Source organism: Pituophis catenifer, unplaced genomic scaffold, assembly GCF_029215685.1.
Source record: "Pituophis catenifer annectens isolate HBS135680 unplaced genomic scaffold, rPitCat1.0.hap2 SCAF_1, whole genome shotgun sequence".
NCBI classification, from domain to species: Eukaryota; Metazoa; Chordata; class Lepidosauria; order Squamata; family Colubridae; genus Pituophis; species Pituophis catenifer.
The window spans coordinates 336,945,681-337,007,614 of record NW_027256881.1 but is presented as its reverse complement, the minus strand read 5'-3'; the positions used below and the strand labels follow the sequence as shown (position 1 = coordinate 337,007,614).

Sequence of the window (61,934 nt, the reverse complement as noted above, 5' to 3'; positions counted from 1 at the left end):
TTTCAGAAGGCTGCTCTGCATATAACTGTAAAAGACCTATTGCAATATCCGCCAACTCACCTGAATTTGCACTGCCCAAAAACAAATGCCAAAAGGAAACCCCTATGTGGCTGATGATATTTAAACTTTGGTTTCATATCCAAGCACCATCCCAGCTTTAATTTTCAGCAAATTCCTTTTGAAAAATTGGGCTTCGGGATTGGTACTTGGCATTTAAATGCATTTATTTGGTTTTCAATTTATTTGTAAGATTTATAAACTGCCTCAGTCTAGGCCAGAGGTCTTCAAACTTGGCAGCTTTAAGACTTGTGGACTTCAACTCCCAGAATTCTCCAGCCAGCTTTGCTTTGCTGGCTGGAGAATTCTGGGAGTTGAAGTCCACAAGTCTTAAAGCTGCCAAGTTTGAAGACCTCTGGCCTAGACTGAGCATTCAATGTCCTCTTAAGAGGCCCTAGGGAAACTCTCAGGCACACTGGATGTATTTCTTTGGTTTCCAACCCCTTCATGCTTTATGAAAGAAAAAAAATACTTTAAAAGATTATTGTTCTTGCCTGCCCTACAAGCATAACCTTGGTGTTATGTATATGAAGTAGGGCTGTGCAGAGCTGAATTCAAATTGCAAATGCGTTAGTAGCACGCACATCACACCTGCTGGGAAAATTAAACATTTGCACTTCGCCCTGGACTGATGTGATTGCTTACTCCTGCTGCTGTGTAATTGTGAGAAAGGAGACGTTTAGTGTAAGGTGACCCTGATAAAGGCCTACACAACGACTCGTGTGTGCTCTGAATTCAGATTTTGCCCTTTAACTTGAGATCTACACAGTTGCAATACGAATCTGCCTTCTAATGGCTGTGCATTGCCAAGCTGGTTTAGTGTCTATCACAGGTTTGTTTCTCTTGCCCAGAAAGAAATACGACCCCCATCTAAAGAAAAAGAGCTGATTTAAATTAGGACAGTTTTAGGAAAGGCAGAGTTGAGATGGATCTCTAGCTCAATACAGGTAGTCCTTGACTTAACGTCCATAAACTGAGCCCAAAATTTCTGTTGCTAAGCAAGACAGCTGTTAAGCGAGTGTTGCCCCATTGTACGAATCTTTTTTGCTAAAGTTGTGAATCACTGCAGTTGTTAGTAACGTGGTTGTTAAAATCTGGCTTCCCCGTTGACTTGTTTAACACAAAGTCGCAAAAGGTGATCACATGACCCCAGGACCAGTGGTGAAATCCAAATTTTTATACTACCGGTTCTGTTGGCATGGCTTGGTGGGCGTGTTTTAGCTTGGTGGGCGTGGCAGAGGAAGGATACTGCAAAATCCCCATTCCCATCTCACTCCAGGGGAAGGATACTGTAAAATCCCCATTCCCACCCCACTCCAGGAGAAGGATACTGCAAAATCCCCATTCCCTCCCCACTCTGGGGCCAGCCAGAGGTGGTATTTGCCGGTTCTCCAAACTACTCAAAATTTCTGCTACTGGTCCTGCAGAATTTGTCAGAACCTGCTGGATTTCACCCCTGCCCAGGACACTGCAACCGTCATAAATATGAATCAGTTGGCAAGCATCTGAATTTTGATCACGTGACCATGGGGATGCTGCAATGGTCGAACGTGTGAAAAATGCTCATAAATCACTTTTTTTCAGTGCTGTTGTAACTTTGATTGGTCATTAAATGAAGGACTCCCTGTATTTTCTGCTGCCAGGGCTATTTAAAGACAAAAGTCATCTATCTTTTTCTATTTGTAGCCAAAGGATGCAGGAGTCAATTCAATGCAACATTTTTGGAGGGGCTGCCATTTTAGCTCTTTGCTCCAACTCCATGAGTTGGAGATGACAGCTCCCATAATCTCAAATTTTGAACGGGGGTTCTGAGATTTGTTCTTCCATAATATTAGGAGAAGACCCCAGGAGACCCTATACCACTCCCGACAAATGGCAGTCCAGTCACTTCTTAAAAACCTCCTCCAGTGACGAAGCACCCATAGCTTCTGGTGGCAAGCAGTTCCACTGATTAATTGTTCCCCCTGTCAGGAAATTTCTCCTTAGTTCTAGGTTGGGTTTCTTTTTGTTAAGCTTCCATCCGGTTCCAGGAAAGCTGGCCCGTCTTTATCATCATCCAGAATTGGCTCAGGGGAGGGGAGGCCAGCATGGAGCCCATCTGCCTTGTCCCGAGACCGATTGGCAGAAGCTTTTTTAAGCCTCAAATCCCGGCTCTCGCTAAGTCCTGGGCAAATTAGAGGTGGGCAGGTCCCTCTGAAGTCCTGAAGCGATTCCTTGTGCCCACCCTCTCAAAATGACACAGACAAATTTTGGTGGAAAATTATTGAAAAATAAAATTAGGGTGATGGAAGGAATAATAAATATACTCCAAGTGCATATAAATTTTCTTTTAGGCTTACCCAATATCAGCCCCCTCCCCATTGCTTTCCTCTCCTCTCTTCTCCTCTCCTCCCCTCCTCCCTCTCCTCCCTCTCCCTCCTTTCCTCTCCTCCCCTCCGCCCCCTCTTCTCTCCCTCCTCTTCTCCTCCCTTCCCCTCCCACTCCTTTCCTCTCCTTTTTTCCTTCCCCTCCTCACCTCCTGCTGGGACTCTGCTCCCTCCTCCTCTCCTCTCCCCTCCCCTCTCCCTCTTTCCTCCTTCCCCCTCCTCCCCTCTGCCCCTCTTCTCTTCTCCTCTTCCTCCTCCTTTCCTCCCTTCCCCTCCCCCTACTTTTTTCCCCTCTCCTCCTTCCCCTCCTCTCCTCCTGCTGGGACTCTGCTCCCTCCTCCTCTCCCCCTCCTTTCCTCTCCTTCCCTCCGCCCCTTCTTCTCCTCTCCCTCCTCCTCCCTCCCCCTCCTTTCCTCTCCTCCTCCCTTCCCCTCCTCCTCTCCTTCTCCTGTCCCTTCCCCTCCTCCCCCCTCCTCTCCTCCCCCCTTCCCTTCCCTTCCCTTCCCTTCCCTTCCCTTCCCTTCCCTTCCCTTCCCTTCCCTTCCTCCCTCCTCTCCTCTTCTCTCCTCCAGGAATCCTACTTCTGTCTATTTTGGTGATGCCATTACCCTATCTATTGCAATCTTTGGTTGCCCTGTCCCATGGGTTGCCTCCCAGTATTTCTAGTATTTCCAGTATTTCCCAACTGTTGGGACTCTGCTCCCTCCGTGTAAACAGACCTCTGTCCAAGAATCGAGTGTCTCTTCTGCTTGTTCCATGTGCTCCTTCACACATGGTACAGCATTTAGTGGTACAGCTTTGGGCTGTACCACTAAATGATGGCACCTCCAGCTAACCCCCGAAAAGCTCCCTATCAGCTGGAATGTTGCATCCTTTGGTTCAACATTGTCTACCCTGTCTTCCAAAAACTTCTCCAAGGTCAACACAGCAAACTTCCATTGAGGAAGTGAATGCCTGCCCCCACCCCCAACTCCACTCAGCTATGGCTGCACCTGATATGTGGCTAATTGAACTCAAGTCCCACAATTTGGGCTATGCAACCTGGAGACTAGCCGGCTGTGGTGGGTAATTGAGTTTCTGGGTCCCAGTAGAGAAGCTGCAATTAAAGTTGCTTTACAATGATTTAAACCTGAGACAATCTGCTCTCCAGAATATGTGCTCCACCCCGCATTTAGCCTTCTCCCGGCCTTCTCTTAATTCAGCAGTTCCTGTTCTTCGAAGCTTCCTAGAAATTGTGTCTGTCTGCTGAGGTTCAAAAGACTAGGAAAAACTCAAGAGAAGTGTGCTCCGTCCAAGTCTCCAAGTGATCTGTGCCAAAATCAGCACCAGGACCTCACAGAACAGAAAGTCAGGATCGGCCTCCTGAATATGGACCCATGAAGGTAACTTAGAACATCTGTGAATTAATTAATTCGGATTCCGAACGTATCTAGTCCTGCCTGCTCGTCGACCGCCCTGCCACCATCTTTCTCATCCTGGCGGCTTTTGCAATGGACAATGGATGAAGTGGGACTTTCCACATGCAAATAAGAGTGACCAGCAACCCACACGGCCCCAAGGATGAAAACTGATCTGGGGAAGGCAGGGAAAGCTAGAACAAAACATCTCCCAACCGGTATCTACTCTTCATTGTTTTGCTCTTTGCACTGGCATTCTTCACCAGGAACGGGAGTCCAAACAGAGTTCCAGTTGGACGCCCCTCCCCGTTCCATCACCTGTCCTCATTGCTCTCCCTAATCAGTGCCTTCAGTGCAGGAGGCAGCCGAGGAGCTTTAGGGGGCGGTCCAAGAGCCACCATGAGCTCACTCTTCCGCACCAGGGCGACCCTCAGCTGCTCTCGCATGTCTTCAATTTTGCTCTCTAGCTCCTTCAGTTCCTGCTGCTTGGCTTCCTTACTGTCCTGCTGGGGGTCCTGGCCATTCATGCAGTGCCAAACGGGCCCTGCTCTCTCGTCTTCGGAGGTCTCCTCCGGGGCGTTATCGATGTTGAAGTGCACCCGTTTGTCTTCCTTCTTTATCGCGGTGCAACGGAGGTTGTTCCAGCCTTCCTGGTTGGGGGCCGGCTGGGGTTCATCTGGAGGCTTTTGAAGGTTGCATCTTTGGAGAAGGAGGAGGAGAGAGAAAGAGTAAAGACTGAGAAAGTCTGGCTGTCCTTTTTTTTTAAAAAAAACCCAAAACCATATTTTTCAGAGTATAAGACGCACCTTAGTTTTTGGAGAGGAAAATAGGAAAAAAAAACCGCGCCTGGTTGGGGATAAAAACCAGCTTCTAAAGCACAGCTGATCATCGGAGAGAGGCAGGCGAAGTGTGGAAGATCGCTTCACTCACCAACGTCTCATTAGGGTTGAAAAAAAGCTTTGATAAAGCTACATTCGGAGTATAAGACGCACCCAAATTTTCAGCCTCTTTTAGGGGGGAAAAGGTGCGTCTTATACTTTGAAAAATATGGTAATAGTTGCAACAAATTTAGCAATCCCTTTAAAAGTGCTTTCACCTTATTTACAGCCACACACACATTTTTAAAAATGTACAAAGAATTTCAGTCATAAGCTCAGTAAAAGGTGCACAAAGTCAGCAATAGAAACACAGGCCATTTAGGATGAAACTATATAATTCAATGGGTCTCAATCTTGGCAACTTTAAGATGGCTGGACTTCAACACCCAGGATTCCCCGACCATGCGTCACAGGTAGTCTTCGAGTTACGACTGTAATGGAGCCAATGCAGGGTCATGATGGTGATAACCCACATGACTGATCAGATTTTACAATCATTTTTGCAGCAGTCATTATGCAAACGCTGTGGTTGTTAAGCAAATCAGTGGTTCGCTAAGAACTGGTTTTGCCGAAAACCAGAAATAAATACCTGTTTTCAGCAAAAATGTCATAAAGTGCACTCGTGTGACTGCAAAATGCTACAAAAGACCATCTATATGTGGCCCAGCTGCCGAGTGCCCAGAGTGAAGTTATGTGACCGCAGGGAGAAGGGCAGTTTCTAATCCAAGTCATAATATATAATTATGATTTTTGACGAATGTATCTTTTCTTTTATGTACACTGAGAGCGTATGCACCAAGACAAATTCCTTGTGTGTCCAATCACACTTGGCCAATAAAAAATTCTATTCTATTCTATTCTATTCAGTACCTCCAGGGGGCACCATTGTCACTTCAAAGGGTCACTGAGTGACCAATCGTAATTCGAGGACTACCTATATTCAAACAAGCACATGGGTACTCCCAGTTTACTGCTCTTGGCAACAAACCCACATTTACTGCCTTTGTCAGCATCCTGCGGTCACGTGACTTCAATTTAGGACTTTTTTTTTGTTTTGCCGAAAACCAGTTTTCTTTACTTTAGTTTTCTGCAAATAAAACTGCAGGGCAAACAATATTGTTGTTGTTGTTGTTAGTTGTGAAGTCGTGTCCGACCCATCGTGACCCCATGGACAACGTTCCTCCAGGCCTTCCTGTCCTCTACCATCCTCTGGAGTCCATTTAAGCTCACGCCGACTGCTTCAGTGACTCCGTCCAGCCACCTCATTCTCTGCCGTCCCCTTCTTCTTTTGCCCTCCATCTTTCCCAGCATTAGGCTCTTCTCCAGTGTGTCCTTCCTTCTCATTAGGTGGCCAAAGTATTTGAAGGGCAAACAATAGGGTCATTTAATGTATATAAATGGTCATTTTTATATATATATATATATATATATATATATATATATATATATATATATATATATATATATATATATATATATATATATATATATATACACACACACACACACTCAATGTGATGTCCCACTTTAGAACCACCACAGGAGGACTACCTGTAATGAGGAATGGGTTGGCAAAAGAAATGAAGATGTGAACAAAATTTACCTTTTCTCCAAATTCAGCTTCTTGAGCCTCTGTTCCTCCAGTCCCATGTTTAGAGCCCGGTGTATTTTCTGGGTTATGCATATAAAAAAAAAAAAAACACCCACAAAGAAATAAAAGCTTCAGAGATTTGTAAGATGAAGGAAAGTAATTGGGAAAAAAATAATTTCCCTAAGAATAATTGGGAGGAGTGTCCCAATTGCTCAGATGTTATTATTATTCATTGCTTTGTCCCACTGCAATGATTTCTCTCAAGTTTTGCACCAATGTTATCATGCAGCTTTTAATTTGTTCTGCCTCTGTGTCACGTTTTAGCAACAATTCAAAAATATCTGCTAGAGCACCGGAAACCCGAAGACCAACAGGTTTCCAGCGCTCTGACACGTGCATGTGCATGCCGGAAACCCAGAAAGCAGAAGAGCAGCTGGTGACGGTGCGCGTGCCCACAGAGAGGACTTTGCGTGCCACCTCTGGCCCAGGTGCCATAGGTTCACCATCATGGACCTATCACTTCACCCAAATGGAGTTGAGGTTCGTTCTTTCCTAGGGATCTAAACTGGGCCAGGCCTGATATTAAGCTAGATCTGAGTACTTGTTGGCTTATGTTTGCCACCTTAAGCTATTTGTAAAAGTAATAAAGATGGGATAGCAATCAATCAATCAAAAATAAGTGTGAGGATTGCTGTAATTTCAAACGGTCACTCAGCGAATGGCTGACAGTCCAGGGTTTCCTGTAGTCGCTGCTATCTTTCAAAACAAAACGAGATTATCCCTCCACCCCGAGATTATCCAAGATGATGCCTCACCTGGCTGGTATGGAGCCAATAATTGAATTTCTTCTTGCGCCGAATGCGAGGCAAGATGAGTCGGTAAAAGATGTGCTCTCCGAGGGAGGTGAGCAGAGAGCCACAGAGCCCAATGCAAAGGAGGACAAAGAGGCCGGAGAAATGGTAGATCCCCATCTGCAAAGTCTGGAAGTGATGGGGAAAGAAGGAACACAGGCAGGATTAAACCCACTAGGAATCAGAGGTAGGTTCTATCGGTTCGTCCCGGTTCGGGCGAATCAGTACTGGCGGCGGCGGGAGGCTCCACCCAGCCACCCGGACGCCATCATGGATGCTCACTTCACTCGTGCACACACGCACACACTCACAGTTCCAAACCGGTAGCAAAGGTAAGTGGAACCCACTCCTGACTAGGAATGTTCAAATTTGGAAACACAACTCCCCAAGCTCACTATATACGTGTCTGGGCAAGGACAGAGGGGGCATGGCAAACCTCTCAGAATACTTGTGTACCAGGGGTGGGTTCTACTTACCTTTATTACAGGTTCGCATCACGCTTGCGCACTCACTCTTCTGCACATGTGCAGAAGCTTCTGCGCATGCACAGATCACCTATGATGACATCCGGGTCAGTGGGCGGAGCCTCCCGCCGGTTTTACTACCAGTTCTTGCGAACCGGTCTGAACCGGGGGCAATCCACCACTGTTGTGTATGTAATTCCTGCATTTTGGAAAGATGCCCCCTCCAAAGTCGTTTGGTGCAACGGCCTTTTGCTGATGCATTATCAGGGCATCCAGGGGCATTGGGAAGTCAAGAGGGGGGTGGAGCAGGCAAGAGGGGAAGCTCTTTTCCCGCAGAGCCTCCATACCTCAGTAACGGCAAAGACCCTTTTCCCGCAGGGCACCATCTTGTACCATTTGTCGTGCAGGAGGTCCATGAGGCCGGCTGACTTGTAGCGACTGATGAACTCGGAGATGTTGGAGGTCAGAGGCGAGTTCTGAGGAAGGCCGATGCCATAACCTGGAAGAGTCCAAGAGAAATTGGGAGGGGTGTAAAAGAGGAGAAATCTTTTACGTTCTACAATATCTCAAGACTTGAAATGGACACCTAACATCAAAAATTGTCGTCAAAAAAGCACAACAAAGAATGGTCTTCCTGCACCAACTCAGAAAACTCAGACTGCCCAAAGAGCTGCCGATACAGAGGAATTATTGAGTCTGTCATTTGTACCTCTATAACTGTCTGGTTTGGCACTGCAACCAAACAAGACAGACACAGACTTCAACTGATAGTTAGGACTGCAGAAAAAATAATAGCTACTCGTCTGCCTTCCATTAAGGAGCTGTATCAGAAAGAGAACTGTGAAAATATCTACAGATCCCTCACATCCTGGACATAAATTGTTTCAACTTCTACCCTCAAGACGACGCTATAGGTATAGGGCATTGCATGCCATAACAGCTAGACACAAGGACAGTTTTCCCCCCTGCCATCAGTTTGCTAAACAACTAATTCCCACAACATTGTCAAATTACCTAGTATTACTATTATTCTTCTCATCTTTCCTATTTCCTTATCTTCTTATGACTATAACTTTGTTGCTTGTATCTAACAATTTATATTAATGATTTTATTTATTATCCTAGTATGATTTATATTGATTGCTTATATAGTATCTTATGACTGTTGTATCTTATGATTTATGATGAATGTATTTTGTTGATGATTATGATCATGATTTATTACTTGTTGCTTGTATGTACACCTAGAGCTTATGCACTGGAGACAGATTCCTTGTTTGTCCAATCACATTTGGCCAATAAAGAATTCTATTCCATACTATACTATTCTATTCTATATTGTTCTATATTGTTCTATATTCTATTTTCTATTTTCTATTCTATTCTATTCTATTCTATTCTATTCTATTCTATTCTATTCTATTCTATTCTATTCTATTCTATTCTATTCTATTCTATTCTACTCTACTCTACTCTACTCTACTCTACTCTACTCTACTCTACTCTACTCTACTCTACTCTATTCTAGAGATTCTGTCATCCAAATCATGGTTGTCCCAAAGATGCTGTTCAAAAGGCAATTGGCCTTTCTTGTTATAAAATGGTTAGGTGTTACAATTTGCAATGTTGTAAGAGACTGAGTTGATCCCGCTGACAATTAGTCTGAGTTCCCTCTTTGTGGACTCTGGGGAGCTCATATAGGCACGGAGTGGCTTTCCCAGAGCAAAGGCAGTAGTATTGTGGCTTGTCCTTCAGTAGTTGTGGCAGGAATTCAGTGATCAGAAAGTTACCTTTTGAAAAGCACCCTTGGGATTGCAATACAGAACATGTGCAGAGAAAGCCTTCCCTTTAACCACAGACACTGGAAGAGCAATTTGCTTCCTTTTGCTATCATGTGCTATCCAGGGTTGGGCTGCTGGGGGTTCGCAGGGGTTCGGGAGAACCTCTAGCTAAGATTCTGTGCAGTTCAGAGAACCCCCCAAATCCCATTCCTGGCTGGCCCCACCCACCTTGCCCCCCCTCCCAGGACTCCCCACCCGGCCCGTTTTGGATGCAGGTAAGTGCAGGACACATGTGGAGGCTCGGGGAGGGCGAAAAACGGGCCTACCGGAAGTTTGGGAAGGCTGGAAACAGGCCCGTTTCTGGCCTCCAGGGCCTAGGGAGGCCATTTTTGCTCTCCTGGAGGCTGAAAGAAAGCCTCCGGAGCCCAGGGAGGGCAACCCCCCCCCCCCCCGCTGTGGTACAGGAGGCTGACTAGGCCATGCCCACCATGGCCACGCCCACCAAGCAACTGGACAGAGAACCCCTTGCTAAAATTTTTGAAGCCCACCCCTGATGCTATCAACTGTGGTGGAACCAGCATAGTTTTCTCTCTCTCTCTCTCTCTCTCACACACACACACACGCACTCACTCACACACACTGCAACTGCTCCTATTTTTACACTCAGATTCCTGGATACACAGTGAAGTATTTCACGAAACCATGAATAGAGTCTCCTGGGAAAGCGTTATAAAAATTAAGTAAAAGCCACATTCTTCATGAGAGAAGGAGAAATATTTCTGCCTTTTCCTAGCTTTAATTTTTCACGCTTAAAGACTGAGGAGACCTGTTTTCAAACAGAATGAGCCAATCTGGACTACAGCTTCATTTGGCTACCGAACGAACCCCTTCCTTGCTCTGCCTCCAGATGCTTTCCTCAATCCAGATGTTTTTGCCATACCTTCAATAGCGAAAGGCTTTCCAACGGTTAAGAGTTTGCAGTCGGAATCAATGGAGACCTCGTATTCCAGCAAGGATTTGTCCATGATGAAGGCATTCAGCTTCGGCGGGTCGGTCCTGTGTGAGGAGAAAACAAGTTGCTGTCAAATTGGGCAGCATTAATTAAATCTGCAGGTGGTCCTCATTTAGCGACTGCCTTGGGCAGCGAGTTATGACAGTGATGAAAAAGCAATTTTGCAACCAATGCTCGCCTTTACAACTTTCACAGCATATCTCTCTCCCTCCCTCTCTCTCCCCTCCCTTTCTCTCCTTCCCTCCTTCTCTTTCTCCCTCCCTCCCCTCCCTCTTTCCCTCCCTCCTTCTCTCTCCCTCCCCCTCTCCCTTCCTCTCCCCTCCCTTTTTCTACCTCCCTCCTTCTCTCTCTTTATTTATTTATTTATTTATTTGTTTAAATTTCTATACCGCCCTTCTCCAAATAGGACTCAGGGCGGTGCACAGCCTAAGTAAAAACAAAGCATACAAAATTTAAAAAACAGTAATAAAATAATTAGATATTCTGGCCGTAAATTAAAACAACCCAATTTAAAACCAATTTAAAATTTAGCTCAAGCCAGCCCAGCTAGTTGAAATAAATAAGTTTTCAGGGCCCGCCGAAAAATCCGGAGGTCTGTTATTATACGTAACTCCGGGGGAAGGTTATTCCAGAGGGTGGGCGCCGTCACAGAGAAGGCTCTCCCCCTGGGGGTCGCCAGCCGACATTGTCTGGCGGACGGCACCCTGAGGAGGCCCACTCTGTGCGAGCGTACTGGCCGGTGGGAGGCTATTGGTGGCAGTAGGCGGTCTCGTAAGTACCCCGGCCCTGAGCCATGGAGCGCTTTAAAGGTGGTCACCAACACCTTGAAGCGCACCCGGAAGACCACCGGGAGCCAGTGCAGCTCGCGCAGGAGAGGTGTCACATGGGAGCGCCTCGTCGCCCCCATAATCCCCCGCGCGGGCCGCATTCTGGACCAGCTGGAGCCTCCGGGTGCACCCCAGGGGGAGCCCCATGTAGAGAGCGTTGCAGTAGTCCAGGCGGGAAGTGACTAGTGCCTGAGTGACTGTGCGTAGAGAGTCCCGATCTAGAAAGGGGCGCAACTGGCGTATCAGGCGAACCTGATAAAAAGCCCCCCTGGCCACGGCCGTCAAATGGTCTTCTAAAGACAGCCGTGCGTCCAGGAGGACGCCCAAGTTGCGAGCCCTCTCCGTGGGGGCGAGTGATTCGCCCCCAATAGCCAGCGATGGCGTCAGCTGGCTATATCGGGACGCTGGAAGCCACAGCCACTCGGTCTTGGAGGGGTTGAGTCGGAGCCTGTTTCTCCCCATCCAGGCCCGCACGGCCTCCAGGCACTGGGACATCACTTCAAGGGCATCCTCTCCCTCCTTCTCTCTCTTGCTCTCTCTCCTTCCTTTCTCTCCCTCCCTCCTTCTCTCTCCCTCTCCCTCCCTCTCTCCCTCCCTTTCTCTCCCTCCCTCTCTCTCTCCCTCTCTCTTTCTCTCTCTTCCTCTCCCTCCCTTTCTCTTTCTCCCTCCCTTTCTCTTTCTCTCTCTCTCTCTCCCTCCCTCCCTCTCTCTCTCCTTGACTTATGAAGGCAGTTGGAACCAAAATTTCAATTGCTAATAGATGTGGTCGTAAAGCATGACATTATATGACTGCATCGCTTAGCGTTCTCATTGCCATCATTAAGTGAGGATCATTGGGTCATTAAGAGAGCACCTCTTTGCAATTCCTTCCAGTTTCCCCATATTGAATTTGCTTGTTGGAAGCCAGCTGGGAAGGTCAGAAATGGTGATCACATGATCTCAGGACTGTCGTATCATACATGCCGGTTGCCAAGCAGCTGAATTTTGACCATGTGATCACAGGGATGCTGCGATGGTCATAAGTGCAAGAACTAGTCATAAGTCATTTTTTTCAATGCTGTTGTAACTTCAAACGGTCATTAGACAAATGGTTATAAGTCAAGGACTACCTATATAGCGTCCTTAAGACTTACAGATACCCAAGAACAAATATCTCAGTGACATTACCTCAGCAAACAAAATGGGGTTTTAATATATTATAATGCTTAATTGGTAAGATCCTTGTAATCTGTCTCACGTGTAACTTGCACAAAATCTATCTTCCTGGCCAGGGGTGAAATCCAGCAGGTTCTGGAGAACCAGTAGCGGAAATTTTGAGTAGTTTGGAGAACCGGCAAATACCACCTCCTGCTGGCCCCAGAGTGGGATGGGAATGGAGATTTTGCAATATTCTTCCCCCAGGAGTGGGGAGGGAATGGAGATTTTGCAGTATCCTTCCCCTGGAGTAGGGTGGGAATGGAGATTTTGCAGTATCCTTCCCCTGCCATGCCCAAGCCAAGCCACACCCACCAAGCCACGCCCACAGAACTGGTAGTAAAAAATAATTGGATTTCACCACTGTTCTTGGCCCATTCAAGTTGATAAGAAGTGGACAGTTAGGGGTGGGGGTGAGAAAGATGGTAACCCATCATTCTCTCATTTCCCCCTGCAATAACAACCTGGTGAGCTGAGCTGAGGTGGGCTGGGCTGAAAGAAAAAGGCAGGCCTAAATCCTTCAAGAAGCTCCTTTAGCTGAGGAGGAACTTGAAGGTGGGTTCTCCAGCATCTTCTCCACTGGACCACCTGGCTTTGGGCTGAGAGAGAGGGACTAGCCCAAAGTCTGTGGTGAGACTAGAACTTGGATCTCCCTGTTCTTGGTCCAGGATCTTCACCACTGGACCAAAATGGCTGCTTGGATGGGAAAGAGGGATTGGCCCTAAATCTTCCAGGGGTCTCCCATGGCTGAAGGGAGACTAGAACTCAGTCCCAGTCCAACCTCTTGAGGTTCTACCTGTTAGCACAACACAGATGACTGGAGAGAGGGAGGATCTTAGCCTCCTCTCAACCAAACAATTGACTGTGATTGGAATTGGAATAATATAGTGAAATATTGAATAATTAAATAATGGAAAAGTAAAATGTAACATAAATATGTGAATTACCATTAGAACTATATTAGCTTGATGAATGTAATGAATATGATTAATATTATTGTTGGTTTTTTATTAAAATGAAAGTGAATAAGAATCAAAGCATTAATTTGGATAAGAGATGAGGGGTAAAAAGGAAATGTCTTGTTTAAAATATAATGGTAATATGATTAAAATTAGAATGGAGATAGAAATAAGAGAGAGGAGGGATTATTAACATACACATTTTTATATAATGAGATAAAAGCAATAATCAGAGGGAAGATTAGAAATTGAATAATGGAATAATCATGTATGTCTAAACAATATGGCGATTGGCATTAGAATGATATATTGAAACATTGAATAATTAAATAAGGAAAGACGATAACTTAATACAACTATGTGTATTAACATTAGAATTATATAAGTTTGATGAACGTAACAAATATGATTGTTATTATTCTTATTTGCACCAAAATCTACGATACCCAGGTGCCACACTGTGCACGCAATGATGTGTACATGTAAAATAAAATTAAAAAAACTTGGGGGAAAAAACCAAAACTAAACAATTGACCATGTCCTTAAGGAGAAACATCTCCAGATGTTTCAAGTGGTCTCCTGCAGAAACCTTTTGAAATTAGACAGGGTGGCCCAGTGGTGGGATTTTGCCAGTTCTAGGGGGTTCGGCCGAACCCTTTGTTAAATTGCTGGCTCGCCCCATCCCTTGCCCCACCCCTCCGCACCACTATTTATTGCCAATAAATAGTGGTGGGCGAGGGGCGGGCGAACCAGCAATTTAACAAAGGGTTCGGTGTTTTTTTGTAATTTTATTGGCCCGCGGAGCTTCAGCATAGGCTAATTAGCCCTTGCTTGGATCGGCTCCCGACTCTCAGCTGATTTGCTCTCAGTTTTGCTCACGGCTCTGCTGCTTGCTTGCAAAGAGTGCTGATTTTTTTCCCCCTATCTATGCTGAAAAACGAAACAGAAAGTAAAGCAGGCTGTTGGCTTTGCTGTTGTTGCAACGTGGCAAAATGAGGCAGAGAGAGATTTCTTTTTCCTCACCAAAAAAGGTAGGTGCAAACAATGGGAAATTTAGGGGACAAGAGGAGAGTTCAAGATTTTAAAACACAAAAGAAAAAAAGCTCTATTTAACTAGGGAATTGTAATAATTGAGATACTATTAATTGTATATTGTATTGAAAGCAGAAATGGTTAAGTTGTGGTTTCGAGGAATATATGGGGGAAATTATTTGGTTTATTATTATTGGTAAATATAATTAATTGATTTGTAAGAAATTGGATTGCATGGAAATAATTGGAATATTCATGTTCATATTGATTAATATACAAAAAAGGTAGTTATATAACTAATTGATTTATATTAAAATGTTGAATTTATATTAAACAACTGTAATATTACATAATTAACCAATGTGAGGATGGATATAAAAATAGATGACAATGGGAAGGGGTATAATATAGAATAGAAGGGAGGCTTTTTTTTAACTTTTAAAAGCATTTTTTCGTTGGAAGAGGTTGTAGAAAAAATGCTTTTAAAAGTAAAAAAAAAGCCTATGATAATCGTGCGGCTCAGCTGGGCATGGTGGGGAGGGGCGCAGGGATTTTTGCTACAGGTTCTCCGAACCACCTGCCGCCATCGCTACTGGATCGGGTGATCCTGTCCGAACCGGGAGCATTTCACTCCTGGGTGTCCCCCAAAGTGCAGGAGTTGCAACTAGAAGAGATGCCAACCCATCACAACACTGACATCACTATTCAGTAACCTTTGCTACCAACTTGCAAATGTGAGTGTGTGCGTACACACTCTCTTCGCTCACACGCGCCATGTCCGCGCGTGCACAGGGCCTTCCGTGCATGCACAGAGCATCAAAAAAAGTATGTATAAATGGGACTTGATTACGTCCGGGCCGGTGGACGGAGCCTCCGGAAGCAGCCATTACCGGTTCACCCGAACTGGCTGAATACCACCACTGCACTTCTCCCACCCCGAATTCTCCTTTCTCAGGCCCTGCCTCCCTTACTTGAGCATTGTGACCCCCTCAGGGGTGGTGGGGACGCTGTGTCGCCTCATGTATTCGTGCAGGTCCGGGAAACTCTTCTTGATATATTCCTCTGCGCTGCTCTCCCAGACGGTGCCAAAACGGAAACCCTGGGATGGATGGTGGAGCTGCAAGAGAGCAAAATTGGGATCAGATCATTTGCTCCTAGATTTGGGACTTTTTTTACTTGGAGGTGAGGAGGGGGAAGGAGTTTATTTTCTTTTAATGTGAACATTCTTTTCAATGTTTGCAACATAAATCAGTGTGGAAGGAGGGTAAAAGAAGGGAAAGAAAGAGAGGGTGGATAAAGCAGAAAAGAGAAAAAGGGTGTGATTTCACGGGATGTTTTCAAACGAGAACACGTCAGCAACGGAAGGATGATAAATATCACAGAGGATTTGAGAACGGGAAAAAAAAAAGGCCTGCAGGATTCTCTTCTGGCATTTCGAGTGATGGAAACAACTCCGGGACCGATGATTAAAATTTTAAGTTAGGGGCAATACAGAATAACAGAGTTGGAAGGGACATTGGAGGTCTTCTAGTCCAACCTCCTGCTAAAGCAGCAGACGCTATACCAGGGGTATCAAACTCGATTTCATTGAGGGCTGCATCAGGGTTGTATTTGACCTCGGGGTGTGGTGGGCGTGGCCAGGGTGGGTGTGGCCAGCTTGACGTCACTCCTGTTGGGGGCGCATGTGGTGGCACGAGCACTCTGCCAGCAAAAGCAGACTCCCAAGCTCCGTTTTCGGCTGCCGCGGCCTCCTGCAACCCCTCTGCCAGTGAAAACGGAGCTCAGGAGGGCCGCATATGGCCCTCTTGAGCTCCGTTTTCACTGGCAGAGGGGTTGCAGGAGGCCGCTGCTGCTGAAAATGGAGCTTGGGAGCCCCTTTCACTGGGCAGAAGCACCACGGGCCAGTCCGCTGTTTCCAGGGCGGCCCCACAGGCCAGATCTAAGTACCCCGCAGGCCGGATCCATCCTTGAGTTTGACACCCCTGCTCTATACCATTCTAGACAAAATGGTTGTCCAATCTCTTCTTAAAAACCTCCAGGTTTGGATCACCCACAATTTCTGGAGTCAAGCCGTTAATTGTTCTCACTGTCAGGAAAGTTCTCCTTAGTTCTAAATTGGATCTCTAATAAGTTTCCGTCTGTTATTTCTTCTACTGCCCCCCCCCCCCAATGCTTTGGAAAGCAATTAAAATGTAATATTTTAAGAGATTTTTCAATACTATTCAGAGTGTGAGGAAAAAGGGAGAAAACAAAGTTTCTTTTTTCCATTCTGATCACATTGGGTTACTAGGTTAATCTATTTGAAATTGCTTCCCCCAAATAGTCATGCAAGATTTCGCCATCTCAAGGTAATAGCCAGAAATGTCAAAAGCTTTTTTTTTTTAAAAAAAAAGACTAGATAAATTCATGGAGGAAGAGGAAGATGAGTGGAGATATTGAGTGGGCTTCCGTTTCTATATATGCAAGTAGTCCTTGACTTATGTGAGCCCCAAATTTCTGTTACTACATGAGACAGTGAAGTGAGTTTTGCCCCATTTTATAACTTTTCTTGCTATAGTTGTTAAACGAATCACAGCGGTTGTTAAATCAGTAAACAATTGTTAAGTGAATCGGGCTTTCCCATTGACTTTGCTTGTCAGAAAGCCACAAAAAGGGATCCTATGACCTTAGGACATAGCAAATGTCATAAATTTGAGTCTGTTGCCAAGCAACTAAATTATTATTATTGTTATTTTTTGCTTTAATTCATATGCCGCCCTTCTCCGGAGACTCAGGGCAGCTGACAATGCGTTAAGCAATAGCCTTCATACTTTTGTATATTTATACAAAGTCAGCTTATTGCCCCCACAATTTCACCTACTTTTGAAAGTACTTTGAAAGGATGGAAGGCTGAGTCAACCTTGAGCCTGGTGAGATTTGAACTTGCAGTAATTGCAAGCAGCAGATGTTAATCTGTTAATAACAGTGCTTTAGTCCACTGTACTACAGGCTCTTTTATGGGCGTGGGGATGCTGCAATGGTCGTTAAGTGTGAAAACGGTCATAAGTCACTTTTTTCAGTGTCGTAACATTGAATGGTCACTAAATGAACTGTTGAGGACTATCTGTAGCCTACCACTGAGTATCTGCTGCTCTGGTAAATAAGAAGGGAGATGGATTTGCTCAGAGGGTTTGATCATCCAGGAACATCAAGGGGAGGAGTCAACAAACTTTGTGTCAGGGTTCCAAGTAATAGATCCATTGCAAGCAAAAACTCCAAGGCAGGTAGATTCCTCAAAGAATAGCAGTATTAGCAATAGCAATAGCACTTAGACTTATATACCGCTTCATAGTGCTTTTACAGCCCTCTCTAAGCAGTTTACAGAGTCAGCCAACCCAACAATCTGGGTCCTCGTTTTACCTACTTCGGAAGGATGAGTCAACCTGGTGAGATTTGAACTGTTGAACTGCAGCTAGCAGTCAGCTGAAGTAGCCTGCAGTACTGCACTCTAACCACTGCGCCACCTCAGCGCAGTGGTTAGAGTGCAGATGTTGGCACATATCTGGTGAAAACTAATTCTGAAGGGCCCCTCGGTTTTCACGTAATTAAAAGTGAAAGTTTCTCCCTCAAACCCAAATAATCAGTCACATGGCCCAATCAAGGCAGCGTCCTCTGGTCAGGTGACATCACTCCTCCTTCCTCAAACCAGGTGTGAGAACGTCCTTGGTTCCCAGGGGAAAGTATTTTGTTTTGACTACACAAGCCCAGCTATCTCTCCACTCCTCTCTCTATCGCTCAGCTCCAGTGTGGCAGCACTGAAGCTCTAAGATGGCTTCGGCCCGATCAGCTTCAAGGTTGGCACACTTTGGTTAGATGCAACACAATTGTTCTTTTTTTGGATGGTCCACAATGGTGGAAGGTGATGGAGGGGAAGCCAAGCTCAACTACGGGACACAGGCAAAGCAGAGGCGGAGAAGAAATTTGGAGGAAAGGAAGAAGATGGAGAAGAAGTTGAGTAAGTCAGGGAGACTAGGCAGGACACTGTGAAAGAAGGGCAAGGAGCATAGAAAGAAAGAATTTGTTCAACCTTGGGATCATGAATCCCAGAGAGTTCTTCAAAAGTTTTTTCGCCCACCATCACTGCGGCCAAGTTGGCTGTGTAGCTGGAAAGGACCAAGAGGCAGAAGATGGCCCAGAGGTTCATGAGGAAACGGCCTGTCCAGCACTTGGGTGTCTTGCTGGAGACGGTGCGGCCAAAAAGGATGGCATAGCAGAGGTTCAGGGCTGAGGAGTAAGAGAAGATCTTCATACGGTTGCGGCCGTGGGGCGTCATGCCGTAGGGGCTCTTCCACTCGTACAAGGTGAGGAAGAGGGCCGTCATGTGGAGAGCCACGAAGATACCCACCCACATGGTCCAGTGTAATGGCCACATGAAGGCCCCGATGGGTGATGCTGTGTCCCGGATCCTCACCAGGATGCCCAAGCTGGTGGAGAAGAAAGGGCTGGTGAAGTCGATCACTTGACTCCGGGCGGAATTGATGCTGAAGGACGTCACGGCCATGTGGGCCGTGCCACTCAGGAGGTCTCCTACCAGACCCGTCCAGCGACCGTTTTTCCAAGCCCCATACTTTCCGTCACCCACGATGTAGAGGTCGAAGTCAAAGGGCAAGTCTTCGGCCAGCTTTTCCAAGAGGTCGATGCAATAGCCGTAGCAGCATTTTCGGTACTCCATGGGGATGGAGCCGTTCTCCGAATTCAGCTCCTCGAAGAGGGCGTTGAGCACGGATGAGTCGTTGGTGTGAGGATCCAGGCAGAGTTGCCCCGCTGGACAGTTGCCCTCTTCGTCTACCTGGAAAGAGCACCAGTTAATACCTTTTGAATATCAAGCAGGAAATCAAAGGGGCTGGCTAGGAGAAACCTGAAGATCAGCCTTCTCAGGGGTGAAATGCTCTGAAGTCAGCTACTGGTTCGCTTCACTATTGGTTTGCTATGCGTGCACATGAATGGTGCATGCCAAATGCACGCTTTGCGTGCATGCGCATTGCAGGCGCTACCACGCAGCGCTGAAAAAGGAGGATTTTTCTGAGTCTGCAAAGGTAAATAAAACAGCAAGGGGGGAACAGCTGTGCTGCACGATTTAGATTCGCTAGAAAGCAAGATTACCTGCTTTCTAGCGAATATAAATCACGAAGCACAGCTGATCGTCGGAAATACCGGTTCGCCCGAACTGGTAGCATTTTTTTATTACCGGTTCGCCTGAACCGGTCCAAACCGGTAGCATTTCACCCGAGCCTTCTCCAATCTGGCACCCTCCAAATCATTTTTAATCCCAGCTCCCTGCAAATAGATTAGACGAATGAACCCAGAACGATTGCTGAACACGTGGTCGGTAAGCGAGGACTACCTATGTGCACTTCTGTGCAATGTTGGGGTGCACATCTGAGAGGCTGCACTGTGCATTGTAACATAGCGATGCCTATTTCATCCTGTTTTTTTGGGGGGGCACATCACAATTTGCAGCAGATTGCCGCAAGAAACCACACACTTGTGTTCACCACCTGTCTCTCTTTGGATGTGCAGGACTACATCATCCATTGTTCCCAGCCAATATGATCTTCTGCATGTGGATGATGGATGTTCGCAACTGAGCCCAAATTTCTGTGGCTAAGCAAGACAGTTTTCAAGTGAGTTCTGCCTCATTTTACGACCTTTCTTGCCACAGTTGTTAAGTGAATCACTGCTGCTATTAAGTTAGTAACACGGTTGTTAAGCGAATTGGGCTTCCCCATTGACTTTGCTTGTCAGAAGGTCACAAAAGGTGATCATGTGATCCTGGGACATTGCAAATGTCATAAATATGAACCAATTGCCAAGCACCTGAACGTAGCCCCGCCCAGCTTCTCAAACGGAGGTTTCAGAGGCAGAAAAAAAGGCAAGGCACAGAGCTCACAACCAAGGAACCTGTCATTAAAATTCACCTCTGGGAACAGCTGATTGGGGGTATTCTGGAGGCCGATCCACCTGCCAATCAGCTTTTTTCTTATTTTCCTCCCCAAAAACTAAGGTGCGTCTTATACTCCGAAAAATATGGTAGCCTGCAGTACTGCATTCTAACCACTGCGCCACCACAGCTCTTGTGGTGTTATACAATTTTATATTTTTCTAAAAGAGAAATGTCTGTGAGCCAATCAGCTCTGGTCAGCAGGTGCCCCCACATGTCCCGATGTACCTACGCACCTCCCGGATGAAGACAAAGGGGTGTTCCACCAAGGTCACCACCCGCAGCTTCATGCGCGAGAAGCCCCCGCCCTCGGCCTGGTTCTTGCGCTGCAGGTGCTGCGGCCAGCTGCCCTCCTCCGCTTCCATTTCACCCCCCTTCCAGCTGCCCACCGTCACCCACGTGGGCTGGCCCACCGAATCCCTCAGCAGGCTCCAGATTTTGTAGTGACGGTCAGTGTGGATGTGAGACGTGTTGTGCACGAAGACCTCGCCTGTCTGGCCACGGAAAGACGTGTTGGCTAAAAACCTGCAATAGGGAGAGGAAAAAAGCAGGAATCAGAATAACAGAATAACAGTGTTAACCGGGACCTTGGAGGTCTTCTAGTCTAACCCCCTGCTCAAGCAGGAAATACCATTTCAGACAAGCGGTTGTCCAGTATTTTCTTAAAAAACTCCAGTGTTGGAGCACCCGCAACTTCTGAACTTCTAATTCCACTGATTAATTGTTCTAATTGTCAGGAAATTTCTCCTTGTTTCTAGAATTGTTCTCTCTTTGATTAGATGTAAAAAAGATCTTGATACTCTAGAAAGAGTGCAGAGAAGAGCAACAAAGATGATTAGGGGACTGGAGGCTAAAATATATGAAGAACGGTTGCAGGAACTGGGTAGGTCTAGTTTGATGAAAAGGAGGACTAGGGGAGACATGATAGCAGTATTCCAAAATCTAAGGGTGTCAGCTTTGGAAGCCATATTAGGCCGGAAGCTCCAATTTATTTATTTTATTTTTATTTATTTTACGTAATTTATATGCCGCCCAATCTCCGTAGACTCAGGGCAGCTCACAACAATAAAAAGAAACCCAATAAAACATAAAATACATACAAAATACATTAATGTATAAATATAAATTTAAAACATACTAAAACCCATTAAAATAATCAAACCTCCTCAGTCCAGGTTGGGCGATGTAAACAACCATGTTTTTAATTCGCGGCGGAAGGTGCGAAGGTCAGGGGCCAACCGAAGCCCCAGGGGGAGTTGATTCCAAAGAGTGGGCGCACTCACAGAGAAAGCTCTGCCCCTGGGGGTCACCAGTCGGCATTGTCTAGCCGACGCCACCCGGAATAGGCCCTCCCTGTGAGAACGTACCAGGCGATGGGAAGCTGTTGCTGGCTGGAGATGGTCTGACAAATATCCTGGGCCTAAGCCATACAGGGCTTTATAGGTCATCACCAGCACCTTGAATCTCACCCGGAGGGCAACCGGTAACCGATGCAAGTCGCACAGGAGGGGTGTAACATGGGAGTATCGGGACCCTCCCATCACAACCTGCGCGGCTGCATTCTGCACCAGCTGAAGCCTCCCGAGTGGTCCTCAAGGGCAGACCCAGGTAGAGAGCATTACAGTAGTCAAGACGGGAGGTGACTAGCGCATAAGTAACTGTGCGTAGAGCATCTCGGTCCAATGCTGCCACCTTCTTATGCTTGGGTATTTGCGGGACTGCCTTCTGCCACCAATAACCTCCCACCGGCCAGTACGCTCCCACAGAGAGGGACTCCTCAGGGTGCCGTCAGCTAGGCAGTGTCGGCTGGAGACCTCCAGGGGGAGGGCCTTCTCTGTGGCAGCACCTGCCCTCTGGAACGATTTGCCCCCGGAGATACGGAAGATATCAGATCTCCGGGCTTTTCGCCGCGCCCTAAAAACTTATCTTTTCCATCAGGCAGGGCTGGTGTGAAACCCCCCCCCCCCGTTTTTGAGATATTAGATTTTTAATTGTTTAATGGGTTTTAGTCGTAAGGTTCTTAATTTTTCGGCCAAAGGATATAATTCTTTTAAATTTTTAACTTTTGTATTGGATGTTTTTTACTTGGCTGTGACCGCCCTGAGTCCACCAGGAGAAGGGCGGTATAGAAATTTAAATAAAATAAATAAAATAAATAAATGCCTGCCACCTTCCGCCAGGCTGGGTTATCAACATAACAATTTTAAATTGGGTTTTAAATTCCTGGGGTTTTAAATTGAGCCAAATTCATTTAATAATTTTAAACTATTTTAATTGATGTTGTCTTGTGTTTTTTAATAGGCTGTACACCGCCCTGAGTCCTTCGGGAGAAGGGCGGTATAGAAATAAAATTATTTATTTATTTATTTATTTTATTTATGTGTGGGAAAGTAGGAGGGGGGGATTAAGGAGAGGGGTTGTTAGTAGACATAATAGCATTCTTCCTGTCGGTCAAGGTCAGGGCGATCCAGCATCTGGAGAAGGAGTGGTCAGACGGCTGGATCGAGATGGAACGGACGTTGATTGGAGCATGTGACCGACTGGGGGGAAAAGGGGATGGTTTTGGGAGCTATGACTTACTGAAGGAAAACCCGGGCTTTTCAGATTCAGGTTTTCCCAGATGTGCCAGTTTGCCTATTGTAGTAAAGAGAGCTTTGGAAAATGTTTGCTTCCGCGTCTTTACTTGGAGTTGGGTTTTTTCTGGAATGCTGACAAAGGGGTTGCCGCAAAGAAGAGGGAGTCAAGCTATTCTCCAAAACACCTGAAGGCAGGACAAGAAGCAATGGATGGAAACTAATCAAGGAGAGAAGCAACCTAGAACTAAGAAGAAAATTTCTGACAGAACAATTTATCAGTGAAACGGCTTGCCTCCAGCTCGGAGAATGAACCTTCATCCTCATCCTACACCCGAGCTACAGATATTTGCCACTATTGCGAAGCCAGATTTGCGTAATGACTGCATGATTCACTTAAGAACTGATTTGCTTAATAATTCTAGTAAAAAAAAAGATTGTAACATGGGGCAAAACTCATATAATCATTGTGTCAGACTACGATGCTATCTCAAAATTAAATGAATTTCCAAACTGCCAATCTTTAAGGAAATCTTTCTTTAATTGAGCACAGCCACCGGATCATGACTCCACGCGGACAAGACTGACCTTTTGCCCCCCAATCCCTCCCTTTCCGATCCCCAAATCTCTGCTTCTCATTGGCTATCTTCCAAGTCATTCTTCAGACTTCTTTTTCTCGTCATTTCCCAGGAATGTGCCCCCCCTCATTTCCACGACAACCAGACTTCAAAGGGATTTAGCAGGCAAAAGTTTCAGAGTTTATCTCTCACTCTCCTCTGCTCTCTATGCCAGCGTTGAAACGCTGACACACTGCCTTGCTTAGCAAAGGCAATTTGGGGCTTAATTGTGGTCGTAAGTCGAGGACTACCTATACAGAAACACGTGTGCATGCTGGGAGAAGGGATCGGTTACTCTTAGGGATCCAAAAATTGAGAGCAGCTTACTCACTGGGAAAGGTAGAGTCCGGAGGATTCAGAGTACACGACATGTTTGTCATTGCAATTCACCATGCTCTGGATGAGGGCGAGGTCAGGCCGGATGTAGACTGCCCGGGAAATGGCACGGGACACCAGCTCTATGGCGTCCTGGATGAAGTGTTCCAGGGAGGGCCTGTCGACCTCCCCAAAGGCCAGAAGACCTAACGGCAGCCCCTCCGTCTGGAGCTTATCCACGTTCTGGGGTTGCCCCAAAATCCAGTGGAATTGCTGAGAGACCCCCAACTCCTTCGCCATCTGGAAGATGAGCTGGGAGAAGGGAGCATTGCAACCGAAAAGCAAAGCCGGGCCGGGCAATTCGCGGTATTCCTCCAAGTGTCGCCGAAGGTGACGGGCAGCTTCTCTCTCATCCAGGAAGCTCAAGTCAATCACAGCCGTCTTCTCCAGGTGGGCATGGCTAGTCCAGAGGTCAATGAAGGCGGAGGCATCCCAGGCTTGGCACAAAACCAGGGTGACGTCTTGCCAACGGTTGGCATGGAAGATGGTAACCAGCAAGTCCAGGAGAGTCTCGAAGTCGCCGCATTGGTCCATGTGGAGATGGAAGGGATTCTGCCAGAAGGAGTCAGGAGGGGACAAAGAAAGTAAAACCAAACAAATACAGGCAGTCCTCGACTTACAACAGTTCATTTAGTGACGGTTCAAAGTTACAACGGCAATGGGAAAAAAATGACTTGGGACCATTTTTCACAGTCCCAACCTTTGTAGTATCTCCATGATCATGGGATCAAAATTCAGATGCTTGGCAACTGGTTTGCATTTATGGCCATTGCTGTGTCCCAGAGTCATGTGATCCCCTTTCGTGACCGTCTGACAAACAAAGTCAATTGGCAGAGGGGGGGAATCCAGATTCACTTAACAACCGGGTTACTAACTTACCAGCTGCAGTGATTCACTTAACAGCTTTGGCAAGAAAGGTTGTAAAATGGGGCCAAAACTCACTTAACCAAGGTCTCACTTAACCACAGAAATGTTGGGCTCAATTGTGGCCATATGTTGAAGACTACCTATAGAGATTTTTTTCAGTTATGATACAAGAGGGATGGAGTTTGCAACCCCAGGCTGAAGTTATAGGAAGGGAGATGCCATTAGCCTGGAAAAAAGCATCTTAACCAGTGGTGAAATTCAATTTTTTTTTACTACCAGTTCTGTGGGCGTGGTTTGGTGGGCATGGTGTGGCTTGGTGGGTGTGACAGGGGAAGGATACTGCAAAATCTCCATTCCCATCCCATTCCAGGGGAAGAATCAGAGGTGGGTTTCAGCAGGTTCTGACCAGTTCTGGAGAACCAGTAGTGAAAATTTTGAGTAGTTCCGAGAACCGGTAGGAAAAATTCTGATTGGCTCCGACCCCATCTATTCTCTGCCTCCCAAGTCCCAGCTGATCAGGAGGAAATGGGAATTTTGCAGTAACCTTCCCCTGGATTGTGGAGGGAATGGATATTTTACAGTATCCTTCCCCTGCCATGCCTGCCAAGCCACACCCACCGAGCCATGCCATGCCACACCCACCAAGCCACACCCACAGAACCACTAGTAAAAAAATTTGAAACCCACCACTGGGAAGAATAGTGCAAAATCCCCATTCCCTCCCCACTCCTGGGGGAAGGATATTGCAAAATCTCCATTCCCTCCCCACTCTGGGGCCAGCCAGAGGTGGTATTTACCAGTTCTCCGAACCACTCAAAATTTCTGCCACTGGTTCTTTGAACTGCTCAAAATTTCCACTACTGGTTCTCCAGAACCTGTCAGAACCTGCTGGATTTCACCCCTGATCTTAACATCTCCTGGACTCTGGAACCAAGGACTTGGGTCTTCTCTGTCTTCAAGCAGAGGCTGGACATCCTTAGCACTCATGATATTACCTAGTTGGGTAATGAAACGTCTGCAAGAAATTAACTAAGCTCAGAGACCACCAAAGACCCCTCATCATGCCAACCCTGAGCTACAAATATTCTCCTTTAGAGGCTGGACAGCTGTCTATCAGGATGAATCTGGCCTCAGCCTGCTGTCCTTCAACAGACCCTTAAAGATGAAGCTCTTTCCACAGAAACATATTGTGTGAATTCATTTATGGGACTGATGTTGCCTGTAGTGTCACTGGTAGTGGTTCTCTCAGGCCTGCAAAACCAGGAAAGCACGTACAGTTACTTCAAAGCAGTTTCCTTTCTTGTTCTTCGCTCATAGACAGAAATCTTGCTATACTAAAGCTACTGCTTGCAGGCATTAAAGATATATTTTGAGAATTTCTAGGGAGGAGCCATTTTTCTCCCATCCAAATTATCTAAACTTTGCTGTCTCTTGGTCTTCTGGAAAGCAGCACCTCCCTCCTGGGAATCCGGGATTACAGACAGTCCTCAAATTACAACCAGTCGTTCAGTGACTGTTCGAAGTTACAATGGCATTGCAAAAAGTGACTTAGGACTGTTTTTCACCCTTACAACCACTGCAGCATGATCCACTTACATGATGCAAATTTGGACGCTTGGAAATTGGATCATATTTATGACAGTTGCAGGGTCCAGGGATCACGTCAGGGGTGAAATGCTCCCGGTTCGGACCGGATCACCTGATCCGGTAGCGATGGCAGCGGGTGGTTCGGAGAACCGGTAGCAAAAATCCCTGCCCCCCCCCATGCCCAGCTGAGCCATGCGATCATCAGAGGCTGTTTTTTTTTTACTTTTAAAAGCATTTTTTCGTCAGAAGAGGTTGTAGAAAAAATGCTTTTAAAAGTTAAAAAAAAGCCTCTGATGATCGCGCGGCTCACCTGGGATCGTCAGAGGCTTTTCAAAGCATTTTTTTCTGCAACCTCTTGGCTGAAGAGATGGTAAAAAAAAATGCTTTGAAAAGTCTCTGACGATCCCAGCTGAGTTGCCTGATCGTCAGAGAGGCTTTTCAAAGCATTTTTTAAAAAGCCTCTCTGACGATCTCAGCTGAGTTGCCTAATCGCCAGAGGCTTTTCAAAGCATTAGAAAAAATGCTTTGAAAAGTTTTTTTTTTAAAAAAAGTTGGCCACGCCCACCATCACATTACACCCCCCCCCACCAAGCCACGCCCACAGAACCGGTAGTAATAAATTTTACATTTCACCCCTGGATCACGTGATACTCTTTTGCATCCTTCTGACAAGCAAAGTCAATGGGGAAGGCAGATTTACTTTACAACTATGTTACTAACTTAACAACTGCATCAATTCACTTAATAACTGTGGCAACAAAGGTTGTAAAATGGGGCAAAGCTTCTTTAACAAACGTCTCACTGAGCAGCCGAAATGTTGGGCTCGATTGTGATTGTACCATACATTCCACCCCAGGTTCCTACCGTTTTTTCAGTGTAATCATTTTTCAATGATTGTTTCAACTTTTGAAACTGCAGAGGTGTGTGTGTGTGTGTTAATTGGTGGCTTCAGAAGTGGAAGGGAAGGAAGAAAACAAGAATGGAGAAATAGATGGACAATCACTTTATAAACAAAACTAAAGAGCCTGGTGGCGCAGCAGACTGATAGCATTGTGATTAACACCAGTTGTCTGCAATTACTGCAGGTTCGAATCTCGCCAAGGCTCAAGGTTGACTCAGCCTTCCATCCTTTCTAAGGTAGGTAAATTGAGGACCCAGTTGTGGGGGTAATAAGCTGACTTTGTATAAATATACAAAAGTATGAAGGCTATTGCTTAACGCACTGTAAGCCACCCTGAGTCTCCGGAGAAGGGAGGCATATAAATCAAATTAAAAAAAATAAATTAAAAAAAAAGGCTTCTGATAATCCAAATTTTCTGAACTGCAAACCTTGTCTGCTTAGGGCTCTGCTTAGCTACTTTGAAGCACCAGTCTGCACATAAAAAAGATGTTGAGACTCTGGAAAGAGTGCAGAGAAGAGCAACAAAGATGATTAGGGGACTGGAGGCTAAAACATATGAAGAACGGTTGCAGGAACTGGGTATGTCTAGTCTGATAAAAAAAAAGAAGGACTAGGGGAGACATGACAGCAGTGTTCCAATATCTCAGGGGCTGCCACAAAGAAGAGGGAGTCAAGCTATTCTCCAAAGCACCTGAGGGCAGGACAAGAAGCAATGAATGGAAACAAGCAACTGAGAACTAAGGAGAAATGTCCTGACAGTTAGAACAATGAATCAGTGGAACAACTTGCCTCCAGAAATTGTAAATGCTCCAGAACTGCACGTTTTAAAGAAGAGACTGGACAACCACTTGTCTGAAATAGTGTAGGGTTTCCTGCCTAAACTGGGGGTTGGATTAGAAGACCTCCAAAGTCTATTCTATTCTATTCTATTCTATTCTATTCTATTCTATTCTATTCTATTCTATTCTATTCTATTCTATTCTATTCTATTCTATTCTAGGGAACGTACCTGACCCTTATGAAGAGTTTTTGAGATTCAGGTGTGGATAAAAGCATGCCTTTGCAAATGATGCAGAACCACAAGCCCTCCTCCCTTTCTGTTTAGCAGAGTCCCAAGAGGGCTGGTCACTGCTGGCCCCCCTGTACCATCCTTAACCCCACAACCAGCTGCAGGAGAAGGCTTAAATCAGAAATGGGGCAAACCTGTAAATGTGGTAGCTGCCACCAGAGGGCAGAAGACACCCGCAGCTAAACTTAAATTCAGCCCCGCCAAAGAGGTCTCCCATCAGAATAAAACTAAAAGAGGAATTTCAAATAAAGCTAAAGGCTCCCTTGAGTCCAGTTTCGGGCAAAAGATAGAAGCAGTTTGCGCTGTCTATTTCTAGGCTGGCGTAGTGATTTCTTAGCCTGGTCTACAGCCCCGAAATTCTCTGGGGATCTCCTATGCGCATAGACATTAGGTCTGATGCTGATTTAATTTCATTTTGAGACCAGCCGTGATCTGGAGAAAAGAGCGATGCAGCCCCATTTCCATATCACCCTCTAAAAGAGCCCCCCCCCCAAACTCTCCAGCTCATGAAGCCTTGGATTGTTCATGGACACCCATCATTTACTACGTGAGCATAATTTAATGAATAACTACTTTAACTTATAATACCGGTAGTCCTCAGTTAATAACCATTTGTTCGGTGGCTGAAATTATGGTGGCTCTGAAGGAGGAGATTTAGGGCTGGTCTTCGAAGCTGTGGCCATCCACATGATTACAATTTGGGCTCTTGGCAACCCGTTTGCCATTATGACAGTCGCAGTTCTCAGGGTCATAAACCTTCAATGCTGGCTTCCGACATTACAGCTGTGATTACAGCTGCTACTGGTAGTTATTCCAATCCACACCTGAATCTCAAAAACTCTTCATAAGGGTCAGGTACGCCCTGTGGGTGGGCTGCTGGGGGTTCTCAGGGGTTTGGGAGAACCTCTAGGTAAGATTCTGTGCAGTTCGGAGAACTCCCAAATCCCACTCCTGACTGACCCCGCCCACCCCACACCGTCACTCCCCTCCCAGGAGTCCCCACGCAGCCCGTTTTAGATACAGGTAAGTGCAGGGCGCGCATGGAGTCTCAGGGAGGGTGAAAAATGGGCCTACCAGAAGTTTGGGAAGGCCAGAGGGCCTCTGGAGCCTGGGGGGGCTGTTTTTGCCCTCCTGGAGGCTCGAGGAAAGCCTCCGGAGCCCGGGGAGGGCAAAAACGCCCCCCCCCCCCATGGTGCAGGAGGCCAACTAGGCCACGCCCACCATGGTCATGCCCACCCAGCAACCGGGCAGAGAATTCCTTGCTAAAAAATGTTTGAAGCCCACTCCTGGCCATACTGGATGGGGTGAATGGATACCGGTGTCCACAAATCTGTGGAATGCATCAGTCCTCCAGAATGCTGTTAAATGGGGCTTTGGTTAACCTGATTCAGCACGGAATTTTTTTTAAAAACCAGCAGGAAGGATTCCATAGGGACTTTATCTACATCCTTTTCTTGGAGGGGCCACCAAGTCACCATCTCCAGCTAGAATGCAGGAAGGAGTGAAAGCTTAAGAGTCCTTGCACAGCGGGAAGCGAGGCAGACCTGACTTGAAACCTTTATCTGGCTTTTTCCCAAGAGAATGCAGTCAGTCTGTCGAGATTCTTGTAAACAGGCATGCAACAATAAAGAAGCAACTCTGATCAGTCGCTCTGACAAGCAGTATGCAAAAGAGAAAAAATAAATAAATCTACGCCAGGGTTCTCTAAGAAAGGGAGTGAAAATCAAACTGCCAACATTGAATCACCCTCATACAAATGGTTGATCATATTTGTATCTGGAATACTGCATTGGGGTCGGCCTAGATGACCTCTGAGGTGTAGAGCGCTCCAGTTTTCTCTGAGACACGGGAAGAATGTATGGGGTTCTTTAGCTTGGAAAAGAGGCAACTGTGGGGAGACAGGTCTGAGATGAATAAAGTCATCCTTGATATGGATAAGGCAACCATATCCAGGCTGCAAATATGTGGGACTTTTTACTTGTGGCAAAGAGATGCAGAGAAAACTCTCTCTCTCTCTCTGCTGCCCTCTAAGGCTCACTTGGGTTTTGGCAGCCCATACTGGAGATGTAAGAAAAAGAGAACCCAGGTCAGGAAAAAGGTTTATTTCTGTCTCCAAGCATGAATAATAAAAGTCATCCAATTGTTGGAAGAAATATCCAACTGGTTCAGTTCCAAGCTGGGAGAAAGACACTGGAAACACGGAGGCTGATTGGAAAGAAGGTTTAATGATGAACAGAACTACCAAGCACATCGTTCTGGTGCAGCTGACCACATGGTGTTGAGAATGGGGTTTTTTTATACCTTCTTTTATACCTTCTTGATCACTTGAGCTTCCTGTTCCTGTGCAAGAATGTGTATTCTATTGGCTGTTGTCAGACTCCCATGGGGTCATGTAGGGATCATAGCTGGCTCTATAGGCAAAGTACAAATCCTAGGTGTTTGTTTGAGCTAAGTTTGGTTGAAGTTTGGACTGCTCTGAAGGTGATCCAATAATTCCTATTGTGGCTTAATGACTTTGTCTTGTGTTGGATCTTGAGTGATGGCTGCTTCTAATCCTACCATACTGCCTTTGTTTCAGAATATCTTGTCTTGAACAGATTACCAAATCTGCATTTCTACAAGCTGGCCTCAGTATCTGCTGGGTCTATTAAGGAAAGTGGGTGTTGCTTTCTGCCTCTAAAAAAACATGTTTCTCCATTTCTCCCTTTGGGAAATATAATAATCTGTCTTTTTTTAAATATCCCTCAAACCTTTCTTCTAGGAGGGGTGGTGGCTTCTCACATAATGAATCCAATTGGAAAGAGAGAGAAAACACACCAAGCAAAGGACTGGGCATAATTAACCCATGGAACTCATTTCCACAAGATATGATGACACCTGCAAACAAAAGGCTGAATAAATGTATAGAGGACAGGCTGTCCGTCTTGAAGATTCAATCTAACTCTAAATTGCAGTGGGATGACACGACTTCAAATATCAGTTTCAAGGAAGCAATAACAGAAAAGGGACAAAACTCCATTTATTAAGAAGCATCAGATTGGCCTCCAAATGAAATGCTGGACCGAGAGAGACCTCGGCTTCATCCAGGAAGGCTATTCTTATATTTTTACCAATGCAAATATTTCATTTTGAAGATATTAAAAAAAAATCGTCATGGTCCCCATCACCATTCTATCATTCGTGACACAAATCAAGGCGACATTTTGAGTAAGGAAATGAAAAGGATACCGGGAAAAAACCCTTGTAAACAACCCTTACGGATTATCAGGTGGCAAAATCTGGAATTGGAAGGATACAGGGATGCACCATTTTCATGGACAAGTCATTTTGCTAAACAGGTCTCCTCCGTTGGAGCATCTCAATGATTGAGCCATACCGAATCCAGGAAGGATAACCCGTTTTGGAAAGTAAGTTGTGTGTGCCAAATCATGCAGCGTTGCAACGAGCATCTTTTGCTATGCAGGTAATTATGTTGTACTCTTCCTTGTAGGTCAATCCAATATTTCAAACACGAATTTGCCAAGTCATTAACTCCTTCGGCAGCCTGAGTAACAACTTTATGTGTTTAGAGTACTCAATGATTTCTGCCAACCCTCGATGGCGTGAATCTTCTCCCAGCTTCAGCTAACTTCTGACTCTCTACAGCAGGAATGGGGAACTATGGCTCCTTTAGGACCTGTGGACTTCAACTCCCAGAATTCCTGAGACAGCCAGCTCAGGAATTCTGGGAGTTGAAGTCCACAGCTTCTTAGTTCCTCACCCCTGCTCTGAAGGCTCTTGTCAATGTATTTGTGGTAATTTTTCAAGCACAGACATATTCAGCATGACAATATTGTTGTCAATGTACTCGCAATGCTTCCCCCAACTGCTTTATGATTTATTTGTGATTTTCCAACATCCCTTTAACATGCAGGCAGTCCTCAGTTACAACCACTTGCTTAGTGACCATTCAAAATTACAATAGCCACTGGTCCTTGCACTTATGACCATTGCAGCATCCCATAGTTACGTGATCAAAATTCAGGTGCTTGGCAACCAGCAGGTATCGTATTTATAATGGTTGCATATTCCCAATGTCATGTCATCACTTTTGGGACCTTCTCAGCTGGCTTTTGACAAGCAAAATCAATGGGGAAAATCAGATTTGCTTAATGACCGCATGATTCACTGCGAGAGCAATGGCAGCTAGACTTATATGCCACTTCACAGGGCTGTGCCCCCAATAATCTGTGTCCTCAATTTAACCACTGCCCTGCTTAGCAACAGAAATTCTGGATCTCACTGTGGTCGTAAGTCGAGAACTATCAGTACAGAGCAGTTTCTGGCTCAGCACAGGCAAACAGGACACACACTTATGGAAATAAATGAGTTCAGCAAAGCACAGATGAGGTGCGGCCTTTGCAGGCTGCAGAAAATTTGGAAGCTGTCCCAGGCAAACCTTGTTAGAGGAGGCATGGTCCTACACAACCATCATTCTCTACAACAGTCCTGTATTTCCACCAACATCACCAACTGATGGTGGTTTGTATGGTTAGGATGCTGAGATGGAGGTTAGCAAGCCCGTGTTCGAGATCCGAGTGCTGCCTTGAGATGGGGTGAGCTCCCATCTTTCGCTCCAGCTCCTGCTAGGAATATGAAAGGAGCTGTCAACTGGACGCCCCTTGGGCACCGGTGATGTCACCGGCTAATACTTTCAACCCAGAAGTGTGTCAGTGCTTCTGACGTGAGTACAAGCAAACCAACCTATAAAGCCCTAATATTAGTACACAGAGACATGAAATGCAGGACAACTCTTGTGCAAATGCTAACTTAGGTTAACACATTTGTAAAAACAAAGGAAAACTCCTCCAATCCGGCAATTTCCGGGTGTAGGTGGTCAAAAACCCAACAACTCCCCACATCTCGCAGAGATAAGAGACACCTATGGTAAAGGTAAAGGTAAAGATTCCCCTCGCACATATGTGCTAGTTGTTCCTGACTCTAGGGGGTGATGCTCATCTCTGTTTCAAAGCCAAAGAGCCGGTGCTGTCCGACAACATCTCCGTGGTCATGTGGCCGGCATGACTCAATGCCAAAGACGCATGGAACGCTGTTACCTTCCCACCAAAGGTGGTCCCTATTTTTCTACTTGCATTTTTTATGTGCTTTTCAACTGCTAGTTTGGCAGAAGGTGGGACAAGTAACGGGAGCTCACCCCATTATGTGGCACTAGGGATTCGAACCGCTGAACTGCCGAACTTTCGATCGACAAGCTCAGCGCCTTTGCCGCTGAGCCACTGCACCCCCTCTTTCCTTTTAATATTTAACCCAAATTCTTTTTCATCAGCCAGCATCTTTTGCTCGACAATTCCATGTACATGTTCCAATTCAGGATAAAAATGTATGGAAATCCCAATTTCAAAAGAATGTAGCTTTCAAACAAATTAAGGTTTCTAACCCATGTAAGAATATTTTTATGATATGGAATTAGAATATTTTATTTGAGCATTTACGCTATCAACGCCCAGAATTCTCCAGCCTGCATGCCTGGCTTCATTACCCTAAACCACTGATCAGAAAGTCTTACAGAACTTCAAAGATAAGTCATAAGTCCCTTCCCTCAGAACTGTCATACCTTTGAACCAGTGGTGAAATCTAAATTTTTTTACTACCAGTTCTGTGGATGTAGTTTGGTGGGCATGGCTTGTTGGGCGTGGCAGGGGAAGGATACTGCAAAATCTCCATTCTTTCCCCACTCCTGAGGGAAGGATACTGCAAAATCTCCATTCTTTCCCCACTCCTGAGGGAAGGATACTGCAAAATCTCCATTCTTTCCCCACTCCTGAGGGAAGGATATTGCAAAATCTCCATTCTTTCCCCACTCCTGAGGGAAGGATATTGCAAAATCTCCATTCCCACCCCACTCTGGGGCCAGCCAGAGATGGTATTTGCCGGTTCTCCAAAGTACTCAAAATTTCCACTACCGGTTCTCCAGAACCTGTCAGAACCGGCTGGATTTCACTACTGCTTTGAACAGTCATTAAACAAATTACCGTAATTTGAGGACTAGCTGTATTATAAAACCAATTATCATCGAATGAATTTTATATCATTACAACAAATTACCAATGCTAATTTCACCATTTTTCATCTTCATAGGAATACTTTAAGATAGTGCTTCTCAACCTTGGAAGCTTGAAGATGGGTGGGCTGGGGGATTCTGGGAGTTGAAGTCCACCCATCTTCAAGCTTCCAAGGTTGAGAAACACTGCTTTAAGAGATATTTTAAATGCATTTTAATACACATGGTGATCTTTAAATTAATTTAAATTTCCCTGTTATTTCCCTGGTAATGGGTTCATGTGTCACCACGACCCAAGGAAAAACCACTTTTACTCAATTTTGGATAGAAGTAGTTCTAGTCTTACAACCGCACAATTCAGCCCAACATTTCTGTTGTTAAACGAGACATTGTTAAGTGAGTTTTGTAACCTTTCTTGCCAGAGTTGTTAGGTGAATCACTGCAGTTGTATTCAGCTTCCCCATTGATTTTGCTTCTCAGAAGGTCGCAAGAGGTGATCACATGACCCTTGGAGACTGAAACCGTCAGAAATATGAACCAGTTGCCAAGCATCCGAATTTTGATCACGTGACCATGGGGATGCTGCAACGGTCGTAAGTGTGAAACCTTGTGTGTGAAAAAGTGTGAAAAAGGTGAAGTCACCTTTTTTTCAGCGATGTTGTAACTTTGAATGGTCAATAAATGAATGGTTGTACTGTAGGAAGTTAGCACCCACCCTCCTCCTGGAAGAATGAAATATTCTAGGAAATATTAAAGAGGCAGAATGTTATATTTCCCTGGGTGAGAAAAGAAGAAACATGTTTTTAAAGACAAAGCAGCTTCCTGCCCCTGTTCTGCCCCAGCTATGGACCCCAAAGAACGCAGCACACACAAAGTCTGTACAAACCTTAGTTTACTAAATTAAATCAGTCTTTTTCAAACAAAGGCTGTCAATTAACTTTCTTAACAACCTACAAGAATCCGAAGAATAAATAATCGTAATCTTACTAGGGTTGGCAGAAAGCCCAGAAGCAATTTGCAGAGAACTAAGATCAAGACGCAAAGGAGAGTGAACAAAGTTGTTCCCTGCAAATTGCCTCAGTCATCGTCCTTCCTTAAATAGGCCAAGGGAGTGGCCAATTAGCCCCAAGCCTTACTCTTGAGGAGACCTCCTCCTGAGGAGCCACTCCTGCCTTTTGGCAGCTCTGCGCGCGCATGCATCAAGAAGGGGCTCCTCCTCTTCTTCCTCTTCACTTATGGGAGCTTCTGGAGGCTCTGAAGACCCTGGCTGAATCCCCGCCTCTGGCACCATATCTTCTCCAGCCTCCTCATTGTCCAACTCGAGTGCTAGCTGCACAGGCTGCTGGCGCAGCACCACACCAGCCTCCTCGCTGTCGGAATCAGCTACTAGCTGCACAGGCCGCTGACGGGCCACAACAGCCCCCCCTTCAGCTTCAGGGTGATGGGATTAAGACATGGCCCTCAGGACATGATAGGATTAGCCCTCTAGCCATCTCACCACATGGCACCTGGGAAGATTACATCACCCAGCAAGGCTCAACCAAGCCTAGGACACGGACAACCTACAAAGTTAGCTAAGACCCCCGCCTCCTGGGAGTCTGGCAACCAATGGGATACATTTCTTTCTACAGGAACAGGAAACTCTAAGGCAGGGCCCAAGAGAGTGTATAAATATATCCCTTTCTCCACACCGTGTGCCTTTTCTGCTCAGGAACTCATGCCATGTGATCCTGTTCATCAATAAACCTTCTTTCCAAGCAACTTCCATGAATCCAGTGCAGAGGTGGTATTCAGCCGGTTCGCATTGGTTTGGGCAAACCTTTGCTGGAAATTTGGTGAAGGTTGCCGAACCGGTAGCAATGGTCAGCTGGCCACACCCCCGAATCGGTCCCCCAGTCACCGCTCGCTTGCCCCGCCCGCCATGTTCGTTGCCACCATGTTCTTCGTGCATGCGCATCCCATTGCCTTGCAAGTCCGATGAGCGCGAAGAACATGGCGGCGACAGCAGCAGCTTTTTCCACGACCTCTTTCCACTTTCCACAACAGACTTTTTGGCAGCCTGTGGGAGGTTACTTTGCTAGCCGCTTTCCAGCAGCGGCGGCTGGCTGGGGGCCGCTGAAAACTCCGGTCAGCTTGCCTTCCAGTCTCTGGACCAGCCGCCGTGGAAGGTAAGCAGCCCGAACAAAGAGGGGGTGGTGGGGGAGGAAGCCGGGCTAGGGCCGGGGCCGCTAAAGGAGGAGAAATGGGGGTGACTGGTGAAGGGAGGGCGGGGGTAGATAGGTGGAAATTCCAAAAAAATTCCTACCTTTTCCTGTGGGCGTGGCTAGGTGGGGAGGGGGTCAGTTGCGCCCCTTTCTGGATCGGGACTCCCTATGCACGGTCACTCATGCCCTCGTTACTTCCCGCCTTGACTACTGTAATGCTCTCTACATGGGGCTCCCCTTGAGGAGCACTCGGAGGCTCCAACTGGTGCAGAATGCAGCCGCGCGGGTACTTATGGGGGCGGCATGGCGCTCCCACGTGACACCTCTCCTGCGCGAGCTGCATTGGCTTCCAGTGGTCTTCCGAGTGCGCTTCAAGGTGTTGGTTCTCATCTTCAAAGCGCTCCATGGCTTAGGACCCAGTTATTTACGAGACCACCTTCTGCCTCCGATAACCTCCCACCGGCCAACACGCTCCCACAGAGAGGGTCTCCTCAGGGTGCCGTCTGTCAGGCAATGTCGGCTGGCGACCCCCCGGGGAAGAGCCTTCTCTGTGGGGGCACCCGCCCTCTGGAATGAGCTGCCCCCAGGGATACGACTAATCCCGGATCTCCGGACCTTCCGCCGGGCCCTGAAGACTTTTCTGTTTCAGCAAGCCGGGCTGGGTTAAAATTTTTTAATTGGTGAATTTTATGGGTAACGGGGTTTTAAATTGGAGAAGCCTAAGATAATTTAATTCTGTTTTAATGCATTTTAATATTTGTATTGTGTGTTTTTAATCTTGGCTGTTCACCGCCCCGAGTCCTTCGGGAGAGGGGGCGGTATAAAAATTTAATAAATAAATAAATAAAATAAATAAATGTGACTGAGTGGGCGTGAGTAATGTCAAGTTGGCCATGCCCACTTAGTCACATGGCCCCCACCTAGCCACGGCCACTGAACCGGTACCGAAATTTTTTGAAACCTACCACTGATCCAGTGTCTTTTTCCCCACTTGGAACTGAACCCAGAAGGATATTTCTTCCAACAGTACGTTGAGAACTACCTGTAATTTACCCAAATTTTGGGAAGGTCTGTTATAAATCAAGGTCATTCCGTATGCCTCCCAAGCAGATAAGGGCTTTTCTGCATTGCATATTCAGCTCCAACCTTGATTATTATTTTATTTTAACCTCCTGCCAGGATTGAAGAAGCCTCCCAACACAGCGGTATCAATCTCCTTGTTTGACTAAACTCTCACTCTCAGCAAGAACTCCTGAGCAAAAATCGGAATATACATAACATAGACGGAAACATCAACAGATCCATCAGCAAGTCAATGAAGCGTAGCTTGCTCCTAAGGGATCTCCCACATTAAAATTAGACTGTGAAATTTCCATAGAGAAGAACAGCAAAAAAAAAAAAAAAAAAAAAAAAAAAAGGAACCGAATAAGCTATGAATAAATTCAGGGTTCATTTTGGCCAGGGATGAGGTTTAGCAGAAAACTGAGATGGATATTCCCGGAGCATCTAAGAGACGGAGAGAAGAGGAGTGTTCTAGTTTTGTGCAATCTCAGCCATTTTAAGGTGTTGTATGGACTTGTTGTAGGGACGTGGTGGCTCAGTGGCTAAGATGCTGAGCTTGTTGATCGAAAGGTCGGCAGTTCAGTGGTTCAAATCCCTAGTGCCACATAATGGGGTGAGCTCCCGTTACTTGTCCCAGCTTCTGCCAACCTAGCAGTTCGAAAGCACGTAAAAAATGCAAGTAGAAAAATAGGGACCACCTTTGGTGGGAAGGTAACAGCGTTCCGTGCGCCTTTGGCGTTTAGTCATGCCGGCCACATGACCATGGAGATGTATTCGGACAGCGCTGGCTCTTCGACTTTGAAACGGAGATGAGCACTGCTCCCTAGAGTCGGGAACGACTAGCACATGTGTGCGAGGAAAACCTTTACCTTTAGCTATGGACTTTAACTCCCAGAATTCACCAGCCAGCGTGTTGACTGGGGAATTCTGGGAGTTAGAATCCATGCATTTTAAAGCTGCCATGCTGGGGAAACATTGGTGTGTTAAGAAATACAAGAACAGATGGAAGAAAAATTAATGCATTTTGATAATCAATCCAATCAATTAGCCAAAAAAGCTATAAATCAATCCTTGGTTGTATAAAAAGAAGCATAGAATCAAAATCACGTGAAGTATTAGTAACGCTTTATAAAGCATTAGTATAAGGCCACACCTGGAATACTTGCATCCAATTTTGGTCACCACATTACCACAAAAGATGTTGAAACTTTGGAAAAAGTGCAAAGAAGAGCAACTAAGATGATTAAAGGCCTGACGAAAAAAACCTATGAAGAACGGTGGCAGGAATTGGGTATGGCCAGTCTAGAGAAAAGAAGGACTAGGGGTGACATGATAGCAGTCTTCCAGTGTAAGAGCTGTGGTGGTGCAGTGGTTAGAGTGCAGTACTGCAGGCTACTTCTGCTGACTGCTGGCTGCCTGCAATTTGGCAGTTTGAATCTCACCAGGCTCAAGGTTGACTCGGCCTTCCATCCTTCCAAGGTGGGTAAAATGAGGACCCAGATTGTTGGGGACAATATGCTGACTCTGTAAACTGCTTAGAGAGGCCTGTAAAGCACTGTAAAGCGGGTATATAAATCTAAGTGCTATTTCTATTTCTATTTGAGGGGCTACCACAAAGAAGAGGGGGTCAACCTATTTTCCAAAGTACCAAAAGGCAAGACAAGAAACAATGGATGGAAACTAAGCAAGGAGAGAAGCAACCTGGAATTAAGGAGAAACTTCCTAACAGTGAGGAAAATTAACTAGTGGAACAGCTTGCCTCCAGAAGTTGTACAGTTGCAAGAAAAAGTATGTGAACCCCTTGGGATTACATGGAGTTTTGCATGAATTGGTCATAAAATGTGCTCTGAACTTCATCTAAATCACAACAATAGAAAAACACAGTCTGCTTAAAATAATACTACACAAACATTAGATGTTGCCATGGTTTAATTGAACATAACATGTAAACATTCACAGTGCAGGGAGGAAAAAGTATGTGAGCCCCTAGCCTAATGACTTCTCCAAGAGCTAATTGGAGCCAGGAGTGAGCCAACTTTGACTCCAATCAGTGTGATGATATTGGATGTGTTGCTGACAGCTGTCCTGCCCTTTAAAAACACACACCTGTTTTGGGTTTACTGGTTTCAAGAAGCACTGTCTGATGTGAACCATGCCTTGCAGAAAAGAGCTCTCAGAAGACCTACGATCAAGAATTGTTGACTTGCATGAAGCTGGAAAGGGTTACAAAAGTATCTCCAAAAGCCTTGATGTTCATGTGTCCACGGTAAGACAGACTGTCTATAAATGGAGAAAGTTTAGCACTGTTGCTACTCTCCCTAGGCGTGGTCGTCCTGTAAAAATGACTGCAAGAGCACAGCGCAGAATGCTTCATGAGGTAAAGAAGAATCCTAGTGTCAGCTAAAGACCTACAGAAATCTCTGGCACATACTACCATTTTTGTTGACACATCTACAATAAGGAAAACATTAAACAAGAAGGGAGTCCATGGGAGGACACCACGGAGGAAGCCATTGCTGTCCAAAAAAAATATTGCAGCACATTTGAAGTTTGCAAAAGAGCACCTGGATGTTCCACAGCACTACTGGCAAAATATACTGTGGACAGATGAAACCAAAATTGAGTTGTTTGGGAAGAAGACACAACACTATGTGTGGAGAAAAAAAGGCACAGCACACCAACATCAAAACCTCATCCCCACTGTAAAACATGGCGGAGGGAGCATCATGGTTTGGGGCTGCTTTGCTGCCTCAGGGCCTGGACGGATTGTTGTCATTGATGGGAAAATGAATTCCAGAGTTTATCAAGACATTTTGCAGGAAAACGTACGACCATCTGTCCGCCAACTGAAGCTCCGCAGAGGATGGGTGATGCAACAGGACAATGACCCAAAGCATACAAGTAATTCAACAAAAAAAAATGGCTTCAACAGCATAGAATATGCCTTCTGGAGTGGTCCAGGTGTATGTATGTATATGTATGTATGTATATATATGTGTGTATATATATATATATATTTACTTCTCTTCTGTCACGTTCTCATCATATGCTAAATGATAATAAACAAATAATATAAAATAATACAAATAACAAATAATAAATAATAAACAAACTTTTCCTGATTATTTGTACCCTATGACTATCATTAAGTGTTGTACCTTATGATTCTTGATGAACGTATCTTTTCTTTTATGTACACTGAGAGCGTATGCACCAAGACAAATTCCTTGTGTGTCCAATCACACTTGGCCAATAAAGAATTCTATTCTATTCTAATAAAGAATTCTATAAAACCTTAAACCTAATAATCAATCCAATTATGCCTGTGTTCTCTAAAGGGGCTCTATCACCAAGTCCCTGTTTTCTTCAATTTAATGAGGATGTTTGATTAAATTAATTTGGAATTGGACTCTATGAAACCATCTATTCTGTGGTACTTCTGATCATTTCTTCTCTCCTACTTTGCATCTTGGAGGGAGTAAAAGGAAGGTTGACAGAATCATATACAGTGTTGTATCAAGATTTATTTTGTGCACTGTTCCATTTACCAGAACATCCCCTGACAATAGGCAAAATATACAGAGGGAGAAATATCCACCAGAATGAATCTTGCTTCATTAAGATGTTAGCATCCTGGGAAGATTGTTTCACAAGGCACAGTGTGTGAGGGACACAGGAAGACACAGCTGATCTGGAAGATGGGTCGGTGCATTCTCCATATCCCAGAAGAAACCTGGAACATTTGGGCAGCATTTCTTGCAGTTTATGCAAGTTTAGGATGACTGGGAAAGTACAGGTAGTCCTCGACTTACGACCACAATTGAGACCACAGTTGCTAAATGGGACAGTTAAGTGAGTTTTGCCCCATTTTACGACCTTTCTTGCCACAGTTGTTAAGGGAATCACTGCATCTGCGAAGTTAATAGCAGAGCTGAAAAATGAATCTTTTTTTATTTTGCTTGTCATAACGTCATAAAAGGTGATCACATTACCCTGGGAAACTGCAACGGTCATAAATATGAGTCAGTTCTCAAGCATCTGAATTTTGATCACATGACCATGGGGTTGGGGTTAGGGTTATGCTGCAATTGGTCATTAAGTGTGAAAAAACAGTTGTAAGTCACTTTTTTCAGTGCTGTTGTAACTTTGAGCGATCACTAAATTAATGGTTGTAAGTCCAGGACTACCTGTGGACCTCAAAAAGACTCAACAGTGATCCAGGAATCCATCCCATCCCATGCAGAAAAAATATCTTCATTTATCATTTCAAAAAGGTGGCCAAACTCTTTGTGTAACATCCTCATTTTCTAAAATAAGTTATTCCACTAACAAACAATTCTTACTGTCAGAATTCTTTCCCTGGTTCGAAACAAAATCTCCCTCTCTTGCTTTTAAAATTCAACATCTTCCTTCTTCACCGAGCGAAAGAGAATACATTTACAAAACAGATAAATGCAAAACATCCATACAGATCCAGTGAAAACAAAACAGCCTTTGATATGACTGCTAAAAAAAAAACCCTCTCAAAGGTATTGTCGAAGTGCGATGTCTTCATGTGAGAGGAGGAGGAGATATAATAAATATATAATGTGGAAGTTATTGCAACTAGGTTTCATTAAACATGCATGTGAATGAAATGAAATTTATTTATTTATTTCATTTTTATCCCACCTTTATTTTTATAAATAACTCCTTATATTCCTAATACTCCTCCCCACAACAATAACCCTGTGAGGTGGACTGGGCTGAGATAGAGAGATTTGCCCGAAGCCACCCAACCAGGTTTCATGCCTAAAACGGGACTAAAACTTTCAGTCTCCTGATGATTGGCCCAAAGTCACCCAACCAGCTTTCATGCCTAAAACGGGACTAAAACTTTCAGTCTCCTGATGATTGGCCCAAAGTCACGCAACCAGCTTTCATGCCTAAGGCGGGACTAGAACTCTCAGTCTCCTGATGATTGGCCCAAAGTCACCCAATCAGCTTTCATGCTTAAGGCAGGACTAGAACTCACAGCCTTTTGATTTCTAGGCCAGTGTCTTAACACCAAGTGGTTGAACTTTCATTCTAGTTCTTCTCACTATTTGGGAGAAAGGTTGCTGCCAAGATGCTGAACAAGATGGAGAACCAGTAGCGGAAATTTTGAGTAGTTCAGAGAACCGGCAAATGCCACATCTGGCTGGCCCCAGAGTGGGGTGGGAATGGAGATTTTGCAATATCCTTTTCCCATGAGTGGGGAGGGAACGGGGATTTTGCAGTATCCTTCCCCCGGAGTGGGGTGGGAATGGGGATTTTGCAGTAACCTTCCCCTGGAGTGGGGTGGGAATGGGGATTTTGCAGTATCCTTCCCCTGGAGTGGAGTGGGAATGGGGATTTTGCAGTAACCTTCCCAGGGGTGGGTTCTACTTACCTTTACTACTGGTTCAGAACGGGGCCGCGTGTGCGCGCTTGCTTCACTCGCACGTGTGCGCTCTCTTCTGCGCATGCGCAGAAGCGTTCTGATGACATCGGGGTTGGTGGGCGGAGCCTCCCACCGGTTTTACTACCGGTTCTATAGAACCGGTGCGAACTGGGGGCAACCCATCACTGATCCTTCCCCTGCCACGCCCACCAAGCCACACCCACCAAGCCAAGTCAAGCCCACCAAACCACACCCACAGAACCGGTCGTAAAAAAATTTGAATCCCACCACTGAAGCTGAAGCACTGAAAACCTTCTCCCCATTTCAACATTTATTCATGTATAGCTTTTATAGAGAGATTGGACACGTATTTGTCTGAAGAGCCTTGATAACACAGTGGTCTAAGCACCCTGTTATTAACACAGCTGCCTGCAATTACTGCTGGTTCGAATCTCTCCAAGGCTCAAGGTTGACTCAGCCTTCCATCCTTTCTAAGGTAGGTAAATTGAGGACCCAGTTTGTGGGGGCAATAAGCTGACTTTGTATAAATATACAAAAGTATGAAGGCTATTGATTGACGCATTGTAAGCCACCCTGAGTCTCCAGAGAAGGGCGGCATATAAATCAAATTAAAAAAAAAAATAATAATAGTACAGGGTTTCCTGCCTGATCTCTCTCTCTCTCTCTCTCTCTCTCTCTCTCTCTCTGTATTAGAAGACCTCCAAGGTCCCTTCCAATTCTCTTATTTTGCTTTTGATGTGAGGCAGAAGAAACGCAAGCTACCCAGCCAGCATTTAAAAAAAAAACAACCCCAAAATAATCATTAGCCAAAATAACTTGGAGTTTGTATCCGCCTACAGGGCGTCAGGCAAGAAGAGGACAAATTGACAAGAGATTTGTGGCTCAGCCATAAACAAATGAATTGCTTGGCTGGATTTGATCCATCTTCTGGCCCAATCTTTTGTCTCCAGCAATGATCTGTAAGGAAGAACCCTTTTTCCCAAGAACACTAAAAAAAGAAGAAGAAGCAAACACTAATAGAAATTGAACGCGGTGATAGACAGCCATTGGATTGGGAGGTTCTGTTTTGGATCTCTACCTGTCAAACCTTCCTCTACCATTCCACTTTACCTGTCATTATTTTTCCCCCAAACAATTTCATGTGCTCAGTCTTTATCGGGCTTGTGTGTTTTCAACGCAAAAGGTGCTCCCTTTATTTTTTATTCATGCAAGATCTCTTGTAGTTCTGCACAGCATGACAATTCTTCGTTTTCCGTTTGTCACGATTTGGCAGTTTTCCTGAATTTCTTTTTTGGTACTTTGCAATTTGAGTTTGAAATCAGAGGCAGTACTAGATCCATTCTTTAGGGATGTGCATGTTGGGTTTTTTTTAAAAAAAAGACATCTCAATGAGCATCAAAGTCAAAAACACAGTTAGCCCTCTCTCTTGCTTTTTAGCAAATGCATCCTTCCTTCTATAGCCAGAAGGCTCTTCCATCACCTGGATACAAAAAAGTTTTGTAGCATCAAATTGCATCCCAAACTCCTTTGTTTCCTCTCTCGGATCCTCAGCTTTCTTGTTTGTAAAATGGGAATGACTAAGCCATTTACCACAACTCAAAGCCACACTAAGCAGTTATGCCCACAAAGCACTTTGCAAACAAGGATAAGACAGAAAGCAGATGGTACGCTTGGAAGCATTTTGCTGGAACCAGTGAGTGGGCCAAAGAGTCTGGCTGGTATTCACCGCAGAAATAATTAGCTGATTAAAGGCTTGTTTCAAAGGCCCAAGGGCGCTCCCAGCCAGGAGGCTGACTACGAGGACTCTGAATGAATCTCTGTACTGACATTGGTGCCTCCTAGTCGCCTTGCTTTGAGTAGGTGATCATGGAATGTATAGGGTGGAATGATATGCAACGGTTGGGGAAATTCAGCGTATAATTGGATGAAGCTCTAGGGAAGAAAGGAAGGAAAGAAGGGAGGGAGGGAAGAAGGGAGGAAGGAAAGAAGGAAGAAAGGAAGAAGAAAGGAAGGGAAGGAGGGAGGGAGGGAAGGAAAGAAGGAAGAAAGGAAGGAATGGAGGGAAGGAGGGAAGAAGGAAGGAAGGGAAGGGAAGAAGGAAGAAAGGAAGGGAGGGATGAAAAGAGGGAAGAAGGAAGGAAAGAAGGGAAAGAAGGGGAGGGGAGGGAGGGAGGAAGGGAAGGGGGAAGAAAGGAAGGGAGGGGTGAAGAGAGGTAAGAAGGAAGGGATGGAAGAAAGGGAAGGGAAGAGAAGGGGAGGGAGGAAGGAAAGAAGAAAAGGGAAGAAGGAAGAAAGGAAGGGAGGGATGAAGAGAGGGAAGAAGGAAGGAGAGGGAAGGTAGAAAGGAGGGTAGGAGGGAAGAAGGAAGGAAGGGAAGGGAAGAAGGAAGAAAGGAAGGGAGGGATGAAGAGAGGGAAGAAGGAAGGAAGGGAAGGGAAGAAGGAAGAAAGGAAGGGAGGGATGAAGAGAGGGAAGAAGGAAGGGAAGGGAAGGGGAGGGAGGGAGGGAGGATATCTGAGGCTCCCTACCAGATTCCCACAAGGAAATTTAATGGAGAAGCAGCAGGAAGTTGGAAGTCACTCCTGCCTCCATGACTTTTTTTGCCTGCCCTTGGTCATTCTGTTTCTCTGTTTAAATAGGAAAATATCTCTGAAATGATTACCCGGTGGGGCACAGATTGTCTAGTTCTAACAAGAATCATGTTTACGAAAATAGCACATTTGTAGTAGCATGTTTACAGTAGTAGTCAGAACTAGCACATTTGTAGTAGCATTTTGGTGAAGCGTGTTTTCAGACTTAACACATTTAATGATAATCATAGGGAAACAGTCAATATAAATCTTAAGGATACCAGCAATAAGGTTACAGTCATAGTCATAAGTGGGAGGAGATGGGTGATAGGAATGATGAGAAGATTAATAGTAGTGCAGACATAGTGAATAGTTTGACAGTGTTGAGGGAATTATTTGTTTAGCAGAGTGATGGCGTTCAGGAAAAAACTGTCCTTGTGTCTAGTTGTTCTGGTGTGCACTGCTCTATAGCGTCGTTTTGAGGGTCGGGGTTGAAACAGTTTATGTCCAGGATGTGAGGGGTCTGTAGATATTTTCACAGCCCTCTTTTTGACTGGTGCAGTATACAGGTCCTCAATGGAAGGCAGATTGGTAGCAACTGTTTTTTCTGCAGTTCTAATTATCTTTTGAAGTCTGTGTCTGTCTTGTTGGGTTGCAGAACCAAACCAGACAGTTATAGAAGTGCAGATGACAAGACTCAATAATTCCTCTGTAGAACCGTAGAGTTGTAGGTTCTTGATTTCTCCTCCTTCCACTCCACCCTAAGGAAACTTTTTTTCAGTGAGATTTCTCCAAAAAGCAGTGATAGAACTTCTTCACTCTTAAGAAGCTGTTGAAGAATTTCTCCTCCTGGAGAAATTCAGAAAAACCTCCTGTCTCATTTTTCTGCCCTCTAATTTGACGCAGAATCTCAGGAGGGGATTAATGGCCAGTTCCATTCCTAACCTGTTTCTACTATAACACAATAGTCCTCGATTTATGACCACAATTCAGCCAAAAAAGGAAGCCAAACAGATGTTAAGTGAGTTTTGCCCTATTTCACAACCTTTCTTGTCATGGTTGTTAAGCGAATCACTGCAGGTGTTACATTAGTAACACGGTTGTTCAGTGAATCTGGTTTCTTCGTTGCCTTTGCTTTTCAGACGGTCACAAATGATGATGACATGACCCCGGGACACTGCAACTGTCATAAATACGAGTCAGTCGCCAAGCCTCTGAATTTTGATCATGGGGATGCTGTAATGGTCGTAAGTATGAAAAACGGTCCTAAGTCACTTTTTCAATGCCATTGTAACTTTGAACGATCCCTAAACGAACTGTTGTAAGTCGAGGACTACCTGTACCCCTTCTCCCTCTAAGCACACAAGGCAGCAATGTTTAATTGAAACACCACGTAAAAAACCCCCAGGAAATCCCTCGGGTGCCCAGATCCTTGCCTGAAAATCATGAAATTATTATGAGTCTTTCTGAAAGCAGATCAAAAGAGGAGACCGATGGCTGAGCTCCCCAGTCTTTTCCCACTTAGAAATGTGCAATTTCAATTTCATAGCATGTATGATGCTGTTGGGAGATTTGCGAAGATGCAGTGGAAAAGGGAAGAGATAATTAATGGAAGCTGAAATCTTGTATAAGAAAATAACCTACTAAACTCAGGGGTTGCTCATCCGCTGTTATCGTTCTGCTAAGTTTAGAAAATAATGCATTTTCTTTAATAATAATAAAAAAAAAGCACAGACCTTGACCAACTAAAAACATTTATTCCTGTCATCCCATTCACCTCCCTTCATCCCAATAGCACTAGCACTTAGACTTATATACCACTTCACAGTGCTTTACAGCCCACTCCAAGCGGTTTACAGAGTCAGCATACCATCGCCCAACAATCTGGGTCCTCATTTTACTCACCTCGGAAGGATGGAAGGCTAAATCAGCCTTGAGTCTGGTGGGATTCGAACTGCCAAATTGCAGGCAGCTGGCAGTCAGCAGAAGTAGCCTGCAGTACTGCGCTCTAACCACCGCACCACCACGGCTCATATTTTAAAACCCAATGTTTTAAAAGGCAATGCGTTATAATGGTTAAGTTAGAGTTGAAATGGTTAAGTTAAATGATATTGCTATTTGGGATCATGGTGTTTGACTGCCAGCACTTCACCTCCCAATGACCCTCATCTGATGTAAGCTCCCCATCACAGGTGGGATTCAAAAATTTTAGCAACAGGTTCTCTGCCTGGTTGCTGAGTGAGCGTGGCCATGGTGGGCGTGGCCTATTCAGCCTCCTGCACCACGGCAGGAGGGGGGAGTGTTTTCACCCGCCCCAGGCTCCGGAGGCTTTCCTTGAACCTCCGGGAGGCCTCCCCTGGGCTCCAGAGGCCAGAAACGGGCCCGTTTTCAGACTTCCAGAACTTCTGAGAGGCCCATTTTTCGCCCTCCCAGAGCCTCCACGCAGGTCCTGCACTTACCTGGCATCCAAAATGAGACTCCTGGGAGGGGAGGGGAGGGGTGGGTGGGGCCAGCCAGTCCTTTCAACTACTGGTTCGGTGAACCAGATGTAAAATTAGCATCCAATTCGCCCGAACCAGTCTGAATCGGCTGAATCCCACCCCTGCACAAGACGCATCACAAGGCCCTCCCTTGACACACCTACATCTGAAGCCCTCATAAACAGAAGAACACCGACATCTCCTAAACTCCCCTGAAGATGTTACCCAGCCTGGTAACCAAATGTTTGGAAACTAACCCACAAGCTCAGAGGATGAACCTTCACCGTCGTCCTACACCAGAGCTACAAATATTTGCCACGATTGCTTTAAGTCTCAAGAGAGGAAGAATGGCATATCGATGCAATAAGGATGGAATCACAAGAGCATTTTGCAAATGTTTGAACTGACGTGGAGTTGATTTATGTTGACAAACGGGGGACATTTTCAACCTGAACTCGCTCAAAATCAAACTGACACCATTGTTCTTAAAGAACAAGAGAGGGAAAATGAAGAATGGAGATATCACTATGCCTGCTAAAATGCATTAAAGGGAAGGTGGAACAAAAATACGATGCCTGTGGAAAAGGTAGCAGAAAGAGAGTTGATTTGAATTTTTTTGGCGGGTGGGGAGAGAAGCTTCTACAAACTGTAGGTGCCTGTCACAATGCACATTAAAAAAAGGTCATGGTTTTGGCTGACATTTTGACTTTTTTGACCTCACTCCTGCAGAACCCCTGGATCTGACTTAAATTTAATGCAGACTTTTTATCCCCCTTTTCCTTAATTGCACTGGTTTGGGTCTCCTCTCAACCTAATAAGATTTTGACTCATTTTTCATTTGCTGCTAGGGAAGAAATCTATAACGTCGCTTTACCTTGTATCCAGAAGTGATCTCCTCTGCAATGAAGATATTTTTCAGGACACAAGGGAACTCTGTCAAAAAAAACCCCTCAAAAGTTGTGGATTGTAATTTTGTTTCTGCTTAAGAGAAGAAGAAAAAAAAAACCTTAACACCTAAGTCTACTGTTTTATTTATGACAGATGACAGCTGCAAAAAGTGGACAGGGAAGAAGAGGGAAGGAAACCGCTAAATACTTCTAATGATCTAATTTCACTCAGATAATCTCAGTTAAATCGGCTATGTATATGTCCCTTTGCAAAACCTTTGACCCCTTAAATGTGGCTTAAAACAAGGGGCAGTTCTTGGCTATTTCTTTGAGTCAGATTTCCTCAATTTATGACCACAATGGAGCCCAGAATTTGCATTGCTAAGTAAAACAATTGTTAAGTGATTTGAGCCCCATTTTGTGACCTTTTTTTGCCGTAGATCAGGGGTGTCAAACTGGCGGCCCGTGGACCGGATGTGTCACGCACAGACCACGCCCACCCCAACTCCGCAAAGGCAAAAAACGTGACATCAACATGACGTGGCGAGTTTGACACCTGTGCCATAGATGTTAACTGATCGCTGCAGTCGTTAAGCGAATCACATGGTTGTTAAGCAAATCTGGCACCCCCACCATTGACTTTGCTTGTCAGAAGCCAGCTGGGAAGGTTACAAAAGGTGATCACATGACCCCAGGACAGTGTAACTGTCATAAATACATGCCAGTTGCCAAGCAACCAAATTTTGATCACGTGACTGTGGAGATGCTGCAACCGGCATAAAGTGAAAAATGGTCATAAGTCATTTTTTTGAGTGCCATTGTAACTTTGAACGAGTATTAAACTGGTTGTAAGTTGAGGACTATCTGAAATGTAATCAACGGTATTTAGAAATCTTGATGGGCTTTTTTTCCATATGAAATCAATATCAACCATCTGCTTCTTGTTGATTTGCAAGAGATGAAGGATGCCCACACAATAGGAGAGGCTCAATTTTTCTTCATCATGCCAGACAGGAACATCGCAAGCTAATTTAGGGTATGATCATTCATTTTTACAATCCACTACACTGTTTGCCCACTTTAACCAGCAGTAGTTGTGTTTGTTCAACACGCTTCACCAAGTCAGCTCAAGACTCAGAGAGATGGCATTGGCACGATGCATGCGAGTCAGAGGTGAAATCCAGCAGGTTCTGGAGAACCAGTAGCGGAAAGTTTGAGTAGTTCGGGGAACCGGCAAATACCACCTCTGGCTGGCCCGAGAGTGGGGTGGGAATGGAGATTTTGCAATATCCTTCCCCCAGGAGTGGGGAGGGAATGGGGATTTTGCAGTATCCTTTCCCTGGAGTAGGGTGGGGATGGGGATTTTGCAGTATCCTTTCCTTGGAGTGGTGTGGGAATGGGGATTTTGCAGTATCCTTTTTTTTTTTAAAATTTGATTTATATGCCGCCCTTCTCCGGAGACTCAGGGCGGCTTACAATGCGTTAAGCAATAGCCTTCATACTTTTGTATATTTATACAAAGTCAGCTTATTGCCCCCACAGACTGGGTCCTCAATTTACCTACCTTAGAAAGGATGGAAGGCTGAGTCAATCTTGAGCCTGGTGAGATTCGAACTTACAGTAATTGCAGACAGCTGGTGTTAATCACAATGCTATCAGTCTGCTGAGCCACCAGGCCCCCTGAGCCATCCTTCCCCTGGAGTGGGATGGGAATGGGTATTTTGCAGTATCCTTCCCTTGCCATGCCCACCAAGCCACACCCACCAAGCCACACCACGCCCACCAAGCCACGCCCACAGAACCAGTAGTAAAAAAATTGGATTTCACCACTGATGCAAGTAGATAGGGTATTAAACCCAGTTCAATTGGAAATGCATGTGGCTCAACATGCAGCATAACCCAACCTATGGCTATCGTGTGCCATAGGGGAAGGCCATTTTTGCCCTCCCCAGGCTCCTACAAAGGCTCTGGAGCTTGGGGAAGAGCAAAAAATGGGACTTCCAGTCCCACCAGAAGTTGGCAAATGGGCTGTTTTGGGCCTACGGAGGCCCTCCAGGGAGGAAAAGGCCATTTTCACCCTCCCCAAGCTCCTAGAAAGGCTCTGGAGCCTGGGGAGAGACAAAAATGGGAGTTCCGATCCCACCGGAAGTGCCAACTGGGGGGGCCCTCCGGGGGGGAAGCCGTTTTCACCCTCCCCAAGCTCCTAGAAAGGCTCTGGAGCTGGGGGAGAGAGAGAAATGGGCCTACCGGGCCCACCATGCCATCAGGTGCCAGCAATGGGAGGGTCGCGCACGCATGCACGGGGGCAGTGTGCATAGAATTATGGGTGTGGGCATGCATGCGTGCGACCCCCCCCCTCCTGGCACACAATGGCAAAAAGGTTAGCGATCCCTGCCCTAATGTCTGTGCCAGGTAAGGGATACAAGGAGTTGCAATCCTAACTTATCTAGAGCTCACCGGACTGGCAAAGTTGACCCAGCCGCTTTCTACAGTTGATTACAGCTGTTCCAATCTCTTTTCATGCTCTATTTATATTTCATACCTCTCCCACCAATTCTCCGCTTGCAAGTCCAGTCTCTCAACTGGAATTAAGGTGTAAAGTGCTCCGAGCTTAGAGCATCAATTTTAAACCAAGCTGAAACTATCCAGTTCTCTGCAACAAGACAATTTGCTAGATCAGTTTGCTTTCCAGAGGCTTTCTCCCGCTCTCCGAGACACCAATTGTTTCACAGGGATGAGTAAAATCTCCAGGGCTTTCTAGCTACTATGATAGCCGCAACTTCTGATCCTCAGAGATGTCCAGCTGTAAAGACCAGCACGCTGGGAACAAGTGAAATGCCCTCAGGTTTTAAATGCAAACTCCACACAAGCTTTTCATTTCTGACTGTGCTTTTTTTTTTCTTCCTTCCTTCCTTTCTTTCTTTCTGTCACCGATGTGCCGGCAGGAAATTGGTTTTTTCGCCAAGCCTGTATATGAAATACAGACGGTCTGCCGGGGAAATTACTTGCCGGGAGACAAGGAGCAAAAGATGCTTTTGATCTGATCAATAGGATGTGATTTGAAAAAGAGAAAGAAAGGAAAAAAAAAAAAAACAGGGATGAGGGAGGAAATCCCCCTTTGGAATCTTGGCGTGACCTTGTAAGCCCATTTATTCTGTAAATAATTTCCTGAAGCGGGAGAAAAGGCACAGTGGAGATTCCAGAAACTCTGTTTGTCCCCCAAATAGTGTTTTAGCTAGATGGCACACAATGGAATGTGTGCATGCTTGATCCTATTGTTCCAAGGTACCCTAGTCGCTTTATTTGTGCCAGGCATGGGTGCCAACGACCCCAGCTTTAGGTACCTGCCTCCCCCCTGTTCCCAAGCAGCTCCCCCCCTCCTTGGCTTTACAAACCCAACCCATTTCTTAACTATCATCTGCAGGCTACTGCAGAACAGCAGAGGACGGGGAGCGTTACACAAACACCGGCAGGGCTAAAGCCGTGTGCCAGTAAAAGTGGGCATTGTTCAAAAGAGGGCTCCACTACCAACCCCAGTTTTTTTTTTTCTTCTTCTCCATAGAACCTTGCTCCCTGAGAAGATTTATTTCTAGCCTTGGTGAATTGCTTGAGTCAACCTCCTGGGCCACAAGGAGGGATTCCTGTATGCCACTGCAGAATGACACCTCGACCTCAGGTGTCCAACCTTGGCAACTTTTAAGACCTTCAACTCCCAGAATTCCCCAGCCAGCAGGAGAAGTCCCAAAATCTTAAAGTTGCTAAGGTTGGACACTCCTGACCTAGATCGTAACTCTCTTGAGAAGGTAGAGCAGAGAAACAACAGGCTAAAATCCCAGCTCTGAAATCAATTTCATTGATTGGACATGAGCCAGCGATTAACCTACCTTGCAAGGTTGTTGTGAAGATAAAAGAGGAGTGGTCTGATGTATTGGGAGGCAGGGGGAGGGTTCACAAGTGGGAAAGGGCTATAAGAATGGCACACACTTGCATCTACATACCTGCATCCGCACAGCTGCAGAAGAAACCTATTTCTGTCCCTAAAATATCTCAGAAGCTGCTGTCAATCCATACTACGTTAAATATCCAACAACAGACACAAAAAGATAAATCACATTTACATACCATTCAAGAAGCAATGAAAAGCTCAGAAGGAAACAAAAAGACCACTGATGCGTCCTCTCCAACACCAGATAAACAAGGATTGACACCAGACAAACAATTGAACAGAAAATAATACCCCAACCAAGGAACCACCAGAAAAAAACCACAGGGCCACCAATAGTAGCAGGGCAAACTACTGTATATAAACAGGAAAGAGTGCACTATATATGTATACACTCATTCATACTGATGATATTGCTTAAATGGATAATGAAACATCTGCAAGCAAATAGCCAAGCTCATCGAATACCAAGGTCTCCACTGTTAAATCCTAAACCATTTATATTCTCAGCTATTAAATAGAATAATTATGCAACAGAAAAAACAACAACTTTCCTTTACAAAGGTCTTACAAATGCATAGGCTTTTTTTTTTTTAAAAAAACAAACAAACTTAAATCTAAATATAGGCAGCACCTAGTGAGGATCCAATTTTCTGGGACACCTGACTTGGAGCAGCCGTACGTTGAGGAAGAAAGGCAGAAGGCACAGCAAAATTAAAATAAAATAAGGATCCCTAGATCCCTGCATGGAATAGCAATCACTCAGAGGATCAACATTCCACTGGAACCCATCTTACAGTGGCCGAGAACCAAAACTTCCACTTTTGGAAAAATTCTCTTTCTTCTGCAAAATATAAACTGCTGCAACTAATATGAAAATAACAGAGACATCAGAGCTTCTAAACAGAAGGTTTAGAACCTGCTATTTAGTGTGTGTGTGTGTGTGTGTGTGTGTGTGTGTGTGTGTGTGGTGGAGACACCATCATTAGGCTGGAAAGTTATTTCTCCTACTCCTGTTGCAACAGCTGTGGGTGTGATTGAAGAACAGAGAGGAAGGCAGCCTATGATTCAAAAGAGTCTCATTTTATACCAGGGGAGATTTACGTGCTGGAACAGGTATTGGAGCGAACTCAAAATCTGCTCTCTTGTCCCCTCCTGAAATGTTAAGTGAGTAGGACCACCAAGGGAAGAATTGAGGCTACAACAAGCACTCTGTGCTTTGAGATCAGAGCATTCAGCTTCCCGTGGGGGAAAAAATCTCCTGGTTTAAATCCCAGCGTTTCTAAGGAAGGCTGAGAAACCCATTCTGTATATCAGATATCTCAAAGAGCCAACACGGGCAATATTGAGCTACACGACTCAAAATTCAAACCTTTCCTATGTTTCTACGTACCATGAGATGTTCTTCCAGAAGTGAGACATCTTCAGTCTTACTGATTTCTCTCTGACTCCAGTTCTCACCAATTCCACAGCTAATAGGGTTAGTGTCCTGCAATATTACTTCTTAACCTGTGTCCTAGTTTCTTTGACCTAATATTTATAGGTAGACCACCTTTTGAACAGGGTGGCTCCCCAGTTCCTAGCATCTAACATTTAGGGATAGATTGCCTCTGAATAAGGAAGCTCTACTGTGCATGACGGCTGAAGAAGAGCATGATTTGAAACAGGGGGAAAAAACCCCCTATCTAATGAATAAATTCTACTTCCCTACACTGAGTAGTGAGGATGACTCCAAGAATGCCACAAGCAAGGAATGAAAGCGACAACAGATCTTGTTTCGTCCCCAGAAATGGCAGAGGCAGATTGCCACTGTACTCCCAGGCTCCATTTCATTACCACACCTAGTAGAAGACGGGAAAGCAACATGAGGACACGTATAATTTATTCTTTGCCAAATGAGATTCATAGCAATAAATGGCTATTGCAATCTTCCCAAACCTGATGCTCCCCATCAGATGCGCACTGGCAAAAGATGCTGAGAGTTGAAGTCCAAAACATCTGGATGGCAACCTGTTCCTTTGCTCCAGCGTCTCCTTCTGACTGTGGATACTGAAGGTGCTAATGAGTAAATTCTTGGGAGCTTCCATATCTAAGGGTAGCTTATCCGCTGTGGGGGACTAGCTAGAACTACAGTGCATGAGCTGGCTGACAATTGGTACCTTTGTTTGTCCTAAGTATAGGATGATGATCTACGGGCAGGTATTTCCTGCATCCAACAGATGAAAGTCGACAGTTGGTGTCTATGGAAATTCACGGGAGTTGTAAATAATGGTTTAAAGATAAACAGCCCTGGCAGCAGAAATTCTCTTGCTGATATTTTTTCTAGCATACAGTAACCTGAAGAACGATGTGGAAATCACCACAACACTCCATTTACAATAGAGGGGCACCACAGGAGTCAACCAAAGGGCCACAGCAACCAGAAACCGTCCAATCTTCTCTCCCCAGGATTCTACCTCCCCTAAGATAGACTGCACCGGGCATGTGGAGGCTCCCAGCATCCTTTCAAACGGGACCACGGCTTACCCTGCTTCTTTTCTCCTCGTCAGCGGCCCTGGAAGATTTATTTATTTATTTATTTATTGGTCCAATTTATATGCCGCCCTTCTCCGTAGACTCAGGGCAGCTTACAATGCATTATAGCAATAGCTTTCATACTTTTGTATATTTATACAAAGTCAGCTTATTGCCCCCACAATCTGGGTCCTCATTTCACCTACCTTTGAAAGGTAGGGTAAATAGCCTGGATACTTTTATGTATATACCTGCTTATTAGGGCTTTCGCCCCCCCCCCCCCAAGCGGTGTTGTTCTATACAAAGTCGGCTTATTGCCCCCACAATCCAGGTCCTCAATTTACCTACCTCGAAAGGATGGAAGGCTGAGTCAACCTTGAGCCTGGTGAGATTCGAACTGGCACTCATTGCAGGCAGCTGGCAGCTAAGCGCTAGCACTTAACAGCCCTTAGTCCACTGCACCACCGAGGCACCAAGATAGGCTGCCCCTGGCTGTGGAGGCTCTAAGAGAAGGAGGGGCGAAGGAGGCTTACCCAGGTCCTGAAGGGCATCGGGGGCTCGTCGACATCATCGGCCGGGTCGTCGCCCTCCTCCTCCTCCTCCTCTTCCTCCGGTTCCTGCCTGATGCTGATGAAGGGGATGTCCAGAAAGGCGGCGGCGAAATCCACCTGGAGCAGCTCCCGGCGGGACGCGGGAAAGGCGAGCACGGCGGCGACCCCTCGCACCACCAGCGCCTGGCACAGCCAGCGAGCCAGCGAGGCCGGGTCCCGATAGACGGGAGCCCCGGGCAACACCTCCAGGCTGAGGTTGTAAGGCAGGACGGCGGCGGCGGCGCGGCTGGCCCGAGCCAGGGCGTTGCGCACCCGGCTCTGCGCGCCTCCTCCGCGGGGCAGCAAAGCGCCCAGCTTCACCGTGTGCCCGATCCGCGCCAGGATGTGGCAGGGCTGCGGGTGACCCCGGCCCGGCGCGGGGAGCAGCAGCAAAAGGCTGCAGGGGAGCGCCAGGCACCAGCAGCAGAGGAGCGCCCGGCGCAACTCCATAGAGGAAGCCTGCGCGGCGTGGGCGGGCAAAGTTTGGGGTGCCCGGCCCCTCCGCCCCCCCGCCGGCCCCTGGGTGGGCAGGAGGCCTGGGGGCGCCTAGGAGGGGAGGGAAGGGGCCGGGCAGGGCCCGCCCATGGGAGCGTCGGGGGCGGAGGAAGGAGCCCGGGCGCCGCCGGAGCTGCAGCCGATCCAGTGGCCGGGCGCTCTCTGCGCTCTGCGCTCTGGCTGGCGCTCGCTTTCCCGGGCGAAGGCTCGGCGCCGTTGGGCCACTGGGGGCGCTGGACCCGCCAAAAGAGGGCGGGTCGGTCGGCTCCAAAGAACCGGCTGCTTGGCAGCCTCTGGGCCGAGGTGGCATCGCTGCCTTGCGGGGCAGAGCCAACAAACGGGACGCCCGAGTGATGAGAGAGAGAGAGAGAGAGAGACGGGCCGATGGGGAAGAGGAGGAGGAGGAGGAGGAGGAGGCGTCCGAAAGCGAGCGGGAGAGGAAAAAAAGCGAAAGGCGAACGGGTTCAGCTCCAAGCACGTGGCCCCTGAGCACGTACAGAGGGCGGAGGAGGAAAAGATGGCCAGGGAACGAAGATGGACGAGGTGAGGCGAGAAGGGCGATCGGGATGTGGCGGAGGAGGAGGTAGCCAATCAATCAATCAATTTATTTTATTTTATTTTATTTATTTATTGGTTCGATTTATATGCCGCCTTTTCTCCGGAGACTCAGGGCGGCTTACAATGCGTTAAGCAATAGCCTTCCTACTTTTGTATATACCTGCTTAGTAGGGCTTTCGCCCCCCCTCCCCCCAATAAGCGGTGTTCTTTTTTATATTTAATTAATTAATCAATATCAGAATAGAGCTGGAAGGGAACCTTGGAGGTCTTCTAGTCCAACCCACTAGCATTTCAGACAAGTGACTGTCCGGTCTTTTCGTAAAAACTTCTAGTTGTTGGAGCACCCACAACTTATTTATTTGTTTATTTGTTCAACTTGTATGCCACCTTTCTCCAAAGACTCAAGGCGGCTTACAATGCATTTAAAAACCATATATATAACATTAAAAGTTAAACCATTAAAAACTTCTGCAGGCAATGAGTTCCACTGGTTCATTGTCCTCACTGTTAGGAAGTTTCTCCTCAATTCCAGGTTGCTTCTCTCCTTGATTTAGTTTCCATCCGTTGTTTCTTGCTTTGACCTCTCTGGTTATAGTAGGGTTAGTGGCTTGGATCTTCTGCCGGGTAGGAGACGGAGCTCCGAGCAGACCGAGGGGCGGATGGAGATTAGAGGAGAGATCGGTTCCTTCCTGCGCGCGGAACCGGTTGCAAAGCGTCTCTGAGGGTGTGCAGAGTGCAGGGAAGGGCGATCCAGGGAGGGACGGAGAGGATGGGCCGCTATCCACTGATGTGAGCAATAAAAAAAACATAGGCAGAGTAGAAAGAAAGTTAGCAAACTGGGATTCGAAACGTGCTTGGCGAAAAGTATCGATTGGTCGGGAGCCTGTAGCAACAAAACGGAACTTCCTTGTTCAGAGGCAGTCTACCTCTAAGCGATAAACGCCAAGGACAAATAAAGAAGGTTGATTCTTCCCAGCTCCGCATTGCTGGAAACAACATAATGAGCTGAATACGTGTTTTATCCAAGCCAAACTTAAATTAAATTGAGACGGGAGTTTAGGTTACTCGCCGTCTTCAGGATTGTTTGGGACTTCCACAGAAACTGTTTTAGCCAAAAGTTCACATCATTTGGTGTGAAACCGATAAAATGATTTTTAAAGCATTATTCTTATACGGACCGATAGTTTTGTCATTCAGTGCAAGATTCAATTACACCAGCGTGGAGGATAATGGATACTGGGGTCTACTCTAGAGAAAGCATTAGAACAAAAAAAAAAAGACCCTCATTCCTTCCCCACTCCAGGGGAAGGATACTGCAAAATCCCCATTCCCTCCCCACTCCTGGGGGAAGGATATTGCAAAATCTCCATTCCCACCCCACTCCAGGGGAAGGATACTGCAAAATCCCCATTCCCTCCCCACTCCTGGGGGAGGGATATTGCAAATTCTCCATTCCCACCCCACTCCAGGGGAAGGATACTGCAAAATCCCCATTCCCTCCCCACTCCTGGGGGAAGGATATTGCAAAATCTCCATTCCCACCCCACTCCAGGGGAAGGATACTGCAAAATCCCCATTCCCTCCCTACTCCTGGGGGAAGGATATTGCAAATTCTCCATTCCCACCCCACTCCAGGGGAAGGATACTGCAAAATCCCCATTCCCTCCCCACTCCTGGGGGAAGGAGATTGCAAAATCTCCATTCCCACCCCACTCCAGGGGAAGGATACTGCAAAATCCCCATTCCCTCCCCACTCCTGGGGGAAGGATATTGTAAAATCTCCATTCCCACCCCACTCCAGGGGAAGGATACTGCAAAATCCCCATTCCCACCCCACTCTGGGACCAGCCAGGTGGTATTTGCTGGTTCTCTGAACTACTCAAAATTTCCGCTACCGGTTCTCCAGAACCTGCTGGATTTCACCCCTGCTCTGAACAGCAGGTAAGAGGTGTTTCACCATAAAGGGTGAGGGGTGGAATTGAGACTTGTAAATAAGCGGAACAGTCATGCCGAGGAAATATATATACATCTCTCTTGCACACAAAAATCTATTTTCACACCACAGTCTTCTTTTAATAAGCTATCAGTGTTGAAATTTCCATCTCCCCCATCAACCAAGCCATTTTATTTGGAAATCAATTCACTTAAGGTGGTACAGTAATTGTATTTTCAACGTGGGTACCCTTCGCTGTCATAAAAGCCCTTCAGGAATCAACAAGAGACTCTCGGCACCAGGAAAAAAATATTAAAATGCTAGGAGAATCCCAAAGCTGAGTGAAATGAAATGCAATCTATTTATTTGGGGTTGTTTGGGGTTTTTTTTAATGTCGCCGTTCCTGGAGCCATTTTTTTCCCAAGCATCTGTCTTTTTCACTGCTCTGTAAAATGAAATCTTTGAAAACTCATTCCAGGCATTTTTTCCCCTAGCTTTTCAAATTAAAAGGTTCAACATGAGGTTTTAATTCCAGCCAAATTGATATTTACCCCTTTCCGTTTCCGAAGATTAGACTATAAATATTCTTCCTCTTTATACGGATTGTTCCATGATGTCACAGCAGCTGAGCCAATCAATGTCAGGGATGACACTACAGGCAGTCCTTGACTTACAACAATTCATTTACTGACCGTTCAAAGTTACGACGGCACTGAAAAAAAGTCACTTACGACCATTTTTCACACTTATGACCGTTGCAGCATCTCCAGGGTCACATGATTTACATTCGTCACTTGTGAAGATTTACATGCTTGACAAGTGACTCACATTTATGACCATTGCTGTGTCCCAAGGTCACGTGATCCCCTTTCGTGACTTTCTGACCAGCAAAGTCAATGGGGAAGCGAGATTCACTTAACAACGTGTTGCTAATTTAAGAACTGCAGTGATTCGCTTAACAAATGTGGCGAGGACAGTCCTAAAACGGGGCAAAGTTAACAAATTTCTCACTTGACAAAACATAAATTTTGGGCTCAGTTGTGGTTGTAAGTTCAGGACTGCCTGTATAAGAAGAATATCCTATATAGGCAGTCCTTGACTTACAACCACTTGTTTAGCGGACGTTCAAAGTTACAAAAGCACGGAAGAAAGTGATTTACAACCAGCTCTTGCACTTAACAACTATCACAGCATCTCCATCAGTGGTGGGTTCCATTTGGCTTTCTCTTCATGCACACGCTCCGCACAAGCGTGTTAGGAATCTGCCCAGCTGAGGTGCGGCAATCCACTCTGCCGCACCTATCAGCTGGGCTAAAAAAGAAGAAATAAAAGGTAGGAATAACGTAGGGGCGGGCGGGAGGGACCCAACTCACGGACAAATAGAATCGGTTCGGTGATGTCATATTGTCACTGCTACCGGCTTGGCCGAACCGGGCTGAACCAGGAGGAACCCACCGCTAATCTCCATGGTCACATGATCAAAATTCTGGCCCTTGGCAACCAGCATGTATTTATGACGTTTGCAGTGTCCCAGGGTCACTTCAGTGCCATTTGTGGTCATAAGTCAAGGACTACTTGCATATTTCCATACAGATTCCCAGCCTGAAGAGAGCGTGACATATATGGACTGCTGGTTTTACTAAATACTATTTGCGTGCTTCACATTCAGAGTGTTCAAAGCTGGGAATTAATAATGAGCACTAAATCCTGTAACCTATAAATAATAGTATTATGTAACATCATTCTGTTTTTATCAATCAGAGGTCCGTAATAACAGGACTATGCTGTTTCCTTGGCAACATTTTCAGAAGTGATTTGCCAATATCTTCATTTGGGATTGTTTTGTTTTGTTTTTTTTGACTTCCCTGCCTCAGTAGAGAGTACAGGTGGTTCTCGACTTACAACAGTTCATTTACCCTGTTTCAGGGGTGAAATCCAGCAGGTTCTGACGAACCGGTAGCGGAAATTTTGAGTAGTTCAGAGAACCAGCAAATACCACCTCTGGCTGGCCCCAGAGTGGGGTGGGAATGGAGATTTTGCAATATCCTTCCCCTAGGAGTGGAGAGGGAATGGGGATTTTGCAGTATCCTTCCCCTGCCATGCCCACCAAGCCATGCCCACCAAGCCACAGCACGCCCACCATACCAAACCACACCCACCAAGCCACGCCCACAGAACCGGTAGTAGAAAAAATAGAATTTCACCACTGCCCTGTTTCCCCCAAAATAAGACATCCCCTGATAATAAGCCCAATCGGGCTTTTGAGCGCACGGCAATAAGGCCAAGCGCTTATTTCAGGGTTCAAAAAAATATAAGACAGGGTCTTCAAAGTTACAACAGCACTGAAAAAAGTGACTTACAGCAATAGCACTTATATACCGCTTTACAGTGCTTTATAGCCCTCTCTAGGCGGTTTACAGAGTCAGCCTCTTGCCCCCAACAATCTGGGTCCACATTTTACCCACCTCGGAAGGATGGAAGGCTGAGTCAACCTTGAGCCTGGTGAGGCTTTGAACTGCCAAATTGCAGTCAGCCAGCAGTCAGCAGAAGTAGCCTGCAATACTGCACTCTAACCACTGCACCACTTATGACCATTTTTCAAACTTATAACCATTGCAGCAACTCCATGGTCACATGGTCAAAATTCAGACATTTGGCCACTGGTTCATATTTATGACGGTTTGCAGGGTCCTGGGGCCACATAATCTCCTTTTGTGACCTTCTCACAAGCAAAGCTGGCATTTGTATCCGAAGAAAGTTTGGAGCTCTGTACCTAGTCTAGCACCGTTAACTCCGTAGAATGCCTGCCCGGTTGTTTTTTTAAATAATCAATAAGC

General features: G+C 45.8%; 1 protein-coding gene across 1 annotated transcript; it reads right to left on the bottom strand.

Moving 5' to 3' along the window:
• Positions 1–4,134: 4,134 nt before the first annotated feature.
• GRIN3B (glutamate ionotropic receptor NMDA type subunit 3B) lies at positions 4,135–56,561 on the bottom strand. The gene is made up of 10 exons (XM_070936492.1): positions 56,055–56,561; positions 23,911–24,506; positions 20,626–20,914; positions 18,476–19,237; positions 15,381–15,526; positions 10,326–10,441; positions 7,952–8,103; positions 7,105–7,269; positions 6,302–6,369; positions 4,135–4,519 (listed from the first exon to the last, which is right to left on the bottom strand). Exons 1-10 carry the CDS (start codon positions 56,559–56,561, stop codon positions 4,135–4,137), a joined length of 3,186 nt encoding a protein of 1,061 aa, XP_070792593.1.
• Positions 56,562–61,934: the final 5,373 nt, after the last annotated feature.

Coding starts and splice junctions, on each gene's coding strand:
- GRIN3B (XM_070936492.1), bottom strand. CDS start 56,561: ATGGAGTTGCGCCGGGCGCTCCTCTGCTGCTGGTGCCTGGCGCTCCCC. Junction 24,507..56,054: donor CGATGCCCTTCAGGACCTGG/GTAAGCCTCCTT, acceptor TCCTTCTGGCAG/AATCCCTTCCATCTCCACAT. Junction 7,270..7,951: donor GGGTCTTTGCCGTTACTGAG/GTATGGAGGCTC, acceptor CATCACTTCCAG/ACTTTGCAGATGGGGATCTA.